The sequence below is a fragment of the Hemiscyllium ocellatum genome, chromosome 12 (assembly GCF_020745735.1).
Source record: "Hemiscyllium ocellatum isolate sHemOce1 chromosome 12, sHemOce1.pat.X.cur, whole genome shotgun sequence".
Classification (NCBI taxonomy): Eukaryota; Metazoa; Chordata; class Chondrichthyes; order Orectolobiformes; family Hemiscylliidae; genus Hemiscyllium; species Hemiscyllium ocellatum.
In genome coordinates this window covers 65,727,568-65,799,656 of record NC_083412.1, presented here as the reverse complement: position 1 = coordinate 65,799,656, position 72,089 = coordinate 65,727,568, and the positions used below count along the sequence as shown (strand labels likewise).

At 38.9% G+C, this 72,089-nt stretch overlaps 1 protein-coding gene across 1 annotated transcript; it reads right to left on the bottom strand.

Annotated features, from left to right (window-relative positions):
- Window positions 1-15,512: 15,512 nt before the first annotated feature.
- Window positions 15,513-70,677, bottom strand: LOC132820597 (suppressor of tumorigenicity 14 protein-like). Its single transcript, XM_060832802.1, has 12 exons — window positions 70,660-70,677; window positions 65,692-65,744; window positions 65,322-65,455; window positions 63,226-63,324; window positions 62,384-62,488; window positions 54,855-54,962; window positions 53,951-54,067; window positions 53,429-53,545; window positions 45,543-45,726; window positions 23,479-23,750; window positions 17,788-17,924; window positions 15,513-15,683 (listed from the first exon to the last, which is right to left on the bottom strand). The coding sequence occupies exons 1-12, from the start codon at window positions 70,675-70,677 to the stop codon at window positions 15,513-15,515; spliced, it is 1,515 nt and encodes a 504-aa protein (XP_060688785.1).
- Between the last annotated feature and the right edge of the window lie 1,412 nt (window positions 70,678-72,089).

The following is a 72,089-nucleotide window of genomic DNA, read 5'->3' as shown; positions in this document are numbered from 1 at the left end:
GAAAGTGTAAGGTTATGCACTTTGATAGGAAGAATAGAGGCGTAGGCTATTTTCTGAATGGAAAGGGCTTTGGAAATCTGAAGCACAAAGGGATTTGGGAGTCCTAGTTCAGGATTCTTTTAAGATTAGCATTATGTTCAGTTGGTGGTTAGGAATGCCAATGGAATTTCAGCATTCATTTCAAGAGGACTAGAATACAAGAGCAGGGATGTACTCCTAAAGCTGTATAAGATGCTTGTCAGACCACATTTGGAATACTGTGAGCAGTTTGGTGCCCCCGATCTAAGGAAGGATGTATTGGCATTGAAGGTGGTCCAGAGAAGGGTTCCAAGGATGATCCCAAGGATGAATGGCTTGTCAAATGAGGAGCAGTTGAGGGAATTGGGTCTGTACTCAATGGAGTTTAGAAGAATGAGGAGTTATCTCATGCCATACTGCCTGGCTTTCTGCCTGTGCTAAACAGCAAGGGAAGACAGAAGTATTGTGAGCCTTTTAATTCCTGAATGAGGCAGCAAAGTGCACAAAGACAAGGCAAAGCAATGCATCCAAATAGGTGCATTTGGGTGATTACTAAGAAAACAACAAGGAACCCTGAGTTTCATCCTGGATCCTGTGTGTAAAGTGCGCTGACAGGAGCATTATTATGAAAGATTTCAGTGTGCTCCAAAGTGTATAGTAAAATAGAGAACTGTATTGTACATAGGTCAGTGATGTGATGAGGCTTGTGCAAATGTCCAATGCAATCCTCCCTGGACTGGGGTTTGAGTGGTCACTGCCCATGGAGTGCATCCGGAGATATTGATGAGTGCTGTCTGAGATGGAGGCCTGAAGGAGCAGGCAATGAGCTGGAGTTGCCAGGTACCTGATTTGACTTTCATGTTGGGAGTTGTTACCCTCTAGTTTCTATCTAGCAATTGTGAGAATAGAAAATTACACATTAGTCAGGTGAGGTTAGGTAGTAAAGGCATACAAATACATGCAAAAAAAAACTGCTCACGAGCAAGATTCTTGTCTTAACAATTTAAAACTTGGTTATCAAATTGGTCATTTTTCTTGACATGAGAAGCCCATTAAGTGTGATCTCATCGTATTTTCCTAACTGGCTCACCATTGCCTGGCTGAGAAGATTTAACTCTATGTTTCCCTCCTGACATTTGGTCCATAGGACACATATTAACAGATCCAGATCCAGTAATGCCTCCTTTCTCATTGATCTGGAAACTTTGATTTGGAATATTCTCCTGAACACACTTCATAAACAATTCCTTTTCTATGTCCTTTACATTAATATGATCAGAGTCTATATGTATTTAAATCACACCCATTATAACTCATTTTTACACCTAACAAACATTTCTTTGCAAATTGAGTTTTTTGGAAATCTCATCTGTATAGACCAAAGAATGTAACGAATTATATAATGGTACCCATATTGCTTCTTAGCTCTACACAACTAGATACTGCACTTAAAATCAAAATACTGAAGAAGATGGAAAAATGAAAATCATAAATACTGAACAAACTCAGAATGCCTGGCAGCATCTGTGGAGAGAATTCAAGGTTGAAGTTGAGTCTAATATGACTCTTCTTCAGAATTCTCAAATATATCAAACTCAACATGTTAATTCTATTTCTCTGTCTACAATTACTAAAGACTTGCTGAGTTCCTCCAGCATTTTCTGTATTTTGTTTTTGGTTCAGTCCTTGACCTTTCAAGGGTGAGTACTTCCTTCAGCACTCAAATATTATCCTTAATCCATACTGTCCACTCATATTCTTCTCTATCTTCGCTAAACACATTGTAGCCAGAAACATTTAGGACAATGATCTTTTCTTGACCTACATCTCTTCATTGTCACATCATACTCCCATGTAACTATTTTATATGCACTTCATTAATCTTAGTTACCACATTCAATCCACCCATGTACATGAATAGTAAATCTAATTTAGACATTATGGATTTTCATTATTATGATTCCATATGAAATAATAAATTTGACTACACATATCTCCCACTTCTTTGTACACTGCTGTTTTCTTTGACAATGTTACCTGCTGCATGGTTCCCATCATCTGGATAACTTAGCTTAAAATTTCTCAAACAGCCCAGGCAAACTGGCCCGCAAGGAATTTGGTTTTGGCTCTCTTCAGGTGCAGTTTCTCTGGCCTGTACAATTCTCATTCTTTCAAAATTTGTCCCAGTATCACAAAAACCTTAATCCAGCTGTGCATTTATATTTTCTATCCTTCTATTTCTTTATGCACTACTGCATGGCACAGTGAGTAATCTGCCTGTTGATACCAGCAAGGCCCTATTTGCTACTCCATAAAATCAGTTGACAGGATTTCATCCCTCTGTCTCATTATGTCATTGGGTTGATTGGTACTATGACTGTTGGTTGGTTACTGTCACTCCTCAGAGTGCTCTGCCATTACTCAATGACATCCTGACCCTTAAACTAGTGAGATAGCACATCATCCTGAATTAATGTCTGCAACACAGGATGTCTTGTCTATTTCTAACACTATGGATTTCCAAGTCTTTCTTCTGACCTCTACATAGCTCAGCCAGGCATACTGTTTTGGGCTTGGATCTTCAGGCATTATCCAGAGGAACAACCGCATTTCCATATTTACATTGAAGAATCATTGGCGAGTGAGATGCATTTAGAGGACTCCTGTCCTAACTGCCTTGTCCTTCCTTACTGCAAGCCCTTAAGCTGTGGGGTGACCATATCCCAAAATGTTTTAACTATATACTTATTCAATTTTCAGATGTACTATGGTGATGTCAACTGCTGTTCAAGCTCTGAATCCTGAAGCAAGGAGCTCAAGCTGCTCCAGCTAAAGAAGCTTTCTACATATGTTGTTGTCCAGGACACTGGAAAAGCATCCTGAAATTACCACACTACAGGGTGCACATCCCATAGGACTAAAGATCTCTTCCATGGATATTTATTGAATTAACTAAACATAACATAGATGTTTATGAAAGGCTTGCAAATGGAACAAATTTACTAGTGAGCATCCTCTTTGTCCTGATTATTTTTTGAGCTTATTTAATTTTTTTAATGGCACTCACACTGTCGCTATGGGAACCATGATGGCCAGGAATCACTTAATCAAGAAAGTGGCTCCACATCCCTATCCGAGCAATGGAAAAATCTAACCCTAATCTAATCCCAACATCAAATTAACTCAAAAGAGGCACTGATGTGGGATTCTCAGACATGGTTCCAGGGTTATAGATGTAAATCCACATCTAAAAGCCTAAGAAATTGTCTGCAATAAGGTCAGGAATGTAAAAAGGCCAGAACTGGAACATCGGTGGAGTCTTGAATGGTTGTAGGGCTGTGGAGGGACAGATAAGAATGAGTAGGGCCATACAGGGATTAGGCAACAAAGATAAGAATTTTAAATTAAGGTGTAATTTAAATGGGAGTCAATGTTGCTCAATGAACACAGAGGTAATGGGCGAACAAAATTTAGTCCAAATTAAAATAGGCAGCAGAATTTGGAATAAATTTAAGTTTATGGAGGTTAGAAGATGGAAGGCTGACAAGGAATGCAATAGAATATTCAAATCTAGAGAAAAAGAGGTATGGATTAAGGTTTCAGCAGATATGCTGAGGCAAGAGCAAAGACAGGCCATATTAATGAGACTGATACAAGTTATCTTAATGATGGCAGGCATATGTGGTTCTAATCTGGAGTGAAACATGTTACCAGGTTTGCAAGCACTTTGAGGCTCTGAAAATTGCCAGGTAAAGAGAGAGAAGAAAAGAGAGGAATGGATGGAGTCATTGATCAGGTAACAGAGTTTGTGATGAAAGTCATAGCTCCAGGGTTTATTTCATGTTCAATTATTGGCTTTAACTCTGGTTGGCTGTTTCCTTTACACTGGGAAAACTTAAACTCTCCATGAAGAAAGGATTGAGAAGTATCTTCACAACCTACTTCTGAGAATCACATATGATATCCACCCTCCATCCTTCTCCATAAATTTTCATCCAAAGCCTCCAATCCCACCAGGAGGCCTCTGTCTATCCTCTCCCAAAAAAGACCAATCCCAAAAGCCTTGAATGTTTCTCCCCACAATACCAGAATGCACCCTTCCATGCCTCTAATTTTCCCACCTAATTATGCCCAAACATTGCCCCTTCCTAGTTGCTCACTCCTGCCATCCAAGCTCCCACCACAGGCAGGTCCTAATTCCCTTACCATATAACCCTTCACCCCAACCTGGCCCTGATTCTGTCTCGTCAAGATCTGACCCTCTGATCCCTGTACCCTCAGACTCTGATGAACTCCTCACAATATAGCTCTTAAATCAACAAGATCCCCTCTACCACCAAGGCCTGATTATTCTCGATGTGAAAGCCTTTCTCACTGCAATTAGCAATTGCCACTCAATCATTCTCACACCCTGTCTTCCCCATTCCCTACCCTGCCCAAAATTCCTGGCATTTTTGGTGTTATGATGATAAATGACTAGCTGCTCACTAAACTAAAGATGACTTCAATTAGGCTGGACTTCAGAGAACCAATCCATAATATCAGAGACAAAAATTCTGAATTATGCGTTGCCCCTGACATTCTGACTGACAACCCTAGGTCAGTGAAAAATCTGTGCAAATTCTCTGCAGCAAGACTTAAAGCCAAAACCTTCCAATGTCAGAGACAAGAATGTTTTACCTGAGACAGGAGTCAGTGAAGCATTCTAGTCCTTCTGGCCCACAAGCAATTCAATTAAAATCCTTGCCTCCATGATCCAGCTTCTGACTCCTTCCTTTAGTGTTGAGTTTCCTGAGCTCTGGGTGACTCAGTTACCTAGCATTAAGTTCAAAATGATTGTAAAAATGTCAGGAAACACAGAACATCACACACAAGGCTCCTCTGGCACAGTGAAACTGCCCTATCTTTGGGCCAGAAGCTCCAGGTTCATAAACCAACAGCTCTGGAGATGTGTCATCACCTGTCCAAGCAAATTGCTTAGATCTTCACTAAGATATCATAGAACCAAAGAATCCCTACAGTGTGGATACAGGCCATTTCGCCCACAAAAAGTCCACACTGACACTCCTAAGAGTATCGCACCCAGACCCATGCCCCTACCTTATTACTCTACATTTACCCCTCACTAATGCACCTACCAGGCATGAGGCCTTCAGATCAGGAGACCCACTCAAATATAAGGAATCCAAGTATGACCTTCGCAAACTCATTAAGACAGCCAAGGACCAATACCGATCCAAACTAGAGACCCAGACACCTGGCAACTATGGCAAGGACTGAATGATATCACTTTGAGCAGACCTTAGGTGGAGAGATAACACCTATTCCAACAAGTTCTGATGAACCTATCCCAACAGTCACTGCTTCAGAGGTCATATCAGTCTTCCTGCGTGTGAATCCAAGGAAAGCGATAGGACCAGACAGAGTACCAGGCTATGCACTTAGAGCATGCGGAGATCAACTGGCACAGGTCTTCTTGGGCATCTTCAACCTCTCCTTGTAGGAGGGCACTGTCCCTGCCTGTTTCAGGAGGGCCAGCCTCATCCCTGTGCCAGAAAGGCTCATGTCTCAATAACTACCGCCCAGTGGCCCTAACTTCGATGGTCACAAAGTGCTTTGAAAGGCTGGTCATGGCATTAATCAACTCCAGCCTCCTCACTATTCTTGATCCAACAACAATTTGCCTATTGGACCAACAGATCCATGTCAGATATTATATCACTTGCCCTTCATTCCTCCCTTGAACATCTTGACACCAAGAACAGCTACGTAGGAATCCTACACATTGACTACAGTTCACCCTTCTACATTATTATCCGCTCGAAACTGATTGCTAAACTTAGTGATCTTGGACTAAGCTTCACTCTCTGCAACTGGATCCTCAGTTTCCTGACCCATAGATCACTATCAGTGAAGATTGGGGACAATATTTCATTGTCACTGAAACTCAACTTTGGAGCCCCCCAGGGAAAGCACGGTGGCACAGTGTTAGCACTGCTGCCTCACAGCGCCAGAGACCCGGGGGTTCAATTCCCCGGGGGTGCTCCGGTTTCCTCCCACAGTCCAAAAATGTGCAGGTTAGGTGAATTGGCCATGCTAAATTGCCCGTAGTGTTAGGTGAAGGGGTAAAGGTAGGGGTATGGGTGGGTTGCACTTCGGCGGGTCGGTGTGGTCTTATTGGGCCGAAGGGCCTGTTTCCACACTGTAAGTAATCAGGTTGAGGCTGAGCCCCCTACTGTACTCACTGTATACCCATGACTGCGTTGCCAAGTACCAGACTATTGCCATTTACAAGTTTGCTGATGATACCACCATCGTCGGTCGAATCTCAGATGGCGATGAAACAGACAGGAGGTGGAAGACCTGGAAAAATGGTGCACCGAGAACAACCTAGCTCTCAATGCCAGCAAAACCAAAGACTCATTATTGACTTTCAGCGGAATGTTATTCATGCCCCCTATACATTAACAGCACAGAGGTGGAAACAGTGGAGAAGCTCCTGGGAGTGGTTATCCACAACAAGCTTTCTTGGACTCTTCATATAGATGCACTGGTTACAAAGGCCCAACAAGATCTCTTCTTCCTCAGGCAGTTGAGGAAATTTGGCATGACCACGAATACCCTTGCCAATTTTTATAGCTGTGCCATCGAGAGCATTCTATCTGGATATATCACTACCTGGTATGGCAACGGTACCATTCAAGATTGGAGACCGGGTTACAGAGAGGGGTGAACTTGGCCCGGACAATCACAAAGGCCAACCTCCCATCAATAGAATTCAACCACCAGGCCCGTTGTCAAGGAAAGGACTCCAGCATCCTTAAAGATCCATCCTACCCTTGCAATGTTTTTCTACAACTTCCACCCTCAGGGAAAAGGTACAGAAGCCTGAACACACACACAAGCCAGTTTTGTAACAGTTTCTACCTTACTGTTGTTGGAATATTGAATGTACTCAAAAACTCTTAACATTTACCTGCACTTGTGATTTTGTTTTTGCCGCTGTTCATCTATCATTTACTATCTATGCCACTTAACCAAGTGATCTACCTGTGTTGCTCACAAGACAAAGCTTCTCACTGTGCCTTGGTACACGTGACAATAAATTCAGTTCAATAACCCATACATCCCTGAATACTATGGCCAATTTAGAATGGCCAATTCACCTAACCTGCGATCTTTGGATTGTGGGAGGAAACCCATGCAGACACGGGGAGAATGTACAAACTCCACGCAGACAAACACACAAAGCTGGAATCAAACCCAGGTGCCTGGTGCTGTATGGCAGCAGTGCTAACTACTGAGCCACCATGGTGCCATTATCATAATGGTGAAGGTTTCATGGAACAGTGTAGTGCTCTTACCTTTGGGCCAAAAGGTCTGGATTTAAGTCCCATCTGAGGATGTGATGGCCACATAGCTGTGTCATAATTGCCAGACAGGTCCATAAAAAAAGTATAATAGTGGAGCTGTTTCCTACTGAGTAGGTCACTGCGAATGCCTTGCCCTGGTTAAAATGGAAGTAGGATCATTTGTGATGTGTTGGGAATCAGGTTTTATATGTTTTTCAATTTATTCCCTCACATCACCACTGAAGACAGGTTAACATTCTTGCCGTATGTTTTTAATAGATACTTTGGTAGAGAGTGGGGTGATTGTTAATAAATGCATCAGAATGTCAGATTATTGGGTTAATTTGGATGATAAACCAGGCAAACAGGTCTATCTTATCTGTAATGTTGATGTGCATAAGCTATTAAAAATTGACTCAATGCTAATTTGGTATGGTAAGTCTGGATAATACAACTTAAGAATACAGTTCCATAAATCATTAATAATAATTGCAGAATGTTTTTATAGTTGGCAAATATATAGCATACTTGAACTTAAAGAGTGCTACATTCTTTAATACAGATTGGCATGGAATGACAATTCACATCATTTAGAACTGCTTGTCTGTATGGATAATTCACTGAACTAAACTATTTTAAAAGTTTGCATTTTGAAATGTGACAGGGTAAACAGGGTTTGCCCAGGACTTCATTGATATATGAAGTGTCTGCCAGCATATATTTTGCCAAATGAACAAATATTTGTCTTTTCTTGTTTTGTCAGCTTGGAATGTCTTTAACTCAGTGGTGTAAATAATCAATACAAAGTAAAATATTGTTCCCTGAATCTTTAACTCACAAAGCCATCCTTAACACATGCACATGTTCTTTAAAGCATCTCTACTCTTGTTTAAGGTGTGTTTTGTGTATGACCTTTGACCCAATGTTTCACTTGCTTTGGATGATCAATGTTAGCCTGATTTGATGCTGCTGCTCCTTGAACAAGGTTATATGGTCCTTGATTTTTTTTCAGGAGTTTGTAAAAACACAGGTCCCAAAAAGTCTGGGTTTAGATGGGTTTTAGGGCCAATTTGATATTAGCCTCAGGCAAAAGGCTTTCAAGTTTAAAACAACTTGTGCAATGAAAGGGAAATGGCCAGTTCTCCCAGCTCAGCTTTTATCTGGTTTGATTTGGCTTTTGGTAGTCTGGCTATTCACTGAAGACAGTCAGGCAGTTGTAAAGCTGCGGGATCCACAGAAGCAGGTCTGGGCTGATCCTCCTCTCTGTCTGACATCTCTCCTGTAAGACCCTGAGTTTGATTTTACCTTTTGTGTCAAGGGGTGTTTGTGGGGATTGTTGCAAGTATTTCGAACAGCATTATTAGCTTTGTATGATCTATTGGGTTTTCGGATAGGTTTAATTATTCGGTATTTTGTCCTCTTTTGTTTGTGTTTCATTGTTCTCTTTTGTTTGTGTTTCATTCGGTAATCTTATCAATAAATTCTATTTTGTTTAAAACTATGTGGTTTGACCAACTGCATCCCTCCAGGAATATCTGCTGCGGCACGGTGGCACAGTGGTTAGCACTGCTGCCTCACAGTGCCTGAGACCCGGGTTCAATTCCCGACTCAGGCGACAGACTGTGTGGAGTTTGCACGTTCTCCCCGTGTCTGCGTGGGTTTCCTCCGAGTGCTCCGGTTTCCTCCCACAGTCCAAAGATGTGCGGGTCAGGTGAATTGGCCATGCTAAATTGCCCGTAGTGTTAGGTAAGGGGTAAATGTAGGGGTATGGGTGGGTTGCGCTTCAGCGGGTCGGTGTGGACTTGTTGGGCCGAAGGGCCTGTTTCCACACTGTAAATCTAATCTTTAAAAATTGGCAAAGTTAGGGTCTGGGCTACTTTCTTGAAATGTTTTGAGGGAGTCTGGCCTGGTCTTTAACATAATGCTGTATTGTGTTAGAACCTTTTTAGATATGTAAATATCTTACAGCTAGTATGCAATTATCAGATACCAAAGATACACAAAAGAAGGAAGCATGTCATTTCCTTACTGTTAGGCTGACTTTGATACGCTACCTTTTGGGAAGTTAAAATATAATGAAAAGTTGCTTATGTATAAACCATAAAATGATTTCAAGGGAAGCAACTCAGTTTGTCATGCCCAGGCTGGCCACTTGCAATGCAATTCACCTCATGTGACTTACCTCATGTCACTTACATAGTGTGACTTACCTCATGTCACTTACCCAGTGTCACTTACATAGTGTTGTCCAACTGCACATTTTTTGCTTTTCAGAGGATTATCCAAATCCTTAATTAACCAGTCTCAAACAATGCAGTCTACATCTCAACAACTTATTTAGCAATTAATCTCCAACTGACCCTGGTTTGTGCAAATATAAGCCACATGGAGCAGTTTAATAACATCGTCAAATTGTAGGCCAAGTGGACCACTTTATCACAGCAACTGAACAGTAAAACCTTGCAACAAATTTGTGATTGCTGCAACTTAGTTGCTTAAGTTCTCTAGAAATTTAAGAATTTCATACATTTCTTTGGATTATCTCCGAATAATCATCAATTATGAGACAGTAAAACTATTTAGGGATTTGGTTGTTGATGAATAATAACTAACAGGAATGAAAATATCTTTTAAATTTGAAACAGGATTGATCAGATCTGAGTTGATCTTTAAAAGAACTTTATTACACAACATAATTTTTATGATCTTTGTTCTGAACAACAACATTTCTTAAATCAACATATAGAAAATCATATTCAATTTATTGTTTGAAGTTTTTCGAAAAAGAAACTTTAGTTCCTCCTGTCACTGTACAATAATTAAGCATTTTGCCCTGATTATTATTTTCCATTTAAAAGGGATGTTTCCTTCATTAAATTTTTAACAAATCTATACCATTTTTCCCATGTTGATGTAAACAAGCATAGAAAACATTACTTCTATGTGACTTCTTGTATGTTACTATTCCATTACACAGATGCTTAATTATGACTTTAAATACAATCTAGAAGGATGATCATTAACCTTCAATATATCTATAATTAAAAACAAACCTAGATAAGAACTTGATAAGGTAAGACAAATAATTTTGTGGATTACTACATTGTGCCATTGCCATTCAAATACATAATTTGCCTCCAGAATCAAAAATCAATCATGCTGACTAAAATCAGATTTGGCATATAGGTTTTGCAATAAACTGTACTGAAATTACCCACCCCCACAGCATGTAAATTTTGTGGAATGTCATCACACACAAATACATTAATATATTTCACATTTAAAACTGACAAAAATCCAGCGTTTGCCAGGACTGTTTACAATTCGAAGAGGATACTACAGAGAATAAATAATGAGTGGACCTAATCAGTTCAGCAGTAAGGAGAATAACAAACAGCTATGATAATGATACAATGGAATTGATTTCAGCATGGATCATCAGGTGATGGGGGTAGATGAATCATGCAGAGCCTGCAGCAAGGCCTTTCCAATTTTAAATTTGAGGTCTTTTAAACATTTCATATTTGTCTCCCACTTAAAATTGAGTGTCATGGTCAGCTGTCAGAATCTGGATATCACCAGGGATCCAAGCCTGGTAGAAGGCAAATGCTGATTGTGAATAAAAATTGGAGGAATAAGTTTGACAAGCTGACGCAGGTCAGAGATGGATTTACATCAATGGGTTGAGACTTAGATTTTAAATTAGGATTGTGTCTACCTCCACAGGACCCTTGGCTGACTTCAAAGTTCATCAAGATAAAGTGACACCAGGTACGATTAAAATCAATATTAATCAAATTAATCTTATGATAAAATGTTATTAGATATCTGAGGCCATACACATTACCCAAACTGAAGGTACTTTATATCAACAGATTAAGATTAAGTATTTTTACTACTGTTAAAGGAAAATACTATAAACCTTTTCACCTCCTTTATTTGAAGATAAATTGAATTAATTGGAAAGTGGATGCTGAGCTGAACTCTGCCATCTAATTACTTGCAGAAAATGCCTCAAAATGCTTTCACTTGGAATTTTCAGCTTTGGGATTATTTTAGGTGGGTTCTAACTTTTGACTTGAGGGAATAACCAGATTCCAGAATGAAATAATGTAAGAGAGCCTCTAAGATTCTGGCATGTTTCCATTTCATATCACACATGGTTCATCTGAGTTGAGATCAAACTCAGAGTAAAAAAAATTCTAAAGGGCCACTTGTATCATCTAAAAATGTTTTGTAACTTTCTAAACTAATTTGAATAAATCAAGATGTTGGCACTGTACATTTTAAACTCCAAAGAGAAAAGATTTACTTGCAGGAAAGAAAATTTCAAGCTTCATTGATGTAGTGTAAAATACTTAGAGAATAGCTACTGTCTACCTGAAACCCAAACAGTAGATACTACTGTTAGACTGATAACTTAATTACTGAAGCTGTTATTGACTTTCTCAACCAGATTGGTATTATAGTGTAGCTTTTAAAGAGTGGCTGTAAAGTGCATATCCACACTACATGACAAACTTATTTTTTAAATCTCAAAATTGCTTGATTCTTTCTTTACTCCTAAATCAAAACTTCAAAAAGTAAGACAGGTTGCTAGATTGTATTTTCTAGAATGTGGTCACACCACAGGCAGTGAGACATTGGGATAGAAGATGAATGACTATTTGAAAGATTAAGGGTCATAATTTCAGGAGTGTGTGCCATTCTCAAACCAGTACTCAGCATCAGAGAGTGCTGGGAACATTAAAACTTTGAAGGAGTGCAGACAGATCACAATATCCAATGGGCAATAGCCAACACAGAAGGGAACATCAATTGTGCAGAAATGCAAGCGTTATAAGCGATTCCATTGTTAGGGGGAGATAGATAGGCATTTCTGTAACCATCATGGAATCTTGCTTGCGTGTTGCCTCCCCAGGGGTAAGGTAAAAGATATCTCAGAGAAAATATGCAGTTTATTATGCAAAGGGAAGAGAGTAAACTAGACTTTGTGAAACATGTTTATACCAATGATAGAGGGAGGACAGATAGCAAGTACTACAGTCAGATTTTCAGGCACTGGGTAAATTAAAAAGTGGGACTTGGAAGGTAGTAACCTTTGGATTACTCCCAATCCCACATGCCAGTGACAGTAAAAATAGGAGGACAAGACAAGATAGACTAACTCAAAGCCTATAGCATACTGTAGGAGAAAAGGCTTCAGGTTTTTGGACCATTGCTATTAGTTCTGTGCAGGAGACATCGTTTGCAAAAGGAATGGGGTACACATCAGCTGGACTCACGGAAAGGTTCATAAGTGTGGTGGGGGTGGGGTGGATGTTTAAGCTAAACTGGCAGGGAGGTGGACACAGCATACAGAAATAAGAGAAGTAGGAGACAGAGAAATAAGAAACACCAAGTGAGATTGTTTAATTGCATTGGAGAATGAATTTTACTGTGTAACAAAGGAATAGACTAAGCAGGACAATGAAGAACAGAAAGAGATTTGCAATGCATGTATTCAAATACACAAAATGTGAAGAAGACTAGTGAGGAACAAACATAAATAGCCATATGGGAATAGGATGTTGTGACAATAAAGGAAACCTGGCTTAAATGTTGGGAGAACTGTATACTTAATTTTTCAAAAAAAAAGGATTAAACATAGGGAAGGGAAAACGGGAGCTGGGCTGACAGACCTAATAGGAAATATTTCTGGCATTTGAAAGACAGGATGGCTTTCAGTGGGCAAAGACAAAATCCATTTTGTTACAATTGAGAAGCAAGAAGGCTACTGGGCCTGCAACTAGTGAGAAAGATAGAGTGTTAGATCAATACGGATATCAGTGACATACATGTAGTATAGTGCAGTGATATTGAGGTCTTTTGCATATACAGTGTTGAATGGGATAATGTTAGAATAAAGGATAAGAGATGGCGCAATTCCTGAAATTTGTTCAAATGAACTTTCTTATCAGTTATGTTCCAAGTCCAATTGGAAAGGAGGCACTGCTGTATTTGGTGCCACAAAATGAAGTGGGCTAAGTGTCTGCAGGGAAGCACTAGGACAAGTGTGCTCAGTGTATCAAAAAAGATAGGTCAGAAATGGAAAAGTGAAATGGGACAATCTGAAATAGAATATCTAAACAGGAAGATGACTGACCTCAATGGGATGAGAGGGTATTTAACCAGAGCAGGAAAGAAACAAAGACTGACCAGAAAAATAGTAACATGAAAAGGGTCTTCATTTGATGCATGTGGGTGAATTCTTCAAGTGGGAATTAAGCCAAATCCAAGAAGTTGGGAGGGAGAGTGAAGAAGAAAGTAAGACTGGCAAACAGTGGATGACAGAATAAAACTGCAGTTAATATAAAAGGAACTCAAAGTCTTCTGTCAGCATATCAATAAAAAACATGTATTAATAAGGTCCTTTTTAGGGCCTATTAGGGATAAAGACAGTGATATAAACTTGGAGGTATAGGTAGGGCTAGAATAACATTTTGTTTTGTATTGCTACTTATTAACAAAGAAGATGCTAATAAAATTAGTACAAGTGGACAGGATGCAATGGACAGGGTGAAAATTGTTCGGGAGGATAGCTGCAAAGGCTGGCTGTGTTTTGAGTGGTTAACTTGCTTGGTCTAGCTGTCTTACAATAATATTTGCTAAAGGTAGTGGAGAAGGAGATAGCAGAAAGGCTAAACTCTCTAATCTATTATGGAACAGAAGATTATTCAAGAAAGGATTCAATGTCACTGCTACTAATTAGAGGTCAGGCCAGTTTAATATCAGTGGTGGTAAAAATTTAGATATACAATAAACAGGGTAAAGAACAACAGGCACCCTTGGAGAGATTTGACCTGATTAAGGACAGCAAGCATGGATTTACGAAAGGGATGTCATACATGACAAATCCAAATAAATTTTCGATGATGTAACAAAGAACGGTAATGAATGGAATGCAATGGATGTGGTTGCATGGATTTTTTGGAAAACGTTTGACAAAATGAAATTGAGGGTCACAGAATAGTGTCATCCTTAGATCAGTGATTCCCAACCTTATCAGTATCAAAGCACACAGGCTGCATAATCTAGCAAGTTTCCTTTCTCTTATGCATGTACGGTGATGAATGTCATTCGAGGTTTCGGAGGAGATTGGAAGCAAGGACATGAAAATTTGTCATGCCACAAAAGTTAAATACCACAGGGTTAGATATTTAAAAAATTAGCTTTTTTGATTAAATATGGACATTAGAATTCAGAGTAAAATTTCAAAATTTGTTGATAACACTGAACTTGGAGCAAGCAGTGAGGCCGAGACCACTGACTGCAAAAGGATATACAGAACAGAAGTGACAACTAGCAGATAGAATTTAATATAGAATGAAATAAGATGGTGCCTTTTGGAAGAAATGTTTTCTCCACACTTTAAGAAGGATATGAAGGTCCTCAAGGGGATGCACAGAAGATTTTCCAGAAGGTTGCTAGGGATGAGGGAATTGTCAACACAAAGTTAAGTTTGAAAAACTGGGAATGTTTTCTTGGTAGAAAGAAGATTGAGGGGTGATTTGATGGGGATTATGGCAGGTTTAGGTAAGGTAGACAATTCATATTAACTGATTGTTCTAAGTTTAGGGAACACAGATTGAAGGCTTTGACAAAAGATGTAGAACGATGTAGCGAGGAAGATTGTTTTGTTTTACACAGCAAATGATAATGACCAGGAACTGACAGCTATGGGTGGGGGGTAAACAAAGATATAAAATAAATGATTTCAAAAGGAAACTGGATAATCACATGACTGATGTTAAGTTATAAGGACTACAGAGATAAAGCAAAAGAGTAAGAATTAGTCAGTTGTTCTAAAAAGAACAACCAATAGACTCAGTACACTAAATGTGCTCATTCTGTATCACAATGTCTCTATGACATTTGGTGGAGTTATACTAGAGCAATAAAAAGATGGAATAACGTTCATGTTTAACTTGATTTCATCCAATCATGATATCTGCAAACTCTTTCGAGCCAGATAACTAATGCAGAAGATAGAATTATAATTAAACATTTGGGTACTTCACTGGTGTAGCAACATGAGCATTACAGCAGGAACCACCACTTGGATTAAATTTAAATCTTGTTTTCAGCATGTAGTAATTTTGCTCAATTGCTGCTGATTCCCATGTTTCTCTGAATCCAGTCTTGAAACTTTGTGATTCGCGTGTAAACTCCAGGGTGCCCATATCGACCACATCCTTGTCCCCAGCTCACAATTCCTGCTAGAAACCACTTTCCTGATGGTTCCTCACAAGCCAGTGGTCCTCCAGAATCACCCTGGAGAAAATATGAACAGTAGCATGAATATATTCATCAAACCAAAGTTTAGCATTTTTTTGTCTTAATTATTCAAGAATGCTTTCTAAAACATAGATCGTCTTCATTATATTGTTTCTCGACTGTTTAAAAATTAAATTTAATCAGTAAAAGAATTACAATAAAAATGATTTTAAAATTTACTTAATAGTTTTTTAAATTCAATATTCTAAGCAATCAGGAAGGATCAGGTCACACTAAAATGTTAATGAGTCTTTCTTGACTGATTTGTGTTTATCAGCATTCAGAAAAAAATTGTGTTTGTTTTTTAATTGTCACTTCAGTCTTATTTTCATACATCAGCCATGCTAACATGTGGTACGTTCTAATTATCAACCAATGTTGGCTTATGGTTGGGGTAGTTTGTAGCCAACAATTCTCCATTGTATGTGGAGTCTAAGGGCTCAACTAACTATCAGTGGTAAAATATAGGCCACTGTAGAGTCTTAACAAAAGAGGAATGTGCATACCATTACAAGATATAGTTTACTGTATGAAAGCAATATGTATAATTAACATTAACTAGCTGGACATAATTACAACTGTCAGGAGTCAGGTACGTCATGGCTGCCACCATTGGGAACTCATGCAAGATTGACTGTTTCTCGATTCAAAGACTATAGGCTATCATCAGGTTGGGTGGAGATAGTACAACTTTAATATTAATTCTCTCAGAATCTTTTATTTTAGACAATAGATTTTTGTAGAAATAAATATATAAGTAGTGTGCAATGTAGCTGATATAGATAAAGTTGACTCTCTTTTCATGAGCAACAGTATAACAGTGTCCCTTCCAATGAACTATTCTTTGTGTATGAGCAGATACTGTGTCCTTTGCAGCAGGAACCCCCAGAACATAATCAGGAGGAGGGTTAACTAGCTGACATTTGAATTGCTAAAATAAGTCATATTTTATTAAAGTTTTTGGACTCATATTTTTGTCTCATATATTCACCAGAATGCCAATACAAAGGGAATACAACTTTTGTATAGTTTAAGACGAGAGTGCTGATTGGTTGGCAAGTCGAGTCTGATTGGTAGAGGCATTGCCATGGGAAATACACCAGCTAATGATGAACTAAAATTAACTTTGTTTAAATTTTAAACTAAGCCATTGTCTTGAGAAAGTAAATAGAGAATAGTTATCACCTGTTCTGTTGAGTTAAAATAGGTCTCAACCAATTAGAGTCTATTTAATAACTAATCAGCACTCTCATACAACATAAATGTTGTTTTTTTTGGATGTAGGTTTTCTTGCTGAGATGGGAGGTTTATTTCCAGACGTTTCGTCACCCTACTAGGCAACATCTTCAGTGGGCCTCAGGTGAAGCAGTGTACATGATTCCTACTTTCTATTTATATGTTTGAATTTCTTTGAGTTGGTGATGCTATTTCCCATGGTGATGCCATTTCCTGTTCTTTTTCTCAGGGGTGGTAGATGGGGTCTAACTCGATGTATTTGTTGATAGAGTTCTGGAACTCACAGGAAATGACATCACCACAGGGAATAACATCACCAACCGAAAGAAACCCAAACAGTAGGGTGACGAAACATCTGGAAATGAATTTCCCAGCTCAGCGAGCAAACCTACATCTAAAACCTCAACCTGAGCTACAAATCTTCTCAAAACCCGTTGGTTTTTTTCCTTGACGTTGGTATTTTGGAAATTGTCCTGATGAGTGCAAGATGAAAAGTGTTGATGAAGTGACTTCCTTCAGTAATATTTAAGTTAATACCAGTACATGACTATTTGACCCCCATCTTTCCTCAGCTTTGGGCAACAGAAGCACATTGCAGATCCCCAACAATACCTGAGTTAGTTATTCACAGTTGACAAAGCAGGGGGTTTCTATACAAACCACATATCACATAGCTGTTCCAAATTTACATTAATATCCAAGTTTCTAGAATAATGATTTTAAGGCACTACTACTGGTATAATATTGACTATTTTCTGAGAATCAAAAAACTTTGACGATCAATGTCACTGCATCACAAATCTATGGAAATTACCGTTGTTGACTGTACTAACATCAAATTCAATATAATTATAAATTTTCATACTTCACAAGCGTCTACTTGTCCAGTAAGATATCCTGCACAAAGCATTCGTGATGACACAATGTTTCCTACAAAGTTATTGCATGTTGTTTGATTAATAATTCTTACTTCACCCTTTTGAAGAACCAAAGGAAGACGACCTGCGAAACAAAAAGCATTTCCTGTTTAGTTGAGAAACCGTTAAAAATGTAGCAATATTGTAAAAAAAATGCATTGTTTATTCCGAGCAGAATTCTGCTCATTGTCTTTGCATTGTCCGTTGATAAACAGATGCTTATAATATTAACAAATAATATTCATATCAATCTCGTTCCTCAGTACCAGATTGTGACAAAAACTTGATTGGGCAGTTTATTTTTCAATAAAATATAAAACCATGATTGTCCTCATGAATATATACTGTAATATAAAATATTGATCTGTGCTACATTTAGATACATGACAAATTTAATCATAAGCATTTTGTTCTCAAAACATGGTTGCAAATGATTTGTAGTCACTATTTTTTGGTTTTAGGATTAGAAGACTTCATTTAAAAAGCTTCTGCCACGTCCAATAAATTTATAATTTTCATTAAAACATTGCATATGCAGTGCAAATTTGCTTCTCAATTATATTAATTTTTCTGTCTTGCTTTACTGTGAAAATGAACAATCTAAATATCAGTCAACTGTAATGATGGAGAGTGGTCACTAGATTTTTTTTCACAGTGATATGAAATCTTTTTCTTCCCAAACAAAAAGTGATAGCTTATATTTACTTAGCATATTTTATTCAAGAAAATATCTAAAGGCTTTTCACATGAGGGTTACAAGCGAAATTTGATATCCAGCTGAATAGGGTCATTTAAGGTAAATAAATAAATACGTGGTAAATGAGACAGGGTTTCAGAGACAGATGATAGCTATTGACATATGGATAATGATAGCACTCTTGCCTCTGAATCACAAGGATCTGGACTAAAGTGCCACTATAAGTTTTAAGTACAAACATCAGTACTGCAATCACTCTGGTGCAGTACTGAGGTAGAACTGCATTGTCGGAAATGCTATCTTTCCAATGAAATGTTAATCCTAAGTCCCATGCGCCTACACATGTGAATGTTAAAGCTCCCATGACTATTTTACAAAAGAATTATTCCAAGAGTCCTGGTCAATATTGAAATCCTGCAAAATTACACTTTCAACATCTTTGTGGCCTGGTATAATGGCACACTTAAAATGAAATATTTATTAAATTCTGAATATATAAGTGTCTTGAACTTTCCTGCCAAATCTTCCATTTCCCTTCCTTTACTCTCATACATTATGAACCTCAGCAACATTAACACATTTGTCAAAGAATTAAAGGTATACTGGTATGTAGCTAATATATCTCACATTTATTCAAGTATAATGGCACAATCATTTTAGATTAACCTTTTAACAATATTATCTTTTGGATGTATAATGAATGAATGCAATAAGTACTGATAGACTTAGTACTGGTCTGAATGAGTGAATGAATCAAAACGTGCTGTAGCAAACCAAGTGCAGTCAGTAGAGTTATGAATGAATGAATAGAGATGCAACATAGTTAACAAAGAGCAATGAATAGAGTTACTGGTATGAATGAATTAATGTGATTTAATGTGATATGGTAGGGTCAATTTATGGATGAGATATATGGAAAATACAAGATTTTTTGGCCAAAAATAAGGCATTTACTTATACATGAGATTGACCTATACATGAGTATATAAGGTAAATGAACATCTTTTTAAGGAATTACTTGAAGGAACAATGGTAGAATGGGTGAAAAGGTACACTGAGTGGGATTCCAGGATTTAAGCAGCTGAATATGTATTTATTAACCCAAAGAGTCAGGTAATATTCTGGGGACCCAGGTTCAAATCTCACCATGGCAGATGGTGGAATTTTGATTCAATAAAACATTTGGATTTAAGAGTCTAATGACCATGAAGCCATTGTTGATGTTCAGGAAAAACCCATCTGGTTCACTAATATCCCTTAGTGAAGGAAATTGTCATTCTTACCTGATTTGGTCTGCATTTGGCTCCAGACCCACAGAAATGTCGCTGACTGTCAACCGTCCTCTTGGTAATTAGGGATGGGTAATAAAAACTGACCCAGCTGGTGATACCCTCATCCCATGAATGAATAAAAAAAACTGAAAAACTTAGCATTCATGATGAACCAGGCAATATCGCAGGCAATCCTGAAATACCAGTTTTAATTAAAAAATATATATTGAGTTTTGTTTCTTGATCATATACTTATGCAATGTCTGAAAAATTCCAAATATTAGGTATACAAGAGAAATTGGCCCCAATATCCAGATACACTTTTGGAGTACCTTTGGGAAGTACCTAGAGGCAGTCACTCGAAGATAATGCTTGGCAAAATGGGAAAATGTTGGAAGCTGGGAACCGTTCCCAGCTTAGTTTGCTACAAAGGCTGTAATTCCATTGGAATTGCAATGTCTGATAAGAACATAAGAGCTAGGAGCAGGAGTACGCCATCTGGTCCTTCAAGTCTGCTCCACTATTCAATATAAATGCCGGAAGAAACATCAAAGAAGCGCTTCACAGGAGGCTCCAGAGCACTGATGATGTCTCCTAGCCAGGGGACGAAACGTTTGCAACAAAAACTTCCAGCTCGGCGAACAGAACCACTACAACAAGCACCCGAGCTACAAATCTTCGCACAAACTTTGAACTATTCAATAAAATCATGGGTGATCTTTTTGTGGACTCAGGTCCACTTGTCCTCTCACGATATCCCTCAATTGCTTTATTGTTAAAGAAAATCTGTTTTAGCTTTAAAAACGTTTACTGAAGTAGCGCGAACTACTTCATTAGGCAAGGAAATCCATAGGTTTTCAACCCATTGGGTGAAGAAGTTCCTTCTTAATTCAGTCCTAAATCTGCTCCCCATAATTTTAAGGCCATGCCCTCTTGTCCTAGCTTCACCTGCCAGTGGAAACATCCTTTCTATTTATATCTTAGCTATTCTCTATTTCTACATGTTTCTAAAGATCCACCCTCATTCTTCTGAATTCCAATGAATATAATCCCTGTCTACTCAGTATCTCCTCATAAGCCAACTTCCTAAATTCCGGAATCACCCTCCTCTGCACCCTCTCTAGTGCCAGTACATCCTTTCTCAAGTAAGGAGACCAAAACTGCATGCAGTACTCCAGGTGTGGTCTCACCAGCACCCTATACAGCTGCAACATAAACTCCCTGCTTTTAAACACAAGCCCTTTAGCACTGAATGACAAAATTCCATTTGCCTTCCTAATTACCTGTTGTACCTGCAGATCAACCTTCTGGGATTCATGCACAAGGACATGCAGGTCCCTCTGCATAGCAGCTTGCTGCAACCTTTTACCAATTAAAGTAATAATCCTTTTTACTGTTACTCTTACCAAAATGGATTACTTCACATTTATTATCATTGTATTCCATCTGTCAGACCTTTGCCCACTCACATAAAGTATCTACATTCCTCTGCAAAGTTTCACATCCTCTGCACACTTTGCTCTGTAACCCATCTTAGTGTCATCTGCAAACTTTGACGCATCTCCAACTCTAACTTTGTCACCAACTCCAAATCATCCATATAAGTTGTGAATAATTGCAGTCCCAACACTGATCCCTGAGGCACAGCACCAGTCACTGATTGCCAACCAGAATAGCACTCATTTACCGCATTCTTTGCTTCCTGTTAGTCAACCAATCCCCTATCCATGCTAATACTTTACCTGTAATGCCATGCATCTTTATGTTACGCAGCACTTTCTTGTGCAGCAGTTTGCCAAAGGTCTTTTGGAAATCTAGGTACACAATATCTACTGGGTCCCCATTGTTCACCATGCTTGTAATGTTTTCATAGAATTCCAAAAGACTAGTTATGCATGTTCTGCCCTTCATGAATCCACGTTGCATCTGCCAACGGGACAATTTCTATCTAAATGCCTTGTTATTTCTTCCTTGATAATTGATTCAACCAACTTCCCCACTCGGAGGTTAAGCTAACCGATCTATAATTCCCCATCTTTTGTCTACCTTCCTTTTTAAACAGTGATGTCACATCTGCTGGTTTCCAATCTGCTGGAACTGCCCCAGAGTCCAGCAAATTTTGGAAATTTACCACAAGTGCACTTACTATTTCTCTCACCATCTCTTTGAGCACCCTGGGATGCATTTCATCAGGGCCAGGAGACTTGTCTATCCATAGCTCCATTAGCTTGCCCAACACTACCTCTTCTGTAATAAAGATTGTTTCCAGGTCCTCACCTACTTTCACCTCTTTGTCACTTAACTGGCATGTTATTAGTGTCCTCCACTGTGAAAACCAATCCAAAATGCCTGTTCAATGCCTTGGCCATTTCACCATATGCTAAAACTAAATACCTCTTCTCATCCTCTAAAGGACCAATATCTACTTTAGTCACTCTTTTTTGTTTTATATATTTATAGAAACAAAGAAACAGTCCTTTTTGCTGTTTAAAGTATAAGTTGATCACAGAAATTAAATGCAGATGTCAATGAACTGAAGCTGGCTTTCTGATATCCTCTCATTTTTGCCAGTTCAAACTATTGTCCACACCCAAGCCCACATACTTCTCCAAATTAGAGCTACTCCTCCATTGTGCTGCAATATGACAATAATTCGTCTGAGAACAAAATACATAATATGGGAAATCCAAAGGCTGGGCAAACACAGAATGATTAAAGAACACTTGGAGACATGCCCCATCATTTATAAATTCTCTGTGAGAGTAATTTTGATAAACTGATTGCATTACCTTTCTAAATTCTATTTTGAAAACTACAACTTAATCTGTCTACACCAGTCTCAGGTAATGGATTCCAAATTCTAATAACTTGCTCCATTAATCATTTTTTCTCATGCTTCCTCTGGTTGTTTCACTTTATACCTTCTGGCTCTTGACCTTTCCACCTTTCCTATCTATCTGCCCACATCCATCATGATTTTAAACACCTCGATCAAACTTCTTCTCAATCTTCTATTGCCTAAAAGCACAACCCCAATTTCTTCATTCTATCCAAAGTCAAAAATCATGCAACACTAGGTTATTCTGGTAACTGGTATCCTCATCCCGAGAACTACTCTCATAAACCTTTTCTACATCCTCTCCAATCACATTTTTTTTCAAAATCTTTCTACAGAACAGGAATGGCATTACCCACATCAATGCTCTCAATTTTCCCATTGACTTATATCTCAATCAAATTAGTCAAGTACAATTTGGCCTGAAAAAAATCCATGCTGGCTCTTCTTAATTGATCCACATTTGTCTGAATGACTTGATTTAGTCCTGAATGGTGATTCCTAAAAGCTTTTCCACCACTGAGGATAAACTGTTTGGCTTCTAGCTATCAATCTATTACCTAATATTGCAGGATTTAATTCTCTAAAGTGTAGCTTTTATTCTAATTATCAGGACTATTACTGTAAATATTTGTGCATGTCCATGCGTGGCATTTAAATATGCTTGCAATTAATGACTGTGTTCTTTGTGTGATTCTTTAAATTATACTGGATGATTAACTAAACCAATCGATTTTTTAAATTCATTTCAGCTCTTAACATAATTGTGAACAGAAAAGTATTATAATCCAATGAAAATAAAGTTAGAAATAGCTTTATGTATAACTAAACTTACCTTCCTCTTGCAGTAAGCCCCAACCGGTAATATAACATTTCCGATTTGCAGGAAACACATGTAATGCTGACGGAAGACACACTGGTTGAATGTAATTATTGTACACTACAGGTTCCGAAAGTTCAAGCAAGGCGATATCATAATCCATTGTGAAATTATTGAATTGTTCATGAATAATCATCCGTTTAATCAGTCGTGTTTCTACAAAGCTTTCCGAAAAACTTTGGGAATGAAGTCCAATGAATGCTTTCCATAATGATCGATCAGAGTACCTAGCATTAAAAAAAATTTCTAATTTTAACCACTAAAATAAATTTGTGGGTTAGTACTGAAAAACAAGAATAGATGTTTTGTATTTTTATAGACAAATATTGACTTTGTTAGATAACAGTATGATGATTATATAAAAATAATTCTGAATATAGTTAAAAGAAACATTCCTACTGACACATTGAAATGATCATAATCTAAACTTTCAAAAAATATGTTATTGAAAATGGTATTTATAGGAGATTGAAAATGGAATTATTGAAAGTTTATTTTTAATTGAAAGATATTGACTTGCTGCTGATCCATTCTGAATATGAAACTCTAGATTTACATTGACCTTTCAATGTACAAAAGCAGACTAAGCAGTTTGACAGGGGTAAATTATTGACTAAGTCAAAGGAGGAGAAATTAAAAGGGTATTTAAGTATCTTAAGAAAAGCAGGTTTTGAGTGGTGTTTAATAGGAAGGGAATTGCAGAGACAATAAAGTTTTGAGAGGGATTTCTACAATGTGTGACTCAGAAGACTGGAGCCAAGACTGTAGGTCTCAAGTGAGAGAAGAAGTTGATCCTACGTCTATAGATGATATTTTTAAGAAACATCATGCACATGAAGAAGAGGATGCAGCCAAAGGTGAATCAATTTGAGAAGCTTCTGAGGTAATATTTTGGCAGTAAAGACTTTAGAGGAGACACTTAGTTAAGAATGGAACTAAGATGGACAATCTGGCTGAAATAAAAACAAAGTGCTGGAAATACTCAAGTGGATCAAAAGAAACAATGTTTTGAGTGGAATATGATTTTTCTTTCAAACTGCAGGAGGGTGAGTGATATGCTAATAAAACAAGCAGCAGAAGGGAAGATCTGGGATAGTGTGGTGGGTGGGAAAGATTAAATGATAAAATTGTCATGAACTAAAGACAAATGGTTATATAAAAGAGCACAACATTTGTTCAGAGAGATTATAAACACCAGAATAGTATTCAGGCCAATTATCCTTTACCAGAACCAGAAAATAAGGTGTAACAAACTTTAATCAATGTAATGGGGCACAAACCAATGGAATTAAAAGCAAAAGGGAGGATCTGTGATAAGATGGAAAGTCATAGATTTCTCTCAAAAGGTAGCGAATCTGTGGAATTATTTACCATAGATGGCACAGAGACTGCATCATTTAGTATACTAAACATTCAGGTAGACAGATTTTTCATCAGGTTAGAAAGGATCATGGAAAAGAAAAAGGAAAGTGAAGTTGAGGATGATCAAATCAGCCATGGTCTCATTGAATGGCAAAGCAGATTCAATGAACTGAATGGCCTATTTCTTTAAGGATGTATATCTTATGAAAGAAGATAAAAATGGGATAAATAAAGAAACAAAAAGATAGATCTAGAGGAGTTTTAAACAAAAAAAAGTAAATCAATAGCTGCTGTTTTTAAAAGAGGTTATGATCCGAAATTATTGGACATAGTGTTAAGTTTGGAAGACATTGAAGAGCCATCACATAGTAACAATACCCTATGTATTTGTGTGGACTTATGGGGTAATTTGAATCTGAAACAAAATTAGAAGAATTCTTTAATGTCCTTAATAGTGACCAATTCTCAAACAAATTTAAAGCCCCAATCCACAAGGAAGTATGAATTTCCTTGACACCACAGATCCTGAAATGCTGGCATTGTGGTGATTTCTATGAACAAGCAATAAATAGAAACATAGAACTATCAAATACAGAACCAGGAATAAACCATACAGCGCTTTGAAACTGCTCCATCATTCAATGTGATCGTGGTTCATCATCCAACTCAATATCCTGTTTCCACTTTCAACCCATACCCTTTGATTCCTTTACCCAATTTCAACTTGTAAGGAATCTTCATGCATGGTATTTAGAATATGTGTGAGTGATCCAGTTATAAGCATTGTATTTGGAGCCACAACGATGATTCTCATCTGAATCTGTGAGAACGTTATGAGAGATCAGACTGCAACTAATTGGTTTGGGGTTCAAGAACATCCTCAAAGCATGAAGGCATTAATAGGAACTTTGAATGTAATAATTATTCCTATTACTTTATTCTCAGAAAGAGCAGCCTAGATACACAGGTCCTTAAAGTGGCACTGATCCCAAGTGTAACACAGATGCTGTCAGAGGACTGCATAACTGCTCCTCCCCAGACATGCATTGAGTACCTTTGTTGGTGCCAAGCAGTCAGTCAGGCCTGACTTCCCCTTCAGCTGTTCAGATTCTGCTGTTTATGGTTGGACCTTAGAACAAGAGCTATTCAAGGTTATCTACTAAAGCCAACTTAGGAATCTTCAATGGAAGTTCAATGGCTTTCCACATCCCTTGCTATAGTCGAAAGCAAGGCATCACGTCAGTGCACTAAGAACAGGCATGTAAACACTTAAAATAGATACAATTGCTTTCCTAGTGGTGAATTTTAGTTCTTCATTTCCAGCATTAATAATTGTGAAGTGAAGAATGACACATTAACTTGATTTAACAAACATATTTTCTTCAAGTTGATTTTGGTCTCTTTGTGTAGCCACATAAAAGCAACACTTATGAAGTTAGATTACTTACAGTGTGGAAACAGGCCCTTCGACCCAACAAGTCTACACCGACCTGCCACCCACTCCCCTACATTTACCCCTTCACCTAATACTACAGACAATTTAGCATGGCCAATTCACCTAACCTGCACATTTTTGGATTGTGGGAGGAAACCGGAACACACCCACGCAGAGAATGTGCAAACTCCACACAGAGAGTCACCTGAGGCAGGAATTGAACTCAGGTCTCTGGCGCTGTGAGGCAGCAGTCTAACCACTGTGCCACCCACGATGTTAGTTGTTAAATGATTGGAGGGACAGTACTCTATAAGAAGGGGAACAGAGGTCTAGCAGCAGGCAGTACTGCTGCTCCTTAATCTTTACGTCTGTACTCTCAACTTTCTAATCTCCTCATATGATTGACCCCAAATTTTACTCCTGGTTGTGCAATTCACAATGATAAATCTTGACACTTACTCTAAGCTATTTATGAGAAATCTTGCTTGAAATGTTTAATAGCTACTTCCATTAGAACTCCAGTTTGATATGATTTTCATTGGTCATGCATCAATTTACATGCTCCTGACAGGAGTCATCAACCAGCTATTCAGGGACTGGTCCATCTCTTCAAACCTTCAGGCGCTAGCCCAATGGTCTTGGTGGAAGAGACCAGTTACTAAGGGCTGACATCCAATTAAGTTATCATGACAATGCTGCCAGAATTCCATGCACGCACCTACAGAACTCATAACAATGGCTGCAACTGACCTGAATATTTAAGAAATAAAATAAAAGGATTTGTACAGGATCACACGGGACCATATTGCTTAGTCATCTCCAGTGGGAACATGATAAATTCCGAGTGACTGCTTTCATTTTATTGTACACCGCAAACGGAGATAATATTGTATTTCGAGTTTGAAGCCTGGCACATTGCAGTAGTGTGGATACACAAATGCTGATCTCCAATTGTTGGTTGGCCATTCTGGAGAATTGCAGCTGCCTGATGCACTGTGCCTTAGAAAGTTAATATCTGTCTAGGACACCCAGTTACTGTACACTGTATGGTGTAAGGATTGCTTTCTCCAGACTCTTCTTCATCCTTGTCAAGCAGCTTAAGCAGCCCTCTACTGCTTTCCATGCTTTTCCTCTTCAAGTTACAGCTCTTAAGGCAGATCAAATTGAATACCCATATTGAAACCATATTGACAAGGCAATGCTTTGACACTTTGCAGGACCTCCTAGAAATTATTTGTTGTAATATGGGAATGTTCACTCACTTTACTGTATGAGCTTGTGCTCATAATAAAGAGAACAGTGGCAACAACATTCAAATGTAAGATAATAGAGGGTTTGCTTTGTCTGGTGTGGCAGGGGAAAACCACATTGCGGTGTAACTAAAAGAATCTTGTATCTAAGAAGTTTTAGTTTATTACTTGTTAACAACTCATTATAGGTTACATTAATATGATAGATATTATAACAGAGACTTTGAGGAACAGGAGGTTTAGGTCTCTCTCCTTCGGGTTCCCAATCTGTTCATATGACATCAATATAATAGGTGACTTAGGGCATCGCTTTAAACTCTTACACAAAATCTAGCCACAAGTTTCTTTTTGCTCATTAATATTATTACATTTACCACTACTCCATCTCCCTCCAAGTCTCTGATCAGGTGATCCAGGTATCTGGAACTTTCATTATTCTCCTTCAATGGATTATCTTTGGACTTAGAAGACTGGCGGTTTGTTCAGTTGAAGATCATTGAATTTAATTGTCTTTCCAACAATTTGAGGTCTTCAATTCCCTTGTGTTATAGCATTATAGAGATGTACAGTACAGAAACAGACCCTTCAGTCCAACTCATCCATGCCTACCAGCTATTCTAAGTTAATCTAGTCCCATTTGCCAGAATTTAGCCTATATCCCTCTAAATCCTTCATTTTCATGTACTCATCCAAATACATTTTAGATGTTGTAATTGTACTTCCACTTCCACCACTACCTCTGTCAGCTCATTCCATACATGCACCATCCTTTGTGAGAAAACGTTGCCCCTTAGGTCCCTTTTAAATCTTTCCCCTCTCACTTTAAACCTAAACTCTCCAGTTTTGGATTCCCCCACCCCAGGAAAAAGACCTTGTCTATTTACCCTATCCATGCCCCTCATGATTTTTCGCAATGGATTCATCCCAGTCAATCAGTATTATGAGCAATATAAGATCTCTGGTGGTCTGCTGTTTCTTGGATGACTACCTTTTCTATTCAGGTCCTTTATTCATGCTGTTTCCTCTGCTCCAAATTTCACAATTGTCTTGTACAGTAATGCCTATAGTAGTGTGTGAGTTGTTGCCTATGACAGAGCTGTTACTTTTTGTATATGTCTTGACAGACTTGTAAGTATAATTGTGCAGCCAACTTTTATATATTCAAATCCAAAACTGGCTGTAAATTGTCTAACACAGTTGTTAGAGATTTGCGGTTTACTGACCAAAAGGACGACATCAGGAATGCTAAGTGTTGCAAAAATCTCATGCAAGACTCAGCTAACCATACCCACACTACAAGCATGGAGTTTCTTAAAAGGAGAAAGTGAGGTCAGCAGATGCTGGAGATCAGAGTCAAGAGTGTGTTGCTGGAAAAGCACAGCAGGTCAGACAGCATCCGAGGAGCAGGAGAATCAATGTTTCAGACCAGAGCCCTTCATCAGGGGCCTTTTTGTGATGGAGTTTCATAATCTCTATTCATCGATAGAAAAAAAATGATGATGATGAGGTAAGACCTTCCACTAAAAACAAATAGATCTGTCTGCATACATTTCCAGTTCTATGTAAAATATGGTGGGTATCAACAGATTTTATTACTTTGTTCTGTAGATGGCACAGGTCTTGCTATTGGCAATGAGTTCTTTAATGTCCTTGATGACCCTAGACCATGACAGCACTGAACGGGTTCTGGCTCTGTACTTGGTGATCTCTAAATGTTCCTGGTACAGCATCTCTAGGACAGCATCTGAACTGAAGCTGGAACAATCAGTCATTTTCCATAAACCACTATTTCATTCTCAATTGTAAAATGCTGTCAGTGCTCAAAATATATTTTCATGACCAATCCATGAAGCCTTAATACTGACAATGTGGAGACATCTCTGGTTCCTTACTGCTCCTGTTGGTCCTGGCTAAGCACATTGTGGTTTACTGGCTATTATGCCATAGTATACCAAGTGTATGACTCAATTTTATGAATGAATGAACTCAGCATCATGCCTATTAATGTTGTTGATCGTCATTTGAAAAACGTATCTGCTCTTTATCTGCAGTTTTCCCTACACATCTGTTGTTTTGTAGGTAAAGCTTCAAGAATTAGAAAAGCACATAAGAATTGCAGTATAGTAGGTGGCCATTCAACCCATTACGTCTGCACTGGCTCTTCAAATGAGCAATGTTACCTATTGCTAATCACATTATTTGTATAGAAATAATCATTCAATTCCCTTTTCAATGCCTCAATTGAATAAGGTGAAATTTCAAATCTTTACATTCTTGAAAGCATCCTTGCCAGTTCCTACTCATCCAACTGTAACTCTAAGTAGTATCTTACAAAATGTAAGGTTTGATATTTGCCCTAGGAATTCTTTGAGTCATCTTTCTGTAGTAGGCTGTTTTATTTCGTTAACCTCTTTATGTGTGTAGGTATTCAAATTTTTGCTTTTCTGAAACTATGACCAACTTCTGCACATCTTCTGAAATTGGCCTATTATCCAATAGATAAAGCATTCATTTTAAATTGCTAGGCACTGTCTGTGCATGTGAGATTTATTTGCACCACAATGCTAACATTGTGTTGGTCCCTGTCCTGCTCACTGTATTGGTTTTTCCATTTGCATCAAGTGCTTTTTTAAAAATATTCATTCAAGGGAAATGGGATTTCCTGCCTGACCTAGCTTTTATTTCCATCCTTAGTAGCTCTTGTGAAGGTGGTGAAAAACTTTCTTGAAGTCCATTTTCTACCTGTGGTCCATTTACTCCAGATAAATTCAATATGCTTTAGCGGAAGGAGTTCCAGGATTTTGACCCAGTGACAGTAAAGGAACAGTGACATATTTCCAAGTTAGGAAAACGAGTGGCATTTGTAGGTCCTTTCAAGTGATGGTGTTCCTATGAAGCTGACCTGTTTTGAGAAAGGTTCACTGAACCCAAACAATAACTCTTACTTCTCTCCCTCGAGACTGATTACTAAACTTAGTGATCTCGGACTAAGCCCCACTCTCTGCAACTAGATCCTCAGTTTCCTGACCCACAGGCCACAATCAGTGAAGATTGGGGACAATATTTCATCCTCACTAACACTCAACACTGGAGCCCCCCAGGGGTGCATACTCAGCTCCATACTGTACTCATTGTATACCCATGACTATGTCGCCAAATATCAGACAAATGCCATTTTCAAGTTCACTGATGACACCACCATAGTCGGTCAATTCTCAGATGGCGATGAAACGAAATACAGACGGGAGGTGGAAGACCTGGAAAAATGGTGCACTGAGAACAACCTAGCTCTCAATGCCAGCAAAACCAAGGAACTCATTATTGACTTTTAGCAGGATGTTACTCATGCCCCTCTACACATTAACAGCACAGAGGTGGAACGAGTGGAGAGTGTCAAGCTCCTGGGAGTAGTCATTCCCAACAAGCTTTCCTGGACTGTTCATGTGGATGCACTGTTTACAAAGGCCCAACAATGTCTCTTCTTCCTCAGGCACCTGAGGAAGTTTGGCATGATGGCAAATACCTTTGCCAACTCTTATAGGTGTGCCATCAAGAGCATTCTGCCTGGATGTATCACTACCTGGTATGGCAACTGTACCATTCAATATTGGAGATGTTACAGAGAGTGGTGAACTCAGCTCGGACAATAGCAAAGGCCAATCTCCCATCTATAGAATCCATCTACCAGGCCCACTGTCAAGGAAAGGCCGCCAGCACTCTTAAAGATCCATCCCACTCTGGCAATGTTTTTCTACAACTTCTACCATCAGGGAGAAGGTACAGAAGCCTGAACACACGCGCAAGCCAGTTTCAAAACAGTTTCTACCCAACTATTGTTACAATACTGAATGGACTCACAAACCCTTAACATTCGCCTGTACCTGTGTCTTTGTTTTAGCCACTGTTTACCTATTATTTACCATCTATGCTACTTAAATATGTGATCTGCCTGTATTGCTCGCAAGACAAAGCTTTTCACTGTGCCTCGGTACATGTGCAAATAAATTCAGTTCAATTCAATTCAATTCAATGCTGTAAGACCTTCTGAACTTTTCCAGCAATTTCTGTTTTTATTCATATGCATCTGTTGCCTTTGACTTTTTTGATGACAATGGCCATTGGTTTGGATGTCGCTGTCAAAGGAGACTAGGCGAATTTCAACAGTGCACCATGTAGATGGTGTACACTGCTGCTACTGAGCATCAGAGATGATGAGAGTAAATGTTTATGGATGTAGTGCCAATCAAATGGGATGCTTTGTCCTGGATAGGGTCAGTTTTCTTGAGAATTGAATGGAATCCATATATCTCCTATGCAAAGGTGATCATCCCTTAGAATTGATTTGAGCTACTTCTGGAATTCTGCATTAATCACTATTTGAATGGCTTTCTTTAGAGCCTGGGCTTCTTCAAGCAGTAATAAGTCTAACAAAGCCTCAACTATTACAACAGTAGTAATAGTGTCATAGAGTCATAGAAATGTACAGCATTTGGTCTTTGGTCCAACCCGTCCATGCCGACCATATATCCCAACCCAATCTAGTCCCACCTGCCAGCACCCGGCCCATATCCCTCCAAACCCTTCCTATTCAAATACCCATTCAAATGCCTTTAAATGTTGCAATTGTACCAGCCTCCACCACTTCCTCTGGCAGCTCATTCCATACACGAAACACCCTCTGTGTGAAAAAGTTGCTCCTTAGGTCTCTTTTATATCTTTCCCCTCTCGCCCTAAACCTATGCCCTCTAGTTCTGGACTCCCCCACCCCAGGGAAAAGAATTTGTCTATTTATCCTGTCCATGCCCCTCATAATTTTGTAAACCTCTATAAGGTCTCCCCTCAGCCTCCAATGTTCCAGGGAAAACAGCCCCAGCCTGTTCAGCCTCTCCCTATAGTTCAGATCTTCCAAATCTGGCAACATACTTGGAAAGCTTTTCTGAATCCTTTCAAGTTTCACAACATCTTTTCGATAGGAAGGAGACCAGAACGCATGCAATATTCCAACAGTGGCCTAACCAATGTCCTGTACAGTTACAACATGACCTCTCAACTCCTGTACTCAATACTCTAATCAATAAAGGAAAACAAACCAAATGCCTTCTTCACTATTCTGCCTACCTGTAGCTCCACTTTCAAGGAAATATGAACCTGCACTCCAAGGTCTCTTTGTTCAACAACACTCCCTAGGACTTTACCATTAAGTGTATAAGTCCTGCTAAGATTTGCTTTCCCAAAATGCAGCACTTTGCATTTATCTGAATTAAATTCCATCTGCCACTTCTTAGCCCATTGGCCCATCTGATCAAGATCCTGTTGTAATCAGAGGTAAACTTCGCTGTCCACTCCACCTCCAATTTTAGTGCCATCTGCAAACTTACTAACTATACCTCGTATGTTTCCCAGGAACATGCTCGCATCCAAATCATTTATATAAATGACAAAAAGTACAGGACCTAGCACCAATCCTTGTGGCATTCCACTGGTCACAGGCCTCCAATCTGAAAAACAACCCTTCACCACCACCCTCTACCTTTCAGCCAGTTCTGTATCCAAATGGCTAGTTCTCCCTGTATTTCGTGAGATTTAATCTTGTTAACCAGTCTCCCATGGGAAGTCACCCTAATCATATTTCTCCACTAATTGGTATGGATCACTAATGAAATACTTTATGGATTCCCATTAATGCTGAACTCTCCTATTGGATCGTGCCCTAACAAGAATTTAATTAATTCTGCAGTTAAAGCAACTGTCAACATTTCAGTGCCTCTTCCAAAGTATCTGTTGCTTATTCTACCCCTTGGAAAGCGATATCCCATCAACTTCAGATTTAGTCTCCAATTTTGGAAGCTAGTTTGTATTTCAGAAATTGTTTCCACCAAAATATCCAATGCTGTATTCCAATTAGCTCATCATTGAAGCCCACGATTATGCCATGTCTTCCTAATGTAATTATATACTTTGCTTACTTAAAAGACATCTCATTAACAGCAGTCTTTCTGCTGAGCTTGAGCATTTACCAATGTTTTGGAGCTAGAATGAAGGATTCCCACTATCTTGCGGCTATAATAGAGGATTGTTACCTATTGTAGCTAACATGGAAGATAGGCACCATCTTCTAATGCACCATTTCCTGAAGAAGGGCTTATGCCCGAAATGTCGATTCTCCTGTTCCTTGGATGCTGCCTGACCTGCTGCGCTTTTCCAGCAACACATTTTTCAGCATCATCTTCTAATTCCAACGCATAAATCCCACTGTTCATGATTTCACTAAATGATTCCCAATTTTAATCATTGGTTTGATTAATAATTTCCACTCTTTGTGGTTTAAATAAATTGTCCCGCCATTATTGTGAAGTGCCACAGGCCTTTTTGTGAACTGAGTAAAGTCTCCCAAATATCTGTCTCTATTACATCCACTCTGTTTATGTTTTTCATTTGCCCAATGTCATCACTTAATTATTGGCTTTGCCATGTTCCCAGATCTGCAATCTTAGATCAGTATTTCATTCATTTCTCTTTATTCTCTTTCTGTAATTGTGACCTTTGGGTCTCAACACTCAATCTGCGCTGTAAGTAAATTAATTTTCCAGCCGGGAATATTTCATTGTTTCTAAGTTTCCTCTGACTCACCAAGGATTTTAATCTTTACTCCCAGGGCGTCTGATGTCGGTTTGTTCACCACTAAATTTGAAGTTACGAATTCTCCTACAGGGTGTGGCCAATCTTCCTGTTCATTTATGAGTCTCACAAGATCTGGAAAGCTTTTGCCCTGATTCATTGGAGGGGCAGGTAGTACTGAGGATGCAGGGAGGCTGCAGGAGGATTTAGACAGGTTAGGAGAGAGGGCAAAGAAGTGGCAGATGAAATACAATGTGGGAAAGTGTGAAGTCATGCACTTTGGTAGGAAGAATAGAGGCTTGAACTATTTTCTAAATGGGGAGAAAATTCAGAAATCTGAAGTGCAGAGAGTCCTGGGAGTCCTAGTCCAGGCTTCTCTTAGGGTAAACTTGCAAGTTGAATCGGTAGTTAGGAATCCATTCATTTCAACATGACTAGAATATAAAAACAGGGTTGTACTTCTAAGGCTTTAAAAGGCTCTGGTTAGATGACATTTAGAGTATTGTGGGTAATTTTCTCTCCATACCTCAGGAAAGATGTTTCGCCCCTGGAGCAGGTCCAGAGGAGGTTCACAAGAATGAAAGGCTTAACATATGAGGAACGTTTGAGGGCTCTGGGACTATACTCAATGGAGTTTAGAAGGCTGAGGGGGCATCTGATTGAAATTTACAGAATACCGAATGGCCCGGACAGAGTGGATGTTGGGAAGATGTTTCCACTGGCAGGAAAGACGAGGACCCGAGGGCACAACCTTAGAGTCAAGGTAAGATTTTTTTTGAAACAGAAATAAGGAGAAACTTCTTGAATCAGAGAGTGGTAAATCTGTGGAATTCATTGCCACAGAAGGCTGGGAGGCCAGGTCATTGAGTATATTTAAAACAGGGATAAGTAAGTTCTTGATTTCCAAGTAGATCAAAAGTTACGGGTAGAAAGCGGGAAAATGGGGTTGAAAAATCTATCAGCCATGCTTGAATTGCGGAACAGACCCAATGGTCTGAATGGCTTAATTTCTGATCCTAGGTCTTCTGGTCTTTTCTTCCTTGTTAACCTCAACATTGTTGAGGATTGCCAATGAGGCTTTCTTCTGTAGTGTTTCTTAAGTATTTCGACTTTCCATTATGCTGACTGTGTTGTATGAACAGGCAATTCCAAGCTAAGTGTAAAGTTCTCATGCCACCACTAACTATGCGACAGAATGTCAGATTTGTGCAGAAAGAGACCATTTAGCCCATCATATCAGTACTGGTTCTATGAATGATTACCATGGCTTTGTGTAATTCTCCTATTTTTCCCTATAATCCTGAATATTGTTTATATTTTAAATAATTATTTAATGCCTTCTTGAATCTCTCAGTTGAAAATGCCTCCATCATATTTTCAGGCATTAGATTCCACACGTTAATTCTCATTGGGTGAAAAAAAGTTTGTCTACATCATATTTGCACCTTTTGCAACTTACTTTAGTATTTCTGTCTTCCTTTATGAGAGGGAAAGTTATATGAGCAGTCAAATTAAATTTGCATTGTACCAAAATGTTGTAGGACATACCAGCTCACTACATTGTATGAGCTGCAGATCATACTGAATGTTTCTGCTGTCTTTAACCGTCGGAAACTACAGGGTCTGGTTTAATAGAGGAAAAGCATTTCCTCGTGTCAGTAGAAGAGTCTCTAGTTATTAACAAGATGCAGTTTTTTTTTACATGTTAGCAACTAGTTAGAGGTTACATTGATATGATAGACACTGTTACAGAGACTTTAGGGAGAATCAAATGTTAGGTCTCACTGTCTATGACATTATCACAGTGGGTGGCGCTGAGTGAACTCCTCAGTATGAGCCCTCACATGTTCATTTGAGTGAAATAGTAACCAAAAAGAAGGTTAAAATCAGCAAAACATTTACTGATAGCCTTGAAAGTGCAAACAGATTACTTATCCTAATGGATTATCCTAATTGAATCCTCTAAATAGCCCTTCTGCAGCATACTTTTACTGACTGTTAAGAAATTACTTCCTGTTGTGGTCAAGTGGATTGTGGATTAGATGCTTCTAACTTAGCAAACAGGTCTTTATTCTAGTTAATATAAAATGAAACTTACTTTAATATTTAAATCAATGTTGTGTTTCATAAGATTTGAAATCAATTTCTGGATGATTTAACAGTAGGCTGTTACATTTCTAATTTTTGTGCCTTATTTGCATGGAAAACATTTGGAATTTAAACTTAGGGTCTTCCAAAATGAATGTTCAATGGCTACTCCAAGGAGAAAATACCCCAAAGTAAAAATTTTCAGTGTGTTTCAATAATGTGAACGAAACAAGGAAATAGCAGTGCTTTCCTTTGTATGGTTTTCCAGTGCAATGAAGCCAAGTAAATTAACAGCAACTGAAATTTTAAAACGAATGTAAAAATTAAGTTTTTACAAAGGATCTCCCCAACACATAACAACATTATTATGCCATCATCTGTCTGTGTATATGTAAAACAAGAAGAATATACATTTTTATTTGATAATAGTAACTCCACAATGACTATAACTTAGCTTTGCAGCTGCTATTATGAAGGTGATCTGGATTTTGATTATTCATTCACGGGATTTCAGAAGTGCTGTTGAAGGAACCTTGGTGAGTTTCTGCAATGCATTTTGTAAATGGTATACACTGTGAGCTACTTAAATTCCTATGTTAACAGTGGATTCTTTTGTTCCATTTTATGTGCTTGAATTTATAGTGTCCAGTAAAGACATCTGATTGAAACACATTATTTTTCTTTATCTAGTGTTTTTAACAGAGAAAGATATCCAAAGAGCTCTTCACAGAGATCCAAGGAAACGTGAATGCTGAACTATGAAGGATTGATCAGTGTAGAGGGAATCAGGTCTAATGTAAATCAGGAAAATTACATGGTATTCAAACGAATGCCAGTAGTTAGTCAAGATATTATTGTTAAAAAAAAGTGCTGGAGATACTCAACACATTTGGCAGCTTTTGTGAAGTGGGAAGCAAAATTTTTGATTTGAATCTGATATGACTCTTCTGAAAAGTTAAAAGTGAGTTGATCAGGAGGGGTGGCATTGACATGAAAAAAAGAGTGAGGAATGGAAGGTGGGTGTTCAGAGTTTAATTAGTAATGGGCAGAGGAAATAGGAGGTGAGTCCATGGAGAAGAGGAATTTTTAAAGAGCAGAGAGGAAGAAACTTAAACTAGTGGGCCTTCACAGTAAAGGGAAGCAGCAAATTGGGGAAAACTAAACTTGATACAAAATGAATTTTATCTTAATGATGAAGAAATCAATGAGCCTTTTGCCCTTGTTAGAGATAAAGATGGTGAGGGAGGGGACAGGGTTTAAGAAAGCAGTTATATAAAAAGCAAAAAGACCCTGCAGTGCTCAAACATACAGGAAAAGTGGACAAGTACACTGGTGGAAGCACCCAAAACAGCTTGGAAAATTCAATCATTGCGGCAGTCAGAGAAGGATTGCACTCATTGGTCAAAATGTCACTATCTATGTTGCTCCTCCAATCACTAGTGAGTCTATAGCATCAAATGTAAGAGAGAAACAGCCTGTGATCAGAGAAGTGAACAGTTAGAAATTGCACCAATGCTTATTTGCCATGTGATCTTTTAACTGAGGCTGAGTAGGTACCTTGAGGTTGAGGATGACATTTAGCTGGAGACAGACAGGAGTCACCTTCCAGAAAAGGAGATGTCTGACAGTAACTTCATTCATCTGCTGCAATAGCAGGGGAGGGGCTGAGCATGAAAGTAAAGGAGGGTCTATTGAAGGTTGACAGTAGAGGAGGCTGTGTGAGGGCTGGAGAGCAGACTGAAAAAGAAATCTTTAGGGGTGGCTGAGAAAGGGCACTGGTGGGATCATGCAGATATCTTTGGATCAGTAATCCTGAGGCCCAAAGCTAATAGGTTTGAAGCCCACTATTGTCGCTGGTGCAATTTAAATTCAATTCGTAAATCTGGAACATAAAGCCATTCTCAATAATGGTGACCATGAAACCTTTTAAACCATCTGGTTCATTAGTACCCTTGGGAGAAGTAAATTTGCCATCCTCATTTGGTCTGGCTAGATGGAACTCCAAAGTAGTTGACTCTTGATTGTCCTCTGAAATGACAAGCTATCCATGTTAAGGCAATTCAGAATAGACAAGAAATAAGGACAACGAACCTCGTCAGTGGTGTCCATATCCCATGCAAGAATAAAGAGAAAAAAAGAGCATGCTTGAACAGTAGGATGGGAAGAGGAGCAAATAGCAAGATGATGTTCAGGAAGGGTGGAAGACTCCAAGGAGGCTGCAAAGAAATTGGTGATTGAAGCTGCAAAAAGGAAGGGGGAGAGATGGAAGTGCTAAGCGGGGGGATAAGAGAGAAGGAGGCTGATGGTAGGGTGGGGAATGCAGGGGTAAGGTAGCTGAGAGGCAGTGTGGCTGAAGGAGAGGCAAAGAAAACTGAGCAGCTTTAAACCAAATCAGCAAAGGAATACTCAGCTAACTGGAACCAGAAGAATTTGAAAATCACCGTGTTGATGAAATCTTTAAAAATGAATACAGAGGTAAAGTTACCACAGTCCTCCTCTCTCATTACAGAGAAACACCTCATGGGTGTTTAACCTAAGGGTTACCATGCCTCAGGCAAGGGGAAAGGTTGAGAAGTAGAGTCCTCATGGTAATTTCAGCCAGTGTGGGAATTGAATCCATGTCTTTGGCTTTACTTTGCACTGTCCACAAACCAACTGTCCAGCCAACTAAGCTAACTGACCCATTGAAAATAAATGTTGGTTTTCTAGTTTAAGGTTATGTAAGTTCAAGAGCCAGTTTTTTGGGGAAAATGTAGTGGATACTATTATGTTGATCGAAATACCAATTGTAAAATTTAAATCTGAGATTGTTTTCCAGGATTTAGTGAAAAGAAACAAGGTTAAAATCTTCCATTTTTGTACATGTGATGGAAATGCCTTAACTGTGACATTTCCTGTATGTGGAAGATGCATTTGAGGTAATGTCTGTGCGTACAGATGCATTGTTATAATAAGTGTGATAATAAGTGTAGAGTAAATTGATGTACAAGTAATTAAGACTGTATCAATATGTTTAAAGTTATTTTTAGAAGAGATTGTTGCATTAGTGGGATTGTATTGCAAATGGAAAAGTAAATCTGATAATGCTGGAATTGGCAAAAAAGATTATTAGATCTGTGTTATATCTTGACTTCAAATAAGTAACTAAGATTTGAATCAAGAAAGACTGGTTGATATGCAATAAAAGCATGAATTTCAGGTTCAATGTCAATGTATTAGAATTAACTCATCAAGGATGTTGCCACGGTTGGCGGGTTTGTGCTATAGGGAGAGGCTGAATAGGTTGGGGTTGTTTTCCCTGGAGTGTCAGAGATTGAGGGGGTGATTTTATAGAGATTTATAAAATCATGAGGGGCATGGATAGAGTAAATCAACAATACCTTTTACCAGAGGTGAGGGAGTCCAGAACTAGAGGGCATAGATTTAGGGTGAGAGGGGAAAACTTTAAATGGGACCTAAGGAACAACTTTTTAAATGGAGGGTGGTACGTGTATGGAATGAGCTGCCAGAGGAAGTGGTGTAAGCTGGTACAATTACAACATTTAAAAGGCATCTGGATGGGTATATGAATAGGAAGGGTTTAGAGGAATTGAGGAGTTGGAACGAAGGGTCTGTTTCCGTGCTGTACGTCTCGATGACTCTAAGTGAATAAAAACATTGAAAGAAAAATTTACTGAGAAGAGAGACACAGAATGTGGAAGTTCAGGTATATGGTGAAACATCATGAAACCAGTTAGATATAGTTCCAATAAGGGCTCCACATGACAGGAAAAATGTAAGGCAGCAGAGAGGGCACTGCTCAAATTCACTAAAATACTGACTGGTATGAGCAAATACAAATATAGAGGAATACTTGAGAAACTGGGAATATTTATTTTCAATTGGATCTTATGGGTTGAATTAATAGAGGCATTTAAATTAATGAACTGGAACAGAATCACATTAAAGCATTATTTATCCTATGCTTACTTGGATTCCACAAACATTATCTCATCCAATAGGTCATACATAGTTCACATCCTTATTCACAATAAACATAACTCTCTTATTATTTCCAAGTTTCAAAGATCTGACATGCACCAGAGAGATTTTAAAATATTCTACTTCCTAAATGAGTATATGGCCTTCACTGTAGCTTATTACATGATGCTTTCTGAATTTAGATCACTCCAACAACACATAATTCCCCAGGCCTTTCCTCTTGATTCCTTTGCTCCACCAATCACTAGACCAATACAATCTAATGACTTGAATTTTCTATTCATTCCTCTCCATAATTGTTGAAATGGTCATTCCATAACTTAGTAGTAGGATGACTGCTTTGCAGAACACCTATGTTCTGTCTGCAAAAAAGACCCCAAGCTTCCAATTGCCTGTCACTTCAACACATCACCATGTTTCCACATCAACATCGATTTTGGGTCTGCTGCAGTACTCCAGTGAGACTCAGGGCAAGGTGGAACACCAGCATCTCATTTTTCACTTGCGAACTCTGCAGCCTTCAGGACTCAATTTTAGAGCTGGAACACCTTCCTCTGTGTCCTTTACTGACCCCCATACATCTGGCCTTCTCATGATGTGGGCTGCTTTCAGCACAGCCAACCCATTTTCACTTAGTAATGGTTGCAATTATCAACATTGCTCCGTCCCTGGCTCACCATTATCCATCCCTTTGTCTACCTAACTGCTGTTCTCTCTCTCTGGACTCCATCCTCACCTAGAATATACTTCGATCACCCGGTCCTCTCCCCATTCTCCACCTACTATCTTCAGCAAATATAGCACACTTTACCAGCTTAATTTTAGCAAGCAATTAAAGTAAATGATAAATTGTCCTTAATTATAAGATATCAGCACAGAGGTAAAGATATATCACTGCAATTGTATACAACCTTGGTAAGATCACATCTGAAGTATTATGTTTAATATTATTCTCTTTATCTATGAAATATGTACTTGCCAAAGAGAGTGACTTAAGGATGGTTCACCAACTTAGTTCCTGGGATGGATGGATGGATGGATGGATTGTCCAATGAGGATAACTAAATAGACTTGAAGTCATAGAATCATACAGCATGGAACCAGTCCCTTTGATCCAATGAGTCCACACTGACCATGTTCCCAAACTAAACTATTCCCACTTCCGTGCATTTGGCTCACAATTCCCCAAGCCTTTCCTATTCTTAAATTTATCCAAATGTATTTTTAAACAATGTAACTGCATTGACCATTTCCTCTGACATTCCACATATGAAACACTGTAAAAAAAGTTGCCTCTCACCTCCTTTATAAATCTTTCTCCTCTCATCTTAAAAATATGGCCCCTACTTTTGAACTCTAAGGAGAAAGTGAGGACTGCAAATGCTGGAGATCAGAGTCAAAGAGCGTGGTGCTGGAAAAGCACAGTAGGTCAGGCAGCAACCGTGCAGCAAGAGATTCGTCATTTTGGGCATAAGCCCTTCATCAGGAAGGTAGAGTGAGGGAGAACAAGGCTGAGAGATAAATAGGAGGATAGGGATGGGGCTGGGGTAGAAGGTAGCTGGGAAGGTGATAGGTAAATGTAGGTGGGGGGTGATGGTGAAGGTCGGAGGGGAGGGAAGAGCGGATAGGTGGGAAGGAAGGTGAATGGGTAGGACAGTTCAAGGAGACAGTGATGTGTTGGAGGGTTGAATTTGGGATGAGATAGGGTGAGGGGAGATGGGGGAACTGGTGAAATTGATGTTCATACTGTGTGGTTGAAGGGTCTCAAGGTGAAGGATGAGGTATTCTTCTTGCAGGTGTTGGATGGCTAGGAATTGACGGTGGAGAAGACTCAGAACTTGCATGTCCTTGGGAGAGTCGGAGGGTGAGTTGTAGTGGTCTGCCACAGGGTGGTGAGGTTTTTTTAATGCGTGTGTCCCAGAGATGTTTCCTGAAATGCTCCGTGAGTTGGCGTCCTGTCTCCCCAATGTAGAGGAGACCACATCAAGGGCAATGGACATAGTAGATGAGGTGTTTTGATGTGCAGGAAAATCTCTGCCAGATGTGAAAGGATCCTTTGGGGCCAAGGATGAAGGTGAGGGGAAAGATGTTGGTGCAGGTTTTACATCTCTTGCACCGGCAAGGAAGGTTCCTGGAATGGAGGTAGGTTCGTGGGGGGGCATGGATTTAACGAAGGAGTCTGCAGGGAATGGTATCTGCAGAAAGCTGATGGGGTGGAGGGAAATATATCTCTGGTGGTGGGGTCTGATTGTAGGTGATGGAAATGGCAGAGGATATTGCGCTGTATTCAGAGATTAGAGGGAAAGTGAGGAACAGGAAGGTTTTTTCCTTTTTTGCGGTTGAAGGGATCGGGTTCAAGGATGGAGGTGTGGGAAGTGGAGGTGGTGAGCTGGAGGGCATTGTTGACCATGGGAGAGGGGAAATTATGGTCCTCGAAAATAGGAGGCCATCAGGGATGTCCTGGAGTGGAATTGCTCCTCCTGGGAGCAGATATGGTGGAGGTGGAGGTGGAGGAATTGGGAATATGGAATAGCATTTTTATAGGAGGAGGGGTGGAGGAAGGTGTAGTCCAGTAACAGTGGGGGTAGGTGGGTTAGAGGTGGATGTCCGTGTTGAGCTGGTTGCCGGATATGAAGACGGAGAAGTCCAGAAAGAGGAGTGAAGGGTGTGAGATGGTCCAGGTGAACTTGAGTTCAGGGTGTTCATGATGTTGTTGAACTCTTTAACCTCCTCGTGGGAGCATGAGTTGGCACCAATACAGTCATCAGTGTACAAAGGTCAAGGTGGGGAATGTTGAACTCCCCCAACATAGGGAAAACACCCTTGCTTTTCACCTTATCTATGCCCCTCATGATTTTATAAATCTCTGTCAGGTCACCCTCTCAACCTCCCATGCTCCAGTGAACAAAGTCCCAACCTATCTTTATAACTCAAACCTTCTATTCCTGGCAACATCCTAGTAATTTTTTTCTGAACCCTTTCCAATTTAATAATATCCTTCCTAGAGCTGAGCGAACAGAATTGTACACAGTACTCCAGAAGAGGCTCACCAATGGCCTATACAACCTCAATATGACATCCCAACTCCCATACTGAAAGGTCTGAGCTGGAGTGACCTGGAACCAAAGGACAGATCTCTGAATTGGACTGAGATAAGGAGGAATTTGTTCACTCAGAGTGGCAAATCTTTGGAACTTTCTGTCCCAAAGGGCAGTCCTTGAGTATTTTCAAGATTGAGCTCAAAAGATTTCTACATCTTAAAACATCAAAGGATACAGGGGTACTGTGGAAAAAATGGTGTCAAAGTAGAAAATCAGCCTTGATCTCACCGAGTGCCAAAGCAAGCTTGAAGGGCTGAACAGTCTACTGTTGCTCCTATTTCTTATGTTCTTAAATTTCATTGAATTTTCATTGTGCTTATGATTAGTAAAACCTTTCTCAAAGTCCCTTTTGTATAAACTACTAGATTGTTTCTTATCAATAACTTCAACAGAAAGCATGGTGGCAGCTAAGTGCCTGGAGGCTAACAACTTTAAATTTCACTCTCCACTACATTTAAGGGTGAATTTTTTCACAAATGAGAGCTTCTCTTATTCTATTCACTGTTGATGATTTCATACAAATAGTTATATCTTTTTCTTAAACAATACAGAAGAAAATTGTTAAACCTTACATCATTGCCTTGGCATTGAGCTCTTGTGGTGCAGTGGTAGAGTCTCTACCTTGGGGGTAGAAACCTCAGTTTCAAGTTCCATTTCAGGCCTTGATGACTATGAACAGGGGCTCATAATGCAGCTATACAGGCAGATTTTCTCATGGATAGTTTCTGAAGGGTTAAAATTGAGCTGTATCAAAGCACCACCCACTATGATGATGTCATATGAATTTGAGTGCAGAAGAACTGAGGATCTTAAAGGAGTAAGACCTAACCTGTAGTCCACCTCAAAGTCCTGTAACAATGTCCATCATATCAATATAACCTGTAACTAGTTGCTAACTTATATTAAACAATATGTTAATTAATTACAGAAGAGACTCTTCTAGTTAGACCCAGGATGCGGTTTTCCTTGACCAAACCAAATAAAGCAGACCTTGTAATTTCCTAAACTTAAATAGGATAGTGATGGTGACCTTCATAAGCAGAAGCTGTTACAGTGTAGTGAGCTGCAATATGCACCATGGCAGGTGGTAAGAACAGGAGAATTTATTAGTCAGACAGTGCAATACAATAATCTCCCCATGTGAAAAGTTTCCATGCGTGCCGTGCCATGAGTAAATGCCATTCTTATTCAGGGGGATACACATTCCTCTAGTGTCCAATACCTGTTCCCAAAGGGTTTGCTCAGTGGTGCTGTTTTCCATTCATATATACAGAGCGAGCAGTTATCGGGTGTTATACATTTTTATATCTAGAGCCTTTCAAAATCTCAGAACATCTTAAAGGTGCTTTGAGATAAAATTCTTCAGAAATGTGGTCAAGATTGCATGTAGGAAATAAAATCTAAGTGTAGAAAAAGACCAATGCATTTTATATTTTTTTTCTGTTTAATAAATTTGGCTGAACATGACCTCTATGCTAATTGACAATATATTGGATCAAATACATCCAATGGGGATTGATACTCTTGCTTGTTATGATGCTTAAGAATAGTGATGAGGTATTAAAAGGACGAACAGACTTCATCAGGTCTCTAAAGGCAAAGTAAAATAACTTATACAGGTATGCTAAATCTAACAGCTGCAGGTTAACCCATTTCAGCGCAAAATACCTTTAACTATTCCGTAAGAATGTATACTATGTGACTAAAATTGTGAAAGCTTGTCTTGCCTTGGTATTGTCATTAATGACTACATTTTAACTTAATTATAATAGGCATGGTAAAGCTTCTGCAGCTTCTTAAAACTACCATATTTGATGCTTGCTAATATAGGAAGCTGCAGAAGTGAGACTCGTTTCTCTTTCATTCCATCTGACATTCAAGTCACATTCCCTTAAGTCTATGATACAAAGTAAATATAGAAACAGGGACATGAAGACTGGCAAAAGTTAATGAGTCAATAATGTATGAGTTAATAATGTAATCACATATTAACAGTGATTTGTTTAAAAGGAAAATCTTTTGCATGCTGGTTAAACCCATTTAAAACAACATTGATAAAACAGTGTCTTTGGTTTAGAGTTTACAAGTTTTATAAGCAAATGCACAAGTTTTAAACAAAGAAAAGTTGCTACACTGTGGTGCAGATATTTTTCTTTTTCTGGCGGTATCTAGATTGTCACTTACTTGTAGGGATACACATCGTGGAAACAATGTGAGACAGATAGAAGCCACCCAGCATTTATCAGCGTTGCACCACAAGTATGCCCTAAGGTATCAAAGTGGAGGCTGACTTGCCAGGGCCACTCACCAAGCTCCGCATCATTGCCATTGACGATTCGACTTTGAAGATAGGGTCGGTTTCCACAGTCTGCATAAAAAGAGAAGCTCCTTGTTGTATTAAATTACATTAACAGTTCCGAAACTTTAAACTTGATCAGATTGAAACATATTTGCAATTCTATTGTACAAATGTTTGTTTTGTGGTGGATGACCTGAATTGTGTTGTGTTTGATTAAATTGATAAGATTATCTTAAAAAGTTGATCATTTCTGTTTGATTAGTCCATCATAATAGTTAATTTATACCTGTAAATGTACAAATATGCTAGGCATTTCCTAGAATTACAATCTACAACATTATTATTGAAAAGTAGCTTGGAATATATTTAAACATAGCATCATCAGATATAATTGTCAAATTGTAACGAATGGCTCTGCATAAAAGCAAGGTATAATACATTGTCCATCGACTGCACAGTTTGGCCATAAGTTACTGCCATGACAGCAATTTGCAAATATTGGCTATGGTAACATATTTGAGAATAAGATATTTTGTCAGCCAAAATGAATTCAAAATGACATGCTTATATGAGCGACTAGTAACTATCTCCATTAAAGAAGTCTTTGGTGCTACGGGAATGCCATAACCAGGATGAAATTGAGTATAGAATATTTGGAAATACTAAGAACCAAATAAAACAGAGGAAAAAAATCCCAGACTTCTCCTTATCCTTGTAACTTGGAGTCAGATCTATATCATGAAGGAATGACTGCCCTTCTTTATGAGTATGGACACAGTTAAATCATTTAAGCAATCTCAATCTAACACTTTGTAAACATCATGACATAAAAAATGTTCATTACACAACTCTATAAAATACTTACTTGAATTTTAACTTTCAATGGTCAAATTTAATCACTCAGTTTCATAGATATAAATATAATCGATACAAATGATCTTGAATGTACACAAAGATATAGAATCATTGTCAGAATCATTGAGGCGTACAGAACAGCAAAAGTCACTTCAGCCAGTTGAGTCAGTCAAAAGCAACAACACGATTATTCTAATCCATTTTCTTTACACATGTAGTTGATTTTGCACAGGATAAGTTAGAAAGCACCATGTCTTCATAATAGGATACTACAACAAATATAGGACACAATTAATTATTTTACTGCTACAGTAAACTTGTATCAACAAGAAGTTTAATTATTGTAAAGATGGCTTGTTATTTCTTAATTGGCACATTCCCATTTTAACTGATGTTTAGATTCTCAAATTCTCTCCTATCCATTTTCTTTCCCTATAAGTGGTTCCATACCATTTAAGATTAGTCATTGACATGCATAAGCTCCATATTGTCAATATAGATTCAAAACTTACACCTCTCCATGTTAATACATTTCCTTGACATACAATGGTGCTCTGAATATTGGTTATCATTGTGCCACGTCTGAGTCTATTGTGCCACTCTTGTGCATTTCCTGTGGCCAGATAAGTGATTTTAGTTGGCAGCAAGCTTTCGATTCTCTCTTTTAAACCGTATATGACACACAATTTGCAAGGGTAAATTGTAATGGGATGAAAAGGCTATATGTCCTGAGTTGACAGTAATATACTTGTACCATACAAATTTCTGAACCCTTTCTGAATAAGAATACTTTGGTGTCAATGGCCAAGCTACTCTCTTAATGCACATCTTAGATACATACAAAGTTCTTGTTTTTGTTCCAAGCTGTAGACTGGCCTACATTCAAGTTGCAAACAGAATGGTCATTGTGCATTTTGTGACAGAGAAACTCACCTTGTGTCTGAAAAATCCAAATATGGCCTTCTCAGCTATTCCTGTTCAATACAGCTGACTAATGAAAGACAACGGTATCTCAGGCAATCTTGCAGCTAAGTCACACAGTGTGAAGAAAAGGGAAACTGCAAAATGATAACCCTATTAAACCTATCAATTATTTCTCGGGTTTAATTAGTTCTCAAGATCCTCAACCAAATTTTGTTCTACTAACTGAGATCTAACTCTAAGCAACTGGATTTTGTCCATTCTCCTCAACAACCTTTATTTTCCAGTGCTACTATGTCTTGGTTGATAAGCTGCTTCACTTCCCCCTTTTTCTACTCATAAATATTAAATACTCAGATCTCAGCACTTCGACATTACTTTTTCATTATGGCCACAACATCATATTCTGTTGAGACTATCTGCACTTCGCTCAACAACTTTATTTACCACACTTTACATATTTACATATCTATATTTAAAACTTGGTGTCTTTGCATTCCTTGTAATCCTTCTTATTCCTGATGAAGGGCTTATGCTCGAAACGTCGAATTCTCTATTCCTGAGATGCTGCCTAACCTGCTGTGCTTTGACCAGCAACACATTTGCAGCTGTAATCCTTCTTAGTCAAGGATGCTTAACTTTGGGCAGCTAGATTTGATCTAACCCTTGTGGCATGTGGTATGCCCCAAAACACAATGATGTCCTCAGCAATGAGTGAGGACTTCATTTCCCTGGGAAATCTGCAGTTGTCGTTCCTACTACCACTCCTATGGGCAGATGCATCTGTGAAAAGCCATTTGGTCAAGACAAGGTCAGGTTACTTTTTCCTCTTATTGCATCATTAATCAGCAGCCATAAGATGAATTCTGATAGCTATATCTTCAGGAATTTGCCAGTTGAATCATTCGTGTTGCTACAGAATCATTATTGGTTATGGATATTAAAGTCCTCATCCAAAGTACACCTGTGCCTTTGCGCCTTTCTGTGCTTTTTCTTAATGGCGTTTCAATATGAGTTGCAAATTAAAGAGGACAGTTAGTAGCAATCAGTTGGAAGGTGCCTTGACCACATCTGACCTGATGTGGAGGCTGCATGAAGTCTGTATTAATACTGAGGATGTGAAACATTATTCCCTCTCAACTACAGGTCAAACTTCCACCATATCTGGTAGGGTGATATTGCCAATGTGACAGAATCTATCCGGGGATACTGACAGTCAGAGACATTGAGTATGATTATGTCGGGAAGTTTATGGACCAGTCTATGAGGCAGCAATTCCCCAGATGTTAGTGAGGAGGACTTCACAGGATCAACTCAGAAGGGTGTGCCTTTGCTTTTTCTGCTTAGAGGCTAATGATAATTGTCACCTGTTTTTATTGTTATAGAACACAGCTATTTACTACCACTGAGTGTTTAAGCTATTACAGAGGATAATTAAGAGACAACCATATTACTGTAGCTCTGGAGTCTCTGACCATGCTGAGTAAAAGTGGGAGATTTTCTCCTTCAAGGAGGGACATGGTGCACCAGATTTCTTTAAATCTAAAGCTAGATTTTATTTTAATTGATTGAATTGCAATTCTGCAGTCTCTGTGGCAGGAAATGAACTCATTTCTTTCCAAGTATTTGGAAAATAAGTCATGTATTTAGCCATATGTCTAGTGTTAATAATGACAGTGGGAACTGGCCTCATTCCCGTTACTACAGGTCAGCACTTCAGCAATTCTTACAGCCTCTTGGAGCATAAATTGCTCAACTGCTGTAATAGCCTGCTTCCTCCTGAGCACAGAGTTCCACACCCATGATAGCAGCAGTCTAAATATGTATGGCAGTAACTGTGGAACTCACAACCTCCAACTGATTCAGGCATTGGTACCATGAGATGCAGAAGCAGAACAGGCCATTCAGCCCATCAAGTCTGCACGACCATTCAACGTCTGACCTGACAATCCTCAATTCCACTTTCCAGCCTTTTCCCCCATTACCGTTGATTCCCTTACCGATTAGAAATTTGTCTAGTTCAGCCTTGAATATGCTTAATGATCCAGCCTCAACAACACTGCAATAAAGAATTCCACAAATTCACAACCCCTTGTCAGAAGGAATTCCTCTCCATCTTTCTCCTAATTGATTATTCTTAGATTATGCCTTATAGTCTTAGGCTCTCCAATAAGGGGAAAATATCCATTTAATCTGTTAAGGCCCCTAAGGTTCTTAAATATTTCAACAAAGTTGTCTTTCATTCTTCTAAACCCAATGAATACAGGCTCAATGTACTCAACATCTCCTCTTAAGAAAATCCTTCTATATCCAGGATCAACCCAGTGAATCTTCTCTGGACTGCTTCTAATGCCTAAACTGACAGAGCTTTTACAGCATGAAAAAGGCCCTTCAGCTCATCATGTCTACACCGGTCATTAAACATCAATCTATTTTAATTCAATTTTCCAGCACTGTCCGTTAGCTTGTATGTTATGGTGTCTCAAACGTTCATCTAAATATTTCTTACATGTGTGGAGGGTTCCCACCTTTACCAATATTTTAGGTAATGAGTTCCAGCTACTCACCACCCTCTGGGTGAAAAAAGTTTTCCATTTAATCTCCTGCTGCTTGCCTTAAAACTGTGTCTGTAATTATTGACTACTTCATCTAGTCTCCCTTTATAGAGGAAACATCCTACTGCATCTCCTCTGCACCCACTTTTAAGTACAATCACATCCTCCCTATGGTATGGTGACCAGAACTGCTCACAGTACTCCAGCTCTGGCTTAAATAATGTTATATACAGCTCCATCATAATCTCTTTACTCTTGCATTTGATGCCACTATACTTGTCCTCAGATAAGGGCCCAAAACTGTTCACCATATGCAAGCTGTAGTCTGACTAGTGCCTTGTTATAGTTCTTGCAAGATTTCCTTATTTTTATACTCCATTTCCTTTGGAATAAAGGCCAAATTTCCATTTGTCTTCCCAATGATCTGTGAACTTGGATGCTAGCTGTTTTGCAATTTATGCATGAGCACTCCAAATGTTGCTTTTGGCAGCATTTCTCCATTTAAATAATATTCTCCTCATCGATTTTTCCTGTCAGTATGCATGACTTCATATTTTCCCATATTATTTTCCAAGATTTGTCAAATCACTTAACCTGCCTATATCTCTGTACAGGCTCATTGAGTCACTCTCACTACTTGCGTTCCTACCTATTTTTACATCATCTGCAAACTTGGCTATAGTTCGTGCATTTTCATCATTCAAGTCATTAATATATTTTGTAAAGAACCAAGTCATATTCCAGCCATGCTGCAGTGAAAACTGAGACAGCACCACTAACACATGGGTCATGAGTTAACTACCTGGGATCTCATAGAATTGGCCAGCATTTCCACAGTAGAAATGATTGACTTTATAATCTGAGCAATGATCTCTTCCATATTGGAGGTAGGATTGTTCTCGTCATTGACAGGTGGTTACCAATGCTATGAAATTGCGAAGGATCTCCAGAGAACAAATCATCTGAATCTGAATACATGCAGAAGGATTGGGTTGCATGATTGAAGTGTTTGGAAAGTAAAAGAGGTATCATAGAGTCTCTACAATGTGGAAGGAGGGCAGTTGGCCCATTGAGTCTGCACCAACCGTCCAAAGAGCATCCCACTCAGACCCATGCCCCTACTCTTTCCCTGTAACCCTGCATTTCCCATGGCCAATCCACTTAACCTGCATATAGAGTCATAGAGATGTACAACACGGGAACTGACCATTTGGTCCAACTTGTCCATGCTGATCAGATATCCAAACCCAATCTAGTCCCATCTGCCAGCATCCTGCCCATTTCCCTCCAAACCCTTCCTATTCATATATCCATCCAAATGCCTTTTAAAATGTTGAAATTCTACCAGCCCCATCCACTTCCTCTGACAGCCCTTTACTTACACACACACACACACACACACACACACACACACACACACACACACACACACACACACCACCCTCTGCGAGAAAAAGTTGCCCCTTAGGTCTCTTTTATATCTTTCCCCTCTCACCCTAAACCCATGCTCTCGAGTTCTGGACTCTCCCACCCCAGGGAAAAGGCCTTGTCTCTTTACTCTATCTATGCCTCTCATGATTTTATAAACCTGTATAAGGTCATCCCTCAGCCTCCAACGCTCCAAGGCAAACAGCCCCAGCCTACTCAACCTCTCTCTGTAGCTCAAATCCTCAACATCTTTCACATAGCAGGGAGACCAGAGTTGCACACAATATTCCAAAAGTCGCCTAACCAATGTCCTGTACAGCCGCAACATAACTTCTTAGCTCCTGTAAAGGAAAGCATACCAAACATCTTGTTCATTATCCTTTCTACATGTGAGTCTACTTTCAAGGAGCTATGAACCTGCACTCCAAGGTCTTTGTTCGGCAACACTCCCTTGGGATTTACTATTACATGTGTAAGTCCTGCTAAGATTTGCTTTCCTAAAATGCAACACCTCACATTTGTCTGAATTAAACTTCATCTGCCACTCCTCAGCCCATTGACCCATCCAATCAAGATCCAATTGTAATTGAAGGTTTGTTACCCTTGTTTGGACTGTGAGAGAAAACTGGAGCACCCAGAGGAAACCCACATAAACACTGGGAGAAAATACAAACTCCATCTAGACAGTTGCCCGAGGTTGGAATCAAACCCACATTCCTGGCACTATGAGGTAGCAGTGCTAACCACTGAGCCACCACAGTGCCCATAGTCACACAATCTTTAGCTTTCACTTGATGTCACACTTCAGTACAAGGATGATGAGGAAGTTCAAGAGAGGCATGAGACTGACCATTATCCTCAAAAGCTTCTGTCAGATCAGATGGCTGCATTTCCTTTCGTCATACTACACACAAGGTCACCTCTTCCAGGATCCTTGGGATGGATCTGTGGATTCTCACCCACCCACCCAACCAGTGATCACCTGTGTGTTAGGAGCAATGTTGTGGATGAGAGGGTAAGGAGTATCAACAACAGTGTGAAATTGTCCCTGGGATTCTAATGCTGGCAACATTTGAAAAAATATGTGGTTGAGGTCGAGTATAACTGTGAGATTGTTAGGGTGGCCAGGGAGTGCTGCTGGCTGAATGAAAGGCACATAATACATTGAGCAGAGCAAATCATTATTGATGTAATGACCATGAGATGCACATGAGGATGCATTTACTCACCTTACATGCCCTTGTGAGATCACTATTTTCTGGTTGTTTCTTGATTGCTTCTTTCCAACCCAAGGAAACACTGTTTCATAATAATTTTCCATTAGCCATGATTTCATATATACTGCTTTCCTTTAAGAGACAGGGAGCCTTTAAGAGGATCAGGCTGGTGGCAGTACTTTGTCACAGAACAGCACCATTTGGCCCCTGTTGTGCGTCGAGGCCAAGGGTAACATGGAGAACAACCAACCAGCTTGTGAACTGCTCAGCTTTACCCCAGCAGCAGTCAAGTAAAGTAAGTAGATAAAAATCTGCCCAGCCTGATTTTGAATTGGTGGGAATGTTACGAATCACAATTGCTACTCAGTGCAGAAGAAATTGTAGCCTGTAGCATTTTCCTAATACATTAGTGAGACATTACCAGAACAGGGAAGCAGCCACTAATAGTAAATAGATGTAAAAAAAATCATGTCATCTTGCTTCTTTTTTATTAGATTACATAAGGCAAGTGTTGTGGAGAGAGATGTTTCCATGAATGTCAAAATACTATTAAAGGTACAAGACAGAAGCTACCAATATTATTTTTACCCACTTAATATTCAGTAGATTGTGTGAAATTGTTAATTTAATAGCATACAGGGCAAATCTGGCATTTTTAATGCACGCATAAAATACTTCCTGGCTTCCAATAATCCTGTAACTGCTGTATTCTTCACTTCTAAGACTATCCTAAGCCTCAGATCAAAAAGTGTTGTCAAACCATAAAAAGTTACCCTCTCCTGCTCTTCTACTTACCACAGTTGGATTCATCACTACGGTCTAAACAATCGGTTACACCATCACATTCTGCATTGGGTTTAGCAATGCATTTTTCATTGGCACATTTGTAAGTGTTGGTAGTGCATTTGATGTCTAACAAATACAAAAGCACAGAAAAACAGGGTTAAGAGCGCAGTGGTTTGAAAATGCAGAGTTCAATTAGCAAAATTCAAACAAACAAGTTTATTACCAATTAATAAGGTTCTATTGTTGGCAATGTTAGACAATAAATGGTTGATGCGTTCATCTTCACTTGTGTTGTAATTTGCGGCTGACTCTGTCCATTTAAAATGACTAAGGGATCTACTAAAATAATAAACAAAGATATGTCTGGAAATATGTTGAGTGCTCATCTGATAATATTGACATCAGTATTTTCTAAAAATGTAAACTAGACTCCTTAAAGGGCTCTATAGCCAATGAAATACTTGTAAAATGTGATCACATTCCTGGAAACACGAGAGCTTAATTTAATAGGTCAAAGCAAATTGTATCCACCTGTTTTTTCACAATCATTCTCATCACTGTGATCAGGACAGTCAACATTTCCATCACATATGGCACTAATGGACAAGCAGTTATTCTTCTGGCAGTTGAAGAACCCAGCTGGGCAATCTGAAAGTGGGACAGAAAAGATGCAATAATTTGTCATGAAATATTTGTAGAACTAGTTGAAGATTCTTTGGTTGTTACACTTAATTTCAAGAGAATGTAACAGTGCATTCAGTGCCGAATTTGATATCTTCAGTTTGAATCCATTTTCATAGAAAAATATTGATCACTGTATGTCGCAAACTTAAATCTGAAATAATGAGCAAACAGGTTTCACGGCAATACTGACTTACAGAACACTGAACCTGAAATTTCTTACATCCAATCCCATTATCAACTACACTGATAACTCAGTGGGTTAAATTAAACTGGTGAAATGCTAGATTAATTTGGCAAATATCCTGTTGTGAAGTACTGAACCAAGCAAAAGAAGTTCTCCCCTGTACAAGACTGGGATTGTATGGAAAAATCTAAATGCAATAGCAGCAGCAATAGGAATGACATGGTTGAGCACAATATTCTCAAATCAGAAAGATTAGTAAAAGTCAGTCATTGTTTTTCCTCCTGATTACTACCTAATAACTCTTGCTAGAAAATTGTACGTGCACATATCTGATGAGAAGTGGATCATGTTGGCTCTATTGCAAACCTATCCCTTTTACATTTTAATAGCTTGAATTGCCTGTGGAAAATATCTATTTGGACAAAATACAAAAGAAGTGCACTGCTGAAGGAACTGTGCTTATAATTATTCAATAAATTCCAAAGAAAATGTTTGAGCTTCTTTGAAATAAGCTAACACCAATTTTATACTATTTGTTTTTTACATAATCAAAATACAAGTTCTTACCACAGTTGCTTTCATCGCTCATATCTTCACAGTCATCAACTCCATCACAGACCCAGATCAAAGGCTTACACATATTATTAAAGCATCTAAACTGCTCTGCTGTGCACACTAGAAATGGATCCAATAAAGAAAGAATTAGATTAATGCATCAATTGGCCACAAAACTTCGGTTCTTATGACTATGTCTTACAGAATAGAAAGGAAAGCAGCTTAATTATAACAAGTTAACAAGGTATTGTTTTGCACTGCCAAAAGTGTAGACAAATGACTTCTTAATTTTGAACTAGAATTCAACAAACCAATTAGAAGTTTCTTTTTCTTAAAATAAAGGGCCATAGCTTATCTAGAATTTGAGAAGGGATAAAATCAGGCATCTCACAAAAGGGTTTGTTAAAAAATTAGGACATTAAATGAGGAAACTTCACAATGCTGGTATAAGATTTGTTGACAGAAAGAACAGAATAAAAGTAAATGTGTGATTTAGAATTGAAAATGACATATTCCAGAAATCAATTCTGGCTGCAATTTGTTCTGGCTATCCGTTGATATGTTGGACAAGTCGGAACCCAGAATGAATGCAACTGGATAGGTCACAAGGTGAATTTTTGCAATTTCTTACAGCTGTGGATAATCACTCAATATATTCAGGTGAGCTGCCAATGTTCTTTAATGCAAGTTTATTACACAGAAAAAGAAGTTTAACATATGAGCCAGTTTTAAAAAGACTTTGATATAAATATCCGTTATAGTCCAACAGGTTTATTTGGAAGCACTAGCTTTCGAAGCACTGCCCCTTTATGCATCTCAAAAGTTAATGCTTCCAAATAAACCTGTTGGATTATAACCTGGTGTTGTGTGATTTTTAACTTTGTGCAACCCAGTCCAACACCAGCACCTCAAAATCATTGATATAAACAGCAAAATAAAGTTGCAATCTGTTGTCTAGCCATATCTTTTACAGATATCAATGCCACAGAAATATTTTTCCGATCTCAACTCTTTCATTTCTTTCTTGACTGACTCCTAACATTTATTTTTCTTGAACTGCTGAGACTAATTTAAAAGGCTTCGAGATAGCATGCAAACTGTTCTCCTCAAGTAAAAAAGTGAATTCTTCCACTCGGAGGAAACTGTTCTCCTAAACTCCTGATTCTTCTGAAGTTGAAGTAAACTAATGGCTGATGGCTTGTTTTTGCAGTCTACCATAAGATCAGCAATATAAAATTTCCATCAATTAATATCACAGGGATTCAGCTGGGGACATAATGAATTGCATGTTTTCTATTTAGTTCCCTATTCCAAATAAATTTCTGAACTCACTCAAAAAAAAGCTACCTTCTTTGAACTGAAACCAAAATATGTATGCCTCTATTTTATACATATTTATCATAGTGTACATACACTGAACAACTCCAATACTCACCCCAACTATCCTTAACCCAACCCCATGCTAGCCCTAAACTAGGATTGCAGATGATATGAAAATTAGTGGAGTTGTTGATAGTGAGGAAGGATATCAAAGGATGCAGCAGGATATAGATCAGTTGCAAAGCTGGGTGGAGAAGTGTCAGGTGATGCGTTTTTGGTGATCAAATGCAAGAGAAAGTATACTGTTAATGGCCAGACTCTTAGGAACATGGATATACAGAGGGATCTTGGGGTCCAAGTCCATAGCTCTGTGAGAGTGGCAACACAAGTGGGAAGGTCGTATGGAAGGCAAAATAACTCCACAGAGGCCGGTGTCCCGACTCCAAGTCACCCTTTATTTTTGCATGCGTAGTTCTACACACTGGTCTGGCTTCCTCAGAGCCAGTTCTCAGAATGAGGAGAACCTCCAACACTCCTGTTTATATCTGTTAGCCAGGTCTCTCTGATCGGACCAGGTTAACAGTCCCAATCAGGGAATCATATTCTATGAGGTCGACCTGGCTGACTTCATTACAATCATTACAAAAGCCACACAGCATCCATGCCTTCATTAGACAGGTATTGAATATAAAACTTCGCATTTCGTGTTGCAACTGAATAAGACTTTGGTCTGGCCATATTTGGAGTACTGTGTGTAGTTCTGGTTGCTGCACTATAGGAAATTTGTGGAGGCTTTGGAGAGAGTGCAGAAGCGGTTTACCAAGATGTTGCCTGGTTTGGAGTGTATTAGCTATATGGAGAGGTTGGACAAACTTGGATTGATTTCACTACAGCATCAGAGGCTGAGGGGTAACCTGAGAGGGAATAAAATTTTAGAAACTTATGAGGGGCATGGATATCCTGGGTAGTCGGAGTCTCATTCCCAGAGTGGAAATATCAAACCTCAGGGGATGTAGGGCGAGGTGTGTGTGTGTGTGTGTGTGTGTGTGTGTGTGTGTGTGTGTGTGTGTGTGTGTGTGTGTGTGTGTGTGTGTTGGGGGGGTATTGGAATTTAAAAGAGATGTATGAGAAAAGTTTTTTTACACAGAGGGTAGTAGGTGCTTGGAATGCAGTGCTGGGGACGCGGGGGAGGTGGCAGAAGCAGATATCATAACATTTAAAAGGCATTTTGATAGAAACATGAATAAGCAGAGAATAGAGTGATATGGACCAGGTAGATGGGGTTAGTTCAGACTGTTATAACTGGTCAGTACAGGCATGTTGGTCCATGCTTGTTTCTGTGCTGTACTGTTTAATGTTCTATATGTTCCATAATTTGGAAAATACAGTCTTGAAATTTTTTTGATGCTACCAAATTAGATGTTTGACAAATTACAAGGAGGGTATAATTGCCAAAAGAAAGTCACAGACAGGTTAGTAGAAGAAGAAGAAAGATTAGACTTACAGTGTGGAAACAGGCCCTTCGGCCCAACAAGTCCACACCGACCCGCCGAAGCGAAACCCACCCATACCCCTACACTTACCCCTTACCTACCACTACGGGCAATTTAGCATGGCCAATTCACCTGACCCGCACATTTTTGGAGTGTGGGAGGAAACCGGAGCACCCGGAGGAAACCCACGCAGACACGGGGAGAACGTGCAAACTCCACACAGTCAGTCGCCTGAGTCGGGAATTGAACCCGGGTCTCAGGCGCTGTGAGGCAGCAGTGCTAACCACTGTGCCACCGTGCCGCCCACGTGGAAGATGCAATTTATTCGGATAGTTTTGTGTAAAATATTTTGGTTGAAACACAAAGCAAAGAATTGTTAATGAAAAGTTAAAGTCCATGGATAAATGGATACACGTTTGTTGAGTGTGATTAAAGTTAGATAACAATAACAACAATTTGTATTTATATGTAGATTGTAATGTAGTAAAACATCCCATGATGGTTCACAGGAGCATTATCAAACAAATTTTGACACTGACCATCATAACATATATTGGGACAGATAGCTGGGTTAAAGCTGGGTTAGAATTCAACATCTAACATAGTGGAATTCAAATCCATGTCCCAGAGCATTTGCCTGGAGTTCGGGATGACTAGTCCAGTGACATTACCATGAGGCCAACACTTGCCAGGGAGGAATTTGCAGATTTATTGTCCAGGCTCAAAAGGACAAAATTGGAGAAGTGCAGGGATATGAAGGTTATGGGCCTGCAGGAGGGGTGAAATAGGAGTGAGGTCAAGTAGAGAACTGTAAACAAAGGTTAGAATTTTAAAACTATGATGTTGTTCAATTGAGAGCTAATATTGGCCAGGAAGCACACAGGCAATGAGTGAACAAGTTTGGAGTGAATTAGGATACAGCAAAAGAGTTTTGGATAACTTCGCGTTTATGGGAAGGCCAGACAGAAGTGAATAGAAATAAACAAGTATATAGGTAACAAAGGCATGAATGAGGGCTTCAGCAAGAAATGACGTGAAGCAAGAAAGCAGTCAGATGACACAAGGCAAATATAAGTCATCGAGTCTTGGTGATAAAATGGATGTATGATTGGAAGCTCATCAAATACAACATTAAGTTTGTGAATGATCTATTTTCAGTATCAAACAGTAGAAAGGTCAGGAACTAAATCAGGGGCTAAAGAATGTAATTTGTGACAGGGATAGAAGGTACTGGTTTTGGTCTTCCCAATATTTAACTGGGAATAAAACCACATGAAGGTCAACAGCATCTTGAATTTGATGGATGAGCACACATTGCAGAAATAATATAATAGCATACTTTACAAAACATTGATTCAATTATGGTTACAGTAATGTGTGTAGGTGTGTGTTCCCTATTATAAAAAGGGCACTAGTAAAAATAATAGATTCACCAGGCTGAAAAACTAAGCAAAACAGAAAATATGCTGAGAAAAGTTCTAATAGTAGCTTTAATGTAGAAAATTAGTTTTGTTTTAGACAGATTTAGTTTCAATATGGAGTGTTAGTGAAAATTGTCAAAATGATCAGAAAGGTTGGGAGTGATTTCTTTATTCAGAGAATTCATGGAGCGTAGATTACTTTGCTACCAGGAGGATAGTGCAAAGATCAAAGCAAATTTTAACAGAAAATTCAAATAAATACTCAGAGGAAAAGGCAGAGCTATGAGGAGAGACTGGAAGAGGACAGTTTGTTTTGAATTGCTCCAGCAGAGAATAAAGAAGTGCCAATTTGCTCATTTCCAAGCTGATAACATGTTGTGTGAAGTGGAAGTAGAAGTTCAGTTGTAAAACGTTGTTCAGTACTGTCATTTGCTGCAGTGCTTTGGCTTCACAGTGAACCTATCAGCAGGTTCCCCAACTCATCAGCAAATCTGCCTTCCAGCTGGACAGGGAACATTCTAAAACTGGTTTAAGGCCCAGCTGTAGGTTAGATGGTTTGAGGATCTGATCCTCATCTGCAGGGATGAGTCTGATTCCCAATCACAGAGTTATGTGAGTGAGAGATATGATTCAAAGGAAGAAGGTAAGCATGGGGGAGCAGATCAAAATGCTCATGCTCCTCATGGCCCATGCTTACCCTCTGAATCTGTCCAAACTTCCCTTGAGCTGCCAGATTTTCCAAGAGGTGGAAAACCCAGTCATCCAGAGTTAAACCTGTAAAACAGGTTAAATACAAGACTGCCAACCTGAATAAACAATTTAAATGGGCATGTGCATTGGCTGTCTGTCTCTGCTCCACCACCATTAAACCAGGGAAGAGGGAATTATAGAATGATAGAACTCCCATTAAGTGGAAGCAGGCCAATTTGCCCACTGAGTCTACCCCAACCCTCCCAAGAACAACCCAACCAGACCCACACCCCTAACCTATCCCTATAATCCTGCAATTGCCATGGCTAATCCATCAAGCCTGTACATCCCTGGACATTATGGGCAATTTAGCATGGCCAATCCACCTAACCTGCACATCTTGGGAGTTGGAGATTTTTAAAATTTTTACACTTCATCTCAGCCCTCTCAGTTTTAGGTTTAAAAATCACTTTTATGCTTCCATTGATTTATTTTTTTCTTTGCCTTTTTTTCAGATTTGATGTTTTGAGGTAACACCCAAGTGTCAACTTACACAAAGAAAACCAGAGGGAGCTGGAAAACCTCAGCAGATCTGGCAGCATCCGTGAAGAGAAGTAAGAGTTAATGTTTCAGGTTCGGTGACGCTTCATCAGAACTGGAGCCGAAGCATTAACTCTGATTTCTCTGCACAGATGCTGCCAGACCTGCTAAGCTTTTCCAGTAACTTCTGTTTTTGTCTCTGATTTACAACGTCTGCAGTTCTTTTGGTTTTTATTTTTCTGACATACAGAATTTGGGGAAAAAAAACTAGCATTCACTTTCAAAATGAAATATAACTCAAAATATTGAATTTCTTCTTCTCCCTGTGCTGCTAACCTGTCCAAGTTTATAAATTATACCTGCCTGAAGTTCTTGTAGTTTCCTTTATCATTTCCACACACTCTTACAAACTTTGTCTACCATGAATCCTACCTCCTGTTCACTCAATAAAAGAAGCTGATGAAGTCAGAACTGTGCATAATAGAGTATGTTCACACATTTCCTTTTCATTGCAATCTCAATGCAAATGGACTAAAACCACAAGTTCCTTCCTCACAGTTCGCCAGGCACTCTCAACTCTCTAAAGGCACAACTTTATCTCTTTATTGTAAAGATTCATTCAAAACATTCCCATCTTATTGCTGTCAATGCTGTACTTGGATAATCCCAAACCTACACACAGAGTTGCAACCAGAAATCCTGAACTTTCCTCCTTCTACCATAAGCTCTTTTTCAAACTGTTAGTGAATTTCCATTCTGTAATATTTAACTTTCAATTGTGGAAAGGGTAGGTCATTTATCTTTCATTATTTAAAAAAAATGCTCATTGCTATGTACATTAAAGATATTAAATCAGGGTCGTACAATGATTTATGTTGTAATTCAATAAATAATGTTTTCCCGCTCCTGCCTGACACAATTACTAGGGAGAAGTAAAGATATTTCACTCTCAACATGGTGAGAATTGGCTAGAAGAGATGGTAGTTGTGGATGAGAACATTGAACATAGAACAATACAGTGCAGAACAGACCTTTCGGCCCTCGATGTTGCGCCGACCTTAGAACTATTCTTAGCTTGTCCCCAAAATCATCCATGTGTTTACCTAAAGATTGTTTAAATCTCCCTAATATGGCTAAGTTGACGACATTAGCAGGTAGGGCATTCCATGCCCTTATCACTCTCTGCGTAAAGAACCTGCCTCTGTCTTAAATCTATCAATATTATGGGGTCATCCAGGCACAATGTGGGAAATTTAAATCCCACACTGACATTTATCAGCTAAAGCTGACCAGGGACAACAACTAAAACAATTTCAAAACTATGGATCAATGTAATTGTTCTCTCCCTGATGCAAGCTGGTACCCACCAATTCCTGCTGCTTTGTCCAGTTACTACCAAGAAGTTTCTGAAACAATTCAGCCCTGAAGTACAACTTAAGGAAATTCGGCCCATTTTTGGTTCATCAACAAATGATGACCCATGACTAACATCTCAGAACAGCTGTTTGTTGATGCAAAACACAATTGGTTGGCACCTGTAGCATTCAAGGTTTACAATTAAATTTCAAATTTTATGATCAATGTCATACATACATTAACACAATCTCACCACATACATATATCTGACTAAATTACATCTTGATCCTCATGTTGTAAATATATGTAATTACAGCCACTGGTTAAACCAATTTGTTTGATAATATTTGTGCATTTTAGCACCAGTAAATTTTCTAATCATCTTTAAATATCTTTTTAAAATCGTTTCGTTTCACTTTCCAGCAAAATTATAAACAAAACTTTGAATAATCAACAATGTCACTGCACATATAAAGCAAAGCTTCCAACAAAGAAGCAACATGACTTGTCTTGATCATTGGTATATTCACTTAATTAATCATTGTGCAAGAGAATCTCATACATTCACTTATTATGGTGCTCCAAATTTATTATTTAAAAAAAAAGTAACTGTCAGTTGATTTATTTCAGATTTATCAATAATCCTCTTTTTTGTGTATTTAAACTGAAATTCCATCTAAAATAAGCAAAATAATTTGCCAGTATTTTTATTTTTACTTACCACAGTTCATCTCATCACTCTTATCTTTGCAATGAAACCAACCATCACATTTGTTGCTCATGAGCTCACATTTTCCATCTCCACATACGTGCATTCCTTTGCATTCTGTAACACAATGCAGTATATTACAGTATATTACATGAAATAAGGTGAAGGTTTTTTTTCTGTCCTTACTGCACCTAGGTTACTGCCTAGGTCCTAGCCAAAGACAGGTATACAATCATTGTGAAATACTTTGATTGTGCCACTTTTTAAAACCAGCCTACGATGTACCTGAGTGCACATTAGGTCAAGTAGTTTATGTCCTGAGCAAACAATAGGCTGGTTGAGATTATAGGGACAAGAATCACAACCATCACTTTGAATGTTTGGAGGCTCTTATGCCATGGTGGTAAAATCCCTTTGCCTTGGCCAGAAGGTCTGAGTTCAAGTCACATCTGCTGCAGAGGTGTGTTTTAACATGTTTGAACAGGATGATTAAAGTAACTATCACTTCAACATCGCAAAGTTGTCAATGAAGGCAAATGTTGGACAGCAACAGGATAGATGAAAACTGAAACTGGAAGTGGAGTGTGGGGCAGAAGGAGAATGACAGTGTCAACTAAGATTGAAGATAACTGCAACTTGAATGAGGATAAACAGGGTTGAGTTTTTCTATGTCTATGGTGATGGGTTTGTTGACAGACAGGGACAGAGGCTAGCAGCCAATACACACAAAACAATGTTCAATTTCGTAGTTGTACTAGCTTTTTGTTGCTAACAGAATGATATCTTGAATTCTGCAGAAACTGCCATCAAAATGGAGACAGCCTCCTGTGAGGAGGCAGTGAGATCATCAGTACCAGAGGCTCCATGCATCAAACAGTGCACTGCAGCCATTGCCTCCATCGAACCACCTAGAGGGGTTTTCCCTGTACTTTGATAGGTCGACTGCTTTGACCCTAAAAATTTTAGCAATTAGTTTTGGCAATTTAAAAACATTATGCTAGATTTCTTCAAAAAAATGACATAACTATTTCCTATAATCTTTGATAACGATATCCTTGAATATCAGTTTATTGTTCTGCAAATCCATTTATGGAACAGAATGTGTAATATCTTAAGTAAGTAAGCCAAGCATAGCAAGTTTGTATTTAAGCATGAACAAAAGTGTATATTTTTCAATAACTGCAAAATACTGCAGATTTGAAATAAAATAACAAAGTGCTGCAGAAACTCAGCATGTCTGACAGCATTAGTGGAAAGAGAATATTCCAAATAAGAGCCAAATGAGATGCAAGCCTTTAACTCTTTCTGCATGTATTTGTTTTAAATTTATTTAATAAGAATGGAACAGGTTAATTTAAGGAAAAGAATCCTGCAAGAATTACAGAGTTACATAAAGCTTGAAGGGGATGTTCAAAATGTTAACACTAAATGTAAACACGGTCAAACTGCAGGACTTTATTTGGTCAGGTTAAATAATGTTTTAAAGTTTTGGCAAAGAAAGGAATATGCAAATTAATTAAATCCTGAACTTTTTTTAAAAAATTCACTTTTGCTTCTGATTATAAAGCCCTTACCCTAACAGGGTGAATGATAAAAGGGGAGTCTTCCACATGCTTACCAAAGGTTCGATAGAAGAGTTGAGAAAACACTGTGTATTTCGGGATGCCTCAGTGAAATTGTGACAGATTAGCAGGAGAATCTCCAGTGTTGTACCTCCATTTTGTAGATGAGGTCATATCCCTTTTTAAGCCGTGAAAAAAAATTACATATACTACTTCAGCTCAAATTTTGACTGTAAGATGGGACATACTAAGAGTTGGGTGGAGTATTGAATGGAATCCCCAGCAAATTCCTCGTTCTGAAGCCTGGATATTTTAACTCCTGAGCTGCTCTTAATACGAATCTGCCTCTTGTCTAAAACCAGTGGGAGATCCCTGAAGGTCACAGGAAGTCTGGGTCAGGCTGATAGCTGGCAGAAGGAGGCTGGACCAGGGCAAAAGAAGTCCAAGATTTCTTTATTTGATCAGAAGTGGCAGATTTGCTCCTCCTTGATCACTTGAAACTTTTCAAAACTTAAACAGATTATTTACCCGAGCTCAATGTTGCTTGCTGCCAGCTTTCACTGGTTCTTGGAAATTATGTTAAACTGGCAGTGAGTTCCAACTTAAGTCATCAATCACTGACATTTTGATTGAGCTACAAAGTAATAATTCAGCAGTTTATGTCTGACTGCCTACAATATCCCTCCCGCCTACACCTTTTTTGTTGGGTAAACAAGACTGCTTTATCTTGTACCTCTCACCATGAGGGAAATCTGTTATAACTTAACAGTGTGCCTAAAATTAAAAAAGGTACGGTCAAAGTAGAAGATAATCTGAATCATACCCTTTATTTTTTCTAATACCAGCAAGTCAGGAAAGTGCAGATTTTTATTACATATTATATATATATATCTTGGTGAGAAAATATCCATTATATTGAGCAGTTTGCTTTTTTGACATGGTAGCTTGTCATTTAACTTGCCTATGATAAAAAATATTCATTACTGAATAAAACTGTGTTTAATGATAGCTAATATCAGAAACTATTTCTGTGTTTGTAAACATGTAAGTGAAAGTCACATGACAATCCAAGATGTAGAAATATTGGATTTTCAAACTGGAAAATACGACCATCTTCTTGCCTTCTAATGTTAGAAATATTAAAACGAGCTTCAGTTTGACATAAAATTAAATACATTTTACTCCAAAATAGAGTATATTAGTGCCTCTGTATTCCCTTGGCCAATAAGCTGGTTTATCCAACAATCCATTGTGGTGATACCATTTTGTCGAATGGTTTGAATCTCTCATTTCATTTTTATAACGTGGTATAATAAGGAAAAGTGGCTGAGAAAGCCTCACCAGTATCAAACGTTTAACACCATTTATTGAGTGGCTGAAATGCTCACCTTCTTCAGGATCAAAGCTGCTGTATTCTGCACGAAATCCAAGATTACTGGTGTAAAAGTCTGAGTGAAATTGGACTTTTAGAACATTAGATGTGCTAGGTACCACCAATGACCTGGAGTATTCACCGCAGTATCTAAATAAAGAGCAGCAGTCATTGTGACCATGAACTATGAAATGACATATAAATCCAAACAATTACAAATAATAAGAGATTCCATGCAATACATAAAAACAAAAAATGTTGGTGTTGACTCACTAAAGTAATTTTGCTCTGATTACATGATCAATGATGCAGTTGTAAGGTAGGAGATTGGACAGGAAATCAAAGATGCACATAGCAAGAATGCTCCAGTAATCAGGGTAACTTACATCTTATGCAATGTACGAACTACATTAGCAATAATTACTGTGGGATTGAGTTCCTGTTAGGGAAAAGGGTATCCTACATTTGGTTTTGTGCAATGAGAATGGATTAATTAATAGCATTGTTGTGAAAGGTTCTTTTGGAAAAAGTGAACACAATACGATAGAATTCTAAAGACCATAAGACAAAGGAGCTGAAATTAGACCATTCAGCCCAACGAGTCTGCTTTGCCCTTCAATCATGGCTGATAAGATTCTCAGGAGAAAGTGAGGACTGCAGATGCAGTCTGCAGAATGTACGACTGCAGATTCCTGATGAAGGGCTTATGCTCATAACTTCAACTCTCCTGCTCCTCGATGTTGCCTGACCGGCTTGCTTTTCCAGCACCATATTCTTTGACTCTCCACTTGGGTACGCAAGATTTCATCAGAATAGGCAGCATTTTGTCAGAAGGAGTCATGCCTTACAAATTTCAGTGAACATTTGAAGAGGTGACCGGATGTAGATGAGGATAGTGCAGTTGATATAACTTATATATTTATTTTAGCAAAGCCTTTGACAAGATCCCGCATGGGAGACTGATAGGGTAAGAAGGTTCGATCCAGGGTAACTCGGCAAGGTGTATCCAAAATTGGCTTAGTGGTATGAGACGGAGGATCAGTGCTGGGTTCCTTATTGCTCGTGAGATCTACAAACAATGCAGAAGTAAATGTGTGGGCGGGGAATGAGGAGCTGGTTAGTAAGTTTGCAGAAGACATGAATATTGGTTATGTAAATGACATGAGGACGAAAGATGAAGGTTACAGAATTACGTAGATGGATTGGTCAGATCAGCAACAGATGAAATTTAATCCTGATAAGTGTAAGTTGATGCACTTTGAAATATATAACAAGACAGAGGAATACTTAATGAATAGTAGGACACTAGGAAGCTCAGAAGCACAGCAGGATCTTGGGATGCTGTCCACAGATCCTGCAAAGTGCAGGTCAGGTGAACTGGTTAGTTCAGAAGGTATATGGGACACTTGCCTTTATCATTTGTGGCATAGGTTTAAGAGCAGGGAGGTCATATTAGAGCTATACCAAACTTTGGTTAGGCCATAGCTGGAGGGTGCAAAGGAGACTCACAAGAATTTGCTGGGATGGAACAGTTTAGCTATGAAGATATACTGGAGAAGCTTTGGTTGTGTACTCTGGAGTGGAGAAGACTGAGAAGGGATCTGATTGTGATGTTAAGTTTAATGAGGGGCATGGATAGGGTGGATAGAAAGCAAAGTTAAAGGGTCAGAAAGGATCAGTAATGAGGGAACATAATTTTACAGTGGAAGGCAGGAAGTTTTGAGGGGATTGGAGGAAAAGATTTCACCCAGAAATCCAAATGCCTTGCCTTCTACAGTAAGCTCAAAACTTTTAAAAAGTGCTTGGACAAGCACTTTAAATGTCTTAACATTCAAGGCTACTGGCCAAGTGCTGGAAAGTGGGACTAGTATAGATTTAGAGTAATTTTTGGCAGTGCAGACTTGATGGGCTAGAAGCTTCTTTTGTACTGTATGATATTATGAAAATCATCTGATGTGCCTTTTATGCCTTTGCAATGTAGAATATCATAAGCTGTAGTTCCTCTCAAACTTGTGCATTAACTTGTTTAGTTTTTCCCTTATTATCTAGTTTGGAACTAAGTTTGTATCTTAAGAATTGTATCCTCTAAGATGTACAAATCTGCGTTCTACTTGGCTCATAATTAAATTGCAGTGAGATCCGTGGTCATAGGTTCATTAATGAGCCAGCAGACAAGAATCCCATGTCAGTCCCTTCTGTACTCTGAGTTAACTGGGGAAGATTTTCTTGTCTGAAGCGGGGACAGAAGTAGACAGTCAGGAGGCTGGAAGAACGCAGCAGGCCAGGCAGTATCAGGAGGTGGAGAAGTTGACATTTTGGGCGTAACCCTTTTTCAGGATTGGGGCTGGGTATGGGGGGAGCTGCAGATAAAGGGGGTGGCGGGGACAGGGTGGTGAAGTGGGGATAGATGTAAACAGGTAGACGGTACAACCTGGTTGGGCAATGGGAGGAATGAATCTAGTATGTGGACAGAAATAATGTATCACCAATGATTTAGTGGGCCTGGCCACCATGCGTCCTACTATGGCAGGCTGCAAAACATCCAAAACCAAAAATGAGCTTACTAGGATAAGGGAATTATGCTTTCATTACTTCATTTGGAATAGGCATCTGAATATTTGCATAAATATATGTGTTAATTATAGATTGGACCATAAGAAAGTTTAATATTGGCTTGGATTTTATGCTTCAGATGGCCAATATTTAAAGCAAAAGTATCCAAGTAATGCATTCCATTAATATCTGGCCTGATCTCCCTTAATTTTTTTTCATGTTACATAATTTCATGGACAGTCTGTTTTGCTATTACAAAGTCATCAAATTTGAACTGGATGTGCAACTTTCATCTTCCATGTTTGAGACAAAATTGCCTAATTCATAGACAATAGACAATAGGTGCAGGAGTAGGCCATTCTGCCCTTCAAGCCTGCACCACCATTCAATATGATCATGGCTGATCATCCTTAATCAGTATCCTGTTCCTGCCTTATCTCCAGAACCCTTGATTCCACTATCCTTGAGAGCTCTATCTTAAATGAATCCAGAGACTGGGCCTCCACTGCCCTCTGGGGCAGAGCATTCCACACAGCCACCACTCTCTGGGTGAAGAAGTTTCTCCTCATCTCTGTCCTAAATGGTTTATCCCATATTTTTAAGCTGTGTCCTCTGGTTCGGCACTCACTCATCAGCAGAAACATGTTTCCTGCCGCCAGAGTGTCTAATCCTTTAATAATCTTATATGTCTCAACCAGATCGCCTCCCAGTCTTCTAAACTCAAAGGTAAACAAGGCCTGTCGCTCCAGTCTTTCAGCGTAAGGTAGTCCCGCCATTCCAAGAATTGACCTTGTGAACCTACGCCGCACTCTCTCAATAGCCAGAATGTCTTTCCTCAAATTTGGAGACCAGACATGCACACAGTACTCCAGGTGTGGTCTCACCAGGGCCCTGTACAGCTGCAGAAGAACATCTTTGCTTCTATACTCAATCCCTCTTGTTATGAAGGTCAGCATGCTATTAGCCTTCTTCACTACCTGCTGTACCTGCATGCTTACCTTCATTGACTGGTGTACAAGAACACCCATATTTCTTTGTACTGCCCCTTTACCTAATTTGATTCCATTTAGGTAGTAATCTGCCTTCCTGTTCTTGCCACCAAAGTGGATAACCATACACATTATCCACATTAAACTGCATCTGCCATGCATCTGACCACTCACCTAACCTGTCCAGGTCACCCTTTAATCTCCTGACATCCTCCTCACATTTCACCCTGCCATCAGCTTAGTATCATTTTGCTAATGTTATTACTAATACCATCTTCTATATCATTAATATATTGTAAAAAGCTGCAGTCCCAGCACCGATCCCTGCGGTGCCCCATTAGTCACTGCCTGCCATTCCGAAATGGAGCTGTTTATCACTACTCTTTGTTTCTTGTCAGCCAACCAACTTTCAATCCAAGTTTGTACTTTGCCCCCAATACCATGCACCCTAATTTTGCTCACTAACCTCCTATGTGGGACTTTATCAAAAGCATGAAACCCATTGGTTTGCTCAGATACAGCAAACAAATTATTGATGCACTTGTACTGATGGCATCAAAATTGACATGATATTACAAGGTAGTCAATGACGAATGATGGTTATCAGTTGAAATATCTGTGTCTCAATACACATTGTGACTGTTGTGTAGCTCCAAATCTGTCCATGATGTGCATGGTGGTATGGTGTTAAGCAGATGAGGATAACATTTACTACATGGTGAATCTATCACTGGCCCATGCCTTTATAAATATGGAGTAATGCACCTAACAGTTAGTAATTGAAGTGGATGAACAAAGGTAATGAACACACCAATGGGTTTCATGCCAAGGGCTCTGAACAAAATATGAAACAACCAATAAAACTCACCATGATGTAGAAAGATTAAATACAGCCAAGGAATTATTTTTATTTCCACATATTGTTGCAATATGAATTAGCATTGGATGTAAACAATCTACGGCTTTATTCTATCCTGAATTTCAGTATGTGTTTTGTGCTTTTATGAATCAGTAGAGGGGCATACATCAGGGTCTCACAATGAAATCCTGAATGTTATTGTGCATGGAGTTTCAATATATTTAACTTGCTTCTAGTTGGTTTCTACAGAACCTAGGCTATCTCCTAAATTTAAAACATCCCTCTGTGCTAACAAATAACCCTTCCTTCTCTCTCAAATCCTAGAAAAGGCAGTGGTGTGTGACAAAGCAGCTAATACTTTCCCAGAGAACACAACATTCTATTAAGCTTTTCTGGAATTACTAGACAATAATGGGACCTGCAAGGTGACCTGCAAAGCAAGTGAAGAGGGGTTGAGATATAACTGGGTGCTTCAGATTGTCAGCAGAGAGAAAAGTGTTGAACGCCCACAAATGCAGAATGGAAGCAGAGTTTGTATGGATAGTTCAATACATTGGTAGCTGACATATTGTACATTGTTGGTATGTTCGCAGAACTGGGAATTTGATTTGCAGATGTGTTGTCCCCTTTCTAGGTGATGTCTTCAGTGCTTTGGAGCTTCCTGTGAAGTGCTGCTGTACTGTGTCCTTTGGAATTTATTTAGAATTGTTCCTGCTGCTTCTGGTTGTTCATTGCAGTGGTCAGTACTGGGTCTAGGTCAATGTGTTTATTGGTGGAATCCATGGATGAGTGTTATGCATGGACTCCATCAATAAACACATTGACCTAGATAGACCCAGTATAATGACCATTGCAGCGAGCAACAGGAAGCAGCAGGAACGAAACCAAATAAATTCCAGACGACACAGTAAAGCAGCGCTTCACAGGAGGCTCCAAAGCACTGAGGATGTTACCTGGACAGGGGACGACATGTCTGCAAATCAGTTTCCCAGCTCAGCAAACATACCCACAACTGTGGCAACCAGCACCTGACCTCCAAATCTTTACACAAATATTGCACAGTGGCAAAAGTGCTGTCACACGCATTGCACATGAAAGGGTCACAAAAAAATACCAGATTTCCAAGTGTATTTCGTGATGGTCACAGCTACACAAAATATAAGGAGAATGTGATTATCATCACATCAAACTTCTGGTCAATACAAGAAACTAGGGAATTAAGTTTTGACTCACGATCAATGCTCCCTTTTAGCTCCACAGGTATAGGATGCAGAATGGAGCAGACAAGGAGAAACAGGCCATGCCAAGATTCTAAATGCTGTTTAAATTTGCAGGCACTAATTAATTCTTATTTGAGGAGTTTCAAATGGAACAGAACATTCAAGGTTCCTCAGACGGCACTATTTAAATTCAGTACCTTTAGCATCTAGATGTCAAGAACAGCAGATACATGGGAACACCATTATTTGCAAGTTTTTCTCCAAGCTATTTACCATCCTAACTTGGAATATAATGCAGTTTCTTCATTTTCACTGCAAATCCTGGAACTTTCTCAAATTGCACAGTGACTGTATCTACACAAGATGGGTTGCAGCAGTTCAGTGAATGGCAGGACACTTTTGGAAGCTCCTGGGGTGTTTGTCCATGGATCCATGAAGGTCACGCTAATAGAATGTTTCAGAAGGCATAAAGGCCATTTGTCTTTATCAGTTGTGGCCTAGATTATTTGTGCAGGGAGATTATGTTGGAGCTGTACAAAATATGATCACACCTGGACTACTGTTTGTATTTCTGGTTGCCATACTATCGGAAGGATGTAATTACATTGGATGGGGTGCAGAGGTAATTCACCAGGATGCTGCCTACATTGGTGCAGTTTAGCTATGAAGAGAAGCTAGATAAAGTTGGGTTGTGATTTTGAGAGCAGGGAAAACTGAGGAAGGACCTGACTGAGGTGTACAAGATTATAAGGGCTTGGACAAGGTGGATAGGAAGCAGTTTTTACCCCTTTAGTTGAAGGGTAATAATGAGGGAGCATAATTTTAAGGTGAAGGGTAGGAGGTTTAAAGGGGATTTGAGGAAAGAAAATTCTTCATCCAAACAGTGGTAGGAATCTCCAATGCACTGCTTAGGAGGGTAGTAGAGGCAGAAAATCTCAGAATCCTTCAAAAGTACTTGGATGAGCCCATGAAATGTAATAATTACCAACGTTTTCGGCCACACGCTGGAAATTAGGATTAGTGAACCTATGTCAGACTCGGTGGGTTAAGGGACTCTTCTGTGCTATGTGACTATATGACTTAAGGGCAACACACCATCACCTTCTCAAAGGTAATTAAAAATGGCCACTTAATTCTGGGCTAGCCACAAAGGCCACGTCACC

What these genes read in the sequence shown, in the direction of transcription:
- LOC132820597 (XM_060832802.1), bottom strand. An exon ending in GAGTGATGAGATGAACTGTG is followed by an intron (nt 54,963 to 62,383) that starts GTAAGTAAAAAT and finishes ATCCATTTCTAG; the next exon opens with TGTGCACAGCAGAGCAGTTT. An exon ending in GAATGATTGTGAAAAAACAG is followed by an intron (nt 53,546 to 53,950) that starts GTGGATACAATT and finishes TGTATTTGTTAG; the next exon opens with ACATCAAATGCACTACCAAC.